Here is a 72089-nt window from a genome sequence, read left to right as displayed (position 1 = left end):
ATATCGATATTTACATTCATACCAGCACTAGAAATCATGTCCCCAGGTTGTACTAATTAGATAAAGAACTAAAGCCTAACTATTTACCTAATAATCTTCTAATCATTCCATCATTATCTGTTTTTAAATGGTAAGTAATTTGTGAATTTTTAAAGATTTTTCTGGTAAAGATGGCTTAGATGTTTGTGGTGGAAAATGAAGAAGAGCTGCTTGTTAGGAAAAAAAATATGAAGTGCTTTCTTAGAGTTCATCTCTTTCCCTTTTTCACAATAAAATTAGAGATCAGTAGAATAACTGATAACTTAGAGATAACTGTAGTACAGAGATAACTTAGAGATAACTGTAGTACAGAACTGTAACCAAATTCACAAAGCACTTTTACTTTATACACACGTACAAAGTATACACAAGTATATACAAAGAATACACAAAGGACATTCACCAGGCTACAGAAAAGATTCAAAGAATCTTTGTCATGGCATTTATTTTAATGCTATTTTTCTGCAGAAAAACAGTATGAAAAGTACTGTCTGCAATTAGAACATTTTCTAATGTTAGTAAAAATAACTAAAAGCAATTAGTATATAAAGATTACAATCACTGGATGTTCTGCTAAAACTTCTATGTCTTAATCTATTAAATCATTAGGTTTCCACAGTCCCCTAATTAGAAATCTTTTATTGTAAGAGAAAAATTCTGTTTCTCTCTGAAACAATTCACTATGTAAATGAACCCTGTAAAAGAACTGAACAGCTGTGCCTAAAAGCTGAGGCAATTAATTGTTATATACACCCAGCCTATTAGATTTATTTACAAAGTTAGTTGTACATTTTGCTTGTACAGCTACTTTCACGTTTTTTATGAAACATGACTATAGTTCAGATCACTTGTCTGACAGGTGGCTTCTATGAATGTAATTAAGGACTTCCCTCTTAGAAACTAATAAAGGAGCAAAGAGTACAAATACACTTTGGCTGCAAGACACAATTTGAGTGTGGGTTAGAAATCTGAAAAATGCTATTACAATGTTATTTTCTAACCTTTCCATTTGTATTCTTGGTTCTACATCTTACTGCCTAATTCCAGTATTTCCATCATTTAATTATTCACTATTTCTCATTGACCTAAGTCTCTCACTAGTTTTTACCCATCTTTTAAAAAAAAAAATGCTTCTGCCCACTGTTTCCCATTTTTTGAAGTGACATTACACCTTTCTTCTACCAAATCTCTCTGAGGCTCAAGTTAATTAATTCTTACCTCATCTTCTAAATTCTACCCATCAGGTATCTAGGCCACCATTCCACTAAAGTTGTTCTCTACGAGTTTACTATTTACCCAATACAAAGGCTTTTTCTCAGCTTTTCAAACTCCCTGACTTTTCCATTAGAGAACTACTGGCCAATGCTAACCAAATTCACCTTCTCTCCCTTGGTTGCTATAATTCACTGTCTTGGTCTTCTTCATACCTATTTTTCACTGTTCCTTGAGTACTTCTCTCAAAGGTCTGCATTCCCTCCTCCTATTCTATACTCTTTAATATTACCTGAAGTTGTATCATTTGCCCTCAGGTTTCTCTTTTCACTGTCTCCATAACTCTTAACAAATTCAATACAATGCCTCAAAATTTCAATTCTACAGTGTATCTTCAATTAAAGAAACAAATATCTGTTTTTATGTTTGGTGGTCTGTCTACGTTGAATTCAGTATGTCCTGTGATCAAATTAATTCATCCTTTAAGGGAAAAAAAAAAAAAGCTTTCCAAAATTTCCTTCTTTAGGCAATAGTAATATTGTCTGAACTAGAAAATTACGTTCAGGTAGTCAACAAATATCATTGAGACATCTTAGCATATGTATCTTCAGCACCTCTTCTACAGACTATATCACAACAGTATCTTATTTTTATACTACTACTAAGTTCTGAATCAGTGCCTTGCTGATATTGCCGTATTTGGCATTGTTTATGTTTTTATGGTTATATACATCAAAGAAGACACACCTCACCTAAAATTATCAAGACAAAAACATATTGACTACTCTGGAGTCCCATGCATATGGGAAACACATGATAAATTAAGCTTTTTCATGAACCTTGGGCAATGGTGATCTTAATTGTGCAAAAATGCCATAATATACAATTGATCTGTGTAATTCAAGTGCAAACAAGTCCTCTAGTTACAAATTTACTACTTGTTATTCTTCTGTACATTCCACTTGGGCATGCATAAATAATTGCATTAACACCAATAATCAAAATCTAAAAGTAAATTTACAAATGCTGTTTGAATTTTAACCTTTAAAAGCTCTGAACTATTATAAATATAACAATATAATGCATTTCTTTGGTTATATCTTGCATGAACAGGAGGTCTGAATATGATCCACCCTAACTGCTAATATTTTTATATTTATTTATGCATTCTGATAGTGCTTTTAAACATAATTCTTTCCATACTTCTACTATACGACCTTCAGATGATCCTTCATCGGACATGCTGGGGTTAGATAGGTTTAGGAATTCAAATTTTTTTTAATTTTAAAGGTAATATACCACAGATTTAACAATCCCAACAAGGTTAGGGGCAGTATTACATATTCACATACAGTAATATTTTTTAGATGAACATGTGAGGAGACACACTGAGATAATATAAATTCTGGTCAGGTTTTGCTGCCAAATGAGTTTAGGTCAGGTTACGTTTTGTCAGGTCACATTATTTCTGAAAAACAGCTTTCATTTTCAGAGTTTTTGGTTTTTCAAAATTGTGGATAAGAGATTGTGGGTCTGTACAATTAATATTACCAACAGTCCAGATCCTTCATTCTTTTCTACAACAAAGTCATTGAAAGTCACTTTTTCCATTCTCCCAATGACACAAAATATGCCAATATTGAAGTATAAATTTAGATCTCCTTATTCAAGTTGGATAAAGTTTAATACGAAATAAACCATATCACTCCAGGAAAAAAACTTGTTTGTCAGCACAGAGAATTTAACCCCCAACAAAAAACTTTTCTACCAATTCAGAATAAAGACTTATTGTTTATGATAAAAATACTATTGGAAAGAAGGACTTCTGGCCTTCAGGGCAACTACCTGGCTACTAAAGTACATCTGTGAACTACCGACATGGGTACTACCTGGCAGCATGTTAGAAATGCAGACTCTTGGGCCCTCCCATACCTACCCAATCTGACTCTTCATTAAATCAACATCCCCAGGTGCTTCATTTGTACATTTACGCAGAAAACGTTAACCTAACAGGCCTAACTGCTTTTCCTTAAAAAGGTCTGCCTACCAGTTCAGTCACTGGCTTACATCCGGAAAAATACTTGCAGAGGTTTCCTACAGCCCTAACTGGTAAGAGTGGCTCACTGGGCCTAAACCATTTATGCAAACAATATGGTTTTTGCCAAACGTCTGCTTTCATTCTGTTAGTCTGGAATTTTGTTACCTGCCAGGCAGAGGCTGCCTACTTCTCAAGTCCTCAATAAAAACCCTGGGGCTGAGTCTCTAACAAACCTCCCTGGTGGACAATATTTCACGTGTTATCACAATTCATTGCTGGGAGAATGAAGCATGTCCTATGTGACCCCACTGGGAGAAGACACAAGACTCTTGTGCCTGGATTCCCCAAGATTTCATCCAATGTACCTTTCCTCTTTGCTAATTTTGCTTTGCATCCTTTTGCCATAATGAGTCTTCCTAGCAAATTACTGAGGTCGTGGGGACCTCCAAAACAAGACTAGAGCTTGAGAACCACTGCTGTAGAGCTTAAGTGCATGACTTGAGGAGTGTGGGCTTACCCCAAGACAAGGAATTCATCAGCCATAAAGTCTGATACACTGAGAAGAACACTCATGCAAAAGGGGCAGAGAACAAAGAAAAGTATCTCTGGGTAAAGCTGCAAACAGAAACAAAACAAATAAAAAGAGACTTCCCTGAGATTCTAAGCCAACCACAGGTGTCTTTGGAACCTAGATATATTCTTTTGCATGATCCAAAAAAAAAAATCTCAAAATGAGAATTTTAATTTAAAGTAGCCCTTGGTATACCATATTCCTGGGCAGCAGAAGCAAATTCAACCATCAACCACCACCTCAACCCACCCACCCACCCACCCAACTAGGTAGCCACCCTTAGTCTGAGTAACCTAAAAAATTTAAGTGCACAAGCAAAAATCATAAACACAGAAGGAAACGTGAAAACAAGCCACTATCAACAGAAACAATGAACAAAAAAATCTTAAAAGACTGTAAATATTAGAAGTACCATATACATAATACAAACAATGAAATAATTATGTTTTATATATCTAAAGCAGGGAGTTTGGCAAACTTGTTCCATTAAGGGTCAGACTAAGTATTTCAGGCTTTGAAAGGTATAAGGTCTCTTTCGCAACTAAACTCAGTAGCCGTAGCACCAAAGCAGCTGTAGGCAATACTTAAATGAGCACAGCTATGTCTCAATAAAACTATTTACAAATGCAGCATCTGTAAGCCTTACTTGCAAAATTTGCAGGCCATAACTTGCAAGCTTCTGGTTTAAAGGAAAGAAAGGACTGAAAATATGATTCAAAATTTACAAACATCCAAGCAGAACTTCTTGAAATAAAAATAGCATGATTGAAATTTTAAAAACTCATTGGGGGGATAAACAGAATAAACACAGCTGTGGGGAGAACTAGTGAACTGAAAGATACATCTGAAGGTATTATAACATGATCCCCAAGAAAAAAGGAGACAAAATACATGAAAAAATTTAAAAAACAAGAAAGATAATGAGAAAGTCTAACATGCATTTAATAAGAATTCCTAAACAAGAAAAAATGCAGGAGATGCACTACTCAAAAAGTCAGACTGAGAATTTTTCAAAATTGTTCAAAAACATGAAAAATACTTAGAATCAGGATGCCCAATGAATTTCAAAGTAGGACAAATAACCATCTAAACACATTTTATTCAAGATGTTTCAGACCAAAGCAAAAGAAATACTACAGACTGAAAAGACAGATTACGCAGAAAGAGAAGCAATATGACAGACATATTCAAAAAATTAAATTAAAAGTGTGTGAACCTTGTGTATGAATCCTGACTCAAAATGATATCTGTAAGACAATCAGGAAAATTTGAACACTAAATACTAGATGATATAAAGAAATCATTGTTAATTTACTTAGTTGTGCTAATAGTATTACAGTTATATATTTAAAAGTCCTTATCCTTTAGAAATACACACTGATGTATTTACAAATTAAATAATACTTGCCTAGGATTTGCTTTAAAATTATCCACAAAGGGAGGAGGAAGATTTACACATGAGGTAAGACTGCCCCATATGTTTACGATAGTTGAAGTAGGATAAGGCGTACATGAGGGTTCCTTATTTTTCTCTGTGTATGTGTATGTTTGAAATTTTTCATAATAGAATATTTTTAATGAAAGTCTGATAATCCCAAGTGTTGACAAAAGTATGGATCAAGAGCAACTCTTACATATTGCTACTATGATATACATATATTCTTTCATATAAGCAGTAATTCTACACCAAGTTATATAACCTAGAGTAACTTACGTATGAGTACCAGGATTCATGTACAAGACCATATATAAAATCATTGTTTATAAGAGCAAAAAACTACAACCAAATGTCCATGATTAAAAGAATGGATAAATCACTATTATTTATTTAATAACATTTGCCTTCTGGGTTTTCACCCTAGCACTTACCGACACTATACTAGGGTCTTTGAACAAATTTTCTCATGTAATACTTATACTTCAACGATACTATTTCTTGCCTACCTCTTCTAGTCTCACATCCTCCACTCTTCCTCTCCTCAAGCGCTTTCTTTCTCTGGTTCTTTCCTATCTCTGGGCCTTTGGATCAATATTTTATGTTCCTTCTACCTGTTGAAGACTTTCCCCCTACTTCTTCACTTGGTGCCTCCCCATTAGTCCTGGATCAACTAAATATCACTGCCTCAGAGAAGTTTTCTCTGACCAACCCCCTAACCACCTATCAACTCTCTTTCACATACTCCAATTTTACATTATTCAGAGCATTTATTCATACTTAAAATTCTGTGTTCACCTGTTTACTGTCTGTGTTCTCCTTACTAGAATATAAACTCCTCAGGGGAAGTATTCAATGTTTTTCACCACTGAATCACCAGCAAAAGAACAGTACCCAGCACACAGTTAAGGTAAATAAATATCTGTCAACTATGACTGAGGGAGGCAGGAGTGAACAAATTATTACAATATTACAAGAAAGGTAACATACAATATACTATAGAAGCCCAAAGAAGGAAGATATTCCACCCAGCTGAGGAAATTAAGATTAACTTTGTAGAAAATGTGTTTCTAGCTAGAGTGAAGAGAGTAGATTGGGAAAGGATAGAACTAGAACAGGGATAGTAGTTATGAAGCCAATGCAATCACCCAAGAAAGAAAATGAGGCCTCAAGAATGGCATGGCAACAGAAATGGAAAAAAGATTTTACCAGTATTTCAGATATAAAATCATTATTATCTGGTCACAGATTTGATGTGTAGAATAAGGACAAAGAATGAGGCTAGAATGTCTCCTGGGTGTCCTCCTGGGTGACATGGCCCCATTAAAGTAATTCTCTTAAAACCCAAATGGAAAATATAGAAAGATTTTTAGAATACTAAGATAATTAGTTAAGTATGAAACACAGAAAGCTTGAAACACATGACTACATTGTTAAGATGTTGAGTAAGCCATGAAAAAATGGGCCTGGAGCCCTCAAGCTAAACACAAATTTGATGGTCATTTATTCAGCCAATAAAGACTTACCAAGCACATATAATGTGCTGGAGCTGTTCTAGGCTCTGGGGATACAATGGTGAACAACACAAAGTGCTTGTCCTCACAAAACTTACATTCCAGGGAGACAGACAAACAATACTGTAATTGGCAGCAGTGACAAGGGCTACAGAAGAAAACAATATAAAAGAATAGAAAGTGGGCTTCCCTGGTGGCGCAGTGGTTGAGAGTCCGCCTGCCGATGCAGGGGACATGGGTTCGTGCCCCGGTCCGGGAAGATCCCACATGCCGCGGAGCGGCTAGGCCCGTGAGCCATGGCCGCTGAGCCTGCGCGTCCGGAGCCTGTGCTCCGCAACAGGAGAGGCCACAACAGTGAGAGGCACACGTACCGAAAGAAAAAAAAAAAGAATAGAAAGTGATGGAGATGAGGGCTACTTTAGATAAGATGATCAGAGAAGGCCTCTCTGATAAAGTGATATTTGAACAGAGTTAAATAAAGTGAGGGAGCAAGCCTCCCAAGATTAGGGGAAGAATAATCTAGACAGAATGTAACAGAAGTACGAAGGCCCTAAAAGGAGAATAAGAGTAGGAATGAAAAAAAAGGAGGCTGTTTTGCCAAATATAGTGAACAAAAGGAAAAGAGTTAGGAAATGACAACGGTTGTGAGGAAGCCAGGGACTAGATTATAATGGCAGTCATCACATATAGTGGTTGTATACTTTTTAGAAAAATTATCTTCTCACACATATTCCAGTACAGTGCTAAAATACAGCAGATGCTCGATGAATTCTTTTCAAATTAATGAGTGAATAAATCACTGAGTTAATGAATTCCCACTACATTTGAGTCCAACTTATATTTAACTGTTTCCTGAACTCCAATTCATCCCAAAGGACAAACCAAATACCAATTTAAAAGTCTAAATTTTAAGCTTTAATAATCTTCAGAAGCAGAATTTTTAAAATGTTTTGAACAGTGACAGCACCACTAGAACAAGTACATGCCCTTCCAAGAGGACTGCTTAGAAGGAAAACATTTACTTCGAAGTATGTAATTTCTAGATTGCCTGCTAAAACAACACATCATGTGATAAATCCTTCACACAATTTGAAATGTTCTGATAATCAAAATATCATTTTAGACCAAGTCCTGATCATGGTAGACAGCAAAAAATTACCACACTAGTTCAGCTCTAGGCTAGGAAAAAATCATTTAAAATAATTTGGAAAAAAATTCATGTACCAGTAGGTAACAAGAGCAATAACTAATATAATCCTGAAAAAGATGGTGCAAAATATAGATTTACTGCATTTTACCATTCCTAATACAATCAAACAAGCCCTCACCCAAAATTCACCACTAAAAACACGTATTCTTCCTTTCTTTTTTTTGGCTGTGTTGGGTCTTCGCTGCTACGCATGGGCTTTCTCTAGTTGTGGAGAATGGGGGCTATGCTTTGTTGCAGTGTGCAGGCTTCTCATTGTGGTGGCTTCTCTTATTGCAGAGCACAGGCTCCAGGTGCACGGGCTTCAGTATTTGCAGCACACGGGCTCAGTAGTTGTGGCTCACGGGCTCTAGAGCGTACGCTCAGTAGTTGTGGTGCACAGGCTTAGTTGGTCCACAGCATGTGGGATCTTCCCGGACCAGGGCTCAAACCCGTGTCCCGTGTATTGGCAGGCGGATTCTTCAGCACTGCACCACCAGGGAAGTCCCAAAACAAGTATTCTTTTGGGAGCTAATAATCCACACTCAGTTTAGATCTGTTCAGTGAACTGAACAGTCTAGACTCAGAATCAACAAGGATATTCCAAGGTTATTAAATGTTCCCACCTTCAGGGAATTCCAGTCATTGTTTTCCATAATTCCAAAGAGTAGATGCATAAAAATATTTTAAATGGAGTGAATACTAATATCTTTAAAATTACCAACATTTAGAAAATGCACTTCATCAAAACTTCTTCACCTTCAGTATAGTTGAATATTTTTGTTTCACTTTCATATTTACTCTTGCTTTTGCATATTGAAATAAGTAAAATGCTCTTTATTTTACTCATCTATGCTAAGCACATGTTGCCAAGTTGCTGTCAAGTATTTAATCAATTTCCTATGCAATATTCAGTTCTAAGTTCTTCGGGATATGCATACCAAGAGATGGGCAGTGGAATCTTTTTCTAACAAAGCATCACCGACTCAGAGACAAAAACCTAAAATTCAATGAAGAATTAATTAAAAAAAAAAATTGACAATTAAAATTTATTTTAAATCAAGGAATATAAAACACTATCAAGTACGGGAAAAGAAAAATGTGAAGAGTCACCAGAAGACTAGAAATAGAATAAGAGAAATACAAATCGATGAGAGAAATTGAAAAAAACAAGGGTAAGATGGAGAAACAATCACACGAAGACACTTTAAAACTATGAATGATGTCTTCCACATGAGATTATTGCAGTGAAGACCAAGAACTGTTTACCATCCTCCCTTTTTCTCCATAGAAATACTAAGCCAATTTCTGTAACCATTCCACCAATTTAATTAGGTCAACACAAGACTTTTATTGGATTGGAATTCTAGTTTTTCCAACTTTCTAACTGGTAGCTTTGAACTCTTTACGGTGATTTATCTATAATTTTTCTTTAAATAGTCATTATGAAAAAAATTCAAGAAAAAAAAATTCACCTATCTAGATGTTTTCATGGCTAAAACATTAAAAGGTCAGGCTAAAGAGGAAAAAACAGATATTCAGAAAATGATTTTAAATGTTTTAAGTTGGAATTAGTGTAATTATTCCAAACTCTAACCACTCATATAAATCCACTGCCCAACCAAATGAAAAAAATCCATACACATCATGACATACCTAACACACATAAGCAGACTTGGATTAAAATAACTTTAACTTGGGCTTCCCTGGTGGCGCAGGGGTTAAGAACCCACCTGCCAATGCAGGGGACATGGGTTTGAGCCCTGGTCACAGACGACCCCCACATGCCACGGAGCAACTAAGCCCATGTGCCACAACTACCCAGCCTGTGCTCTAGAGCCCGCAAGGCACAGCTACTGAGCCCGCGTGCCACAACTACTGAAGCCTGCGTGCCCAGAGCCCGTGCTCTGCAACAAGAGAAGCCACCGCAATGAGAAGCCCACGCACCGCAACGAAGAGTAGCCCCCGCTCACCACAACTAAAGAAAGCCCGCACGCAGCAACAAAGACCCAACACAGCCAAAAATAACATAAATAAATAAATAAATAAATTAGAAAAGGCAGCTTGTCCAGAGTCAAAAAATTCTAAGAGGCAAGGTCAAGATTCAAATCCAGATTCAAATCCACATCTATCTGGTTCCAAAGCTCAGGCCCTTAGTTACAGTGTTAGACTGTGTTAATGTATCATGCAGGTAGCATGTTATTAAATGTTATTTTGTCCATATTAGTATCCTATATCTATCTTTATACATATAATCCTACTATCCATATTGTAGACATATATAACAACTTTGTCGAGTCATACCTCACCTACCTTGAACTATGCTATGAAGCAATTACCTATCTGGAAAACAACCAGGATGCAAAATCAAGCACTCCAAAAGATACCAATAAAAATTCAAAGTATGTATCATCACCAAGTTTATTCACTACAGTTAGTATATGTTACTGACAGCAGAGCCCCTTAATTCCTCATAATCACAACCTAATTATCCCTATTTTCCATATAATGTTAATAAGTCCAGTTATATAGTTTGTATTTTACAGCACAGTAAAACTAAAAACATAATTTTTAAAGTAGCTTCCATATATGCTTAAAAATAGAAATAATATTTATACACACACATCTGTCCCAAATCTACTCATATTCAACTACCCCCAGTGAATATTTAGTGGTAATATTGTTACTTACTTTAAAAATAGTTACACTTTTTCCTGTGGTACTTTTATAATAGAGACACAATCACCGATATAAGTAAAAAATTTTTCCTAGGACTCAAAAATTAAATCTAAACTTTTTTAACAAAACAAAATAACTATTACAAGAAACAATAACATAGCAAAAGGCAACTGCCATAGTTTATCCAAATCTCTTAATCTTTTTATTTCCTTTTGAAAACTAACCAGCATTTTGAAAAATTTCTTCCGTTACGCTAGGTAAAACAGTATACACTTATATATTCAAAACAATGTTGAAACATGAACACACAACACTGAATTCTCCCGTGACAAAGGAGAAAAGGTCTATTTTAAGGTTTATTAAAAATAAAAAGTGATTTAAACTTTTTTAAGACTACACTAATCTAAAATTATAACTTTTTAACTCATTAAAAAGTTATAAACTCTTATGTTAAGAATTATTCTTACATGACATACGAAATCTTATACAACATAAGAATTAATCCGACCTGCTTTATACCAAGTTATGACATTCGAAAATACCATTAGAAATTACAACATATAAAGTAAAACCACATGTCACTCTAAATAAACAAGATAGGAAATAGCTATCTGTATTCAAATATCCCATTACCATGATTTTATACGAATGTTATGTGACAGATATGATTAAAATCTTACCTACAACACGTGTTAAATAAAACTTCCCACAATATTCCACTTGCCACCCCAGATACTGCTGTATAGCTAAAGGTTCAAGTTCACAGCTCACCTACCTCCAACCTGGAGTCTTCTCACTTTTTCTGCAACTCTATTCCCGTCAGTTTTTCTTTTTCTCATTTTTCTTGGGGGAAGGGGTTGTGGTGATGGTGGTGTGGTGAAGGTTAGGGAGTGTATTATACAGAATTATGAGTGGAAAAAAACCCAGGGCAATTAAAAGTTTTATAGGGATGAACATTAAGCATGGAAATAACTAGCAATACTATTTTAAGATGTGATTTCTCAAAGTATGAAACTATTGATAAAAATATATATGTACACACATCTAAAAACAGTTAAAATACACTTTCATCTGGCAAGTTGTTTCTTCTCAGCAACTAAAAGTAAATTACTTGGCAATCTTCTTTGTTTACAGCTTCTGTGTTTCTTCACTATTTATTCATTATAAGAAACATGTGAAATTACACTGGGTTCTGAACAAGATTACTAAAATCCCTGCAAGTGGCAATTCAACTCTTGTTTTGCTCCTTTAATAGAGTGTTAATTTCCCCAAACACTGTTTATCCTTTACCCAAATAACTAGAGGGTAGGGTGTCTGGATTTGGCAATGAAACAGTGCATGTTTTTCAGGATAAGCTTAATTTCAAATATTCTCTCTCAAATATAAACTGTCAGGCCACATGTTTAAATTTTGAAATCAGAAAATACGGTCATTTTAGCATGGAAAATAACAAAAACACTACTCATCCCACTTATAGTCTCTATTTCCAAATTGCACATATCTAGAAATAAGTTTGATACAAATTTATAGAGCCCTTTGAACATGCAGAATTAATAACGGGGAGAGGAGACACATATACTACAAAACAATGAAAGAAAAAAATCATTTATGCTTGGGTTTGGAATGCAGCCAAGCATCTATATACTCTTAATCAGAAGCACACAATTACTTCACAATATGCCTAAAATCTCTCAGTCCAGTCCAGCACTACCTTCAAAGGTTTGAAAAGCCCTAGCCCAAAATACAATCAGCCTTCAATAGTTAAGAGATTTATATACAGAACTCATCATCAACTTTTTCTCAACATTATCTTCAAATACTGAATAATATGCCAGGAACACGTTAATTCACAAAATTACGCACGATTTTTAAAACACTGATCCAGGGCTCTAACTATTCAAATACTACACTTTTATGCAAAGGTCCTAACAGATGTCAACACTTCTATGAGGACTCTCCTCTAGGTCATTCCTTACCTATCTCCCATTTTTTTCTGAATTCCTCTGGCTTATGACTCCTTTATAAAGATAACTGGCAGGTGCTTCAAATACTATGCCCTGTTACACGTATATCCCAAATATAATATAAAACTCCTTAAAGCCAAGAATTATGCCTTCCTGATTCACATTAACACTTACTAACCTGATAATATACTAAAAATATGCTGTCTTGATATTAACAAGCCACTACAAATCCAAATTCTTCAACATTTTGGGATTAAAAAAATGGCAGAGTAATTGAAGGAGCCAGATTCTTTAAAATCCAGGTAATTAAGGTTAAAAAGCTCTTCTATACTGCTTACTGAACTCAACTGACTCCTTGAACAGGCATGTTTGAAGCCCTGGCACATCCTCAATTTTATTATATTATATATAAATTTCATCATTACCAGGCACATTGCTCAGTTTATGCAATCTGTATGGCTAGAGGACTTTGTAACAGGAATTTTAAGAAGGTACTTAGGTTTAGGTTCTCTTTCAACCCTATGACTCTGAACACATGAATGTTATATTCAGCTAGTTTTACACAATTATTTTCAATTTAGTTTGGCATCTATATAATATTGTAAGTACATTCATCATAGTGATATAATTTAAAAGTAGCTATTCAGCTTTAACCTGGCCACACTAACAAAAAAGCACAGATAATACAAAACAATGGATGATCCAAAAAGCATTAACAGTCAACTCTCAACTATTCATATTTGGATTACCTAATAAATATTTTAGCCAGTTTACATCCACTATTCTAAGAGTATTTGCTTAGGAAATAAAAATTGATGCTAATAATTCAAATGAAAGATACATCAATCTACTGTAGGGGAGGAAAAAATATAAAATCTTCCCAAACCACATATAAATAATGCTATTGAGATTATATTTAGCAATCTTCCACCATTATTCACCTTTTTCTTAAGTGTAGGTAACTGAGAGTGGATTGTATTTAGCTTGTAATAGAAGTACAGATACACAGGCAAGCAAACCAGTCACTGACCCCACTGTGCTTTTCACAGCCCTATTTCAGTAGCCTGAGACCTGAGAGGGGGAGGAGGTAGCAAGTCACTGCAGATGATCACTTACAAGGAAATTGAGAGTTGACTATAATTTACATTTAAAGTGCTATGAAACACCATACTGCTACATGTATTCATTGCTGTTTATGGGAATCCTTCTCACAGTAACTTAACAAGAGATTTAACAAGGCTTTCTCTTTAACCTTTCAATATCCCAGAAACATCGTGATATCTGAGAATCACAAAGACTGATGGTGAAAGTGCTACGCATGGAAAGTAGTACGCATTTCAGAGATCAGGAAACTGAAGCCCAGAGAAAGTAGCATGCCAAGATCATCCTCAGATTAAAGAAGAGAAGAACTGAGTTCTCCAGAACCCAACTTCAGTGCTATGCCTCTCAACCTCTTCAACCCCAAATTCTCCACTTGGCTTCAAAGATCACAATCTTACTAATTTTTAACTTTCTTCTCTGTTTTTCGCCCCTTTCTTCTTATTGATTCCTATGTTGTGACACATACTCTAATCAGCTTATCCTCTAACATTCAGATCTTCAGCTCTTCCTCCATTTACATTCTTCCCTCTCTCAAGGCCCTAAAGCAGAGAACAATCTGATCACAAGAACAACTACAAAAACATCCATTGCAGCATTCACTACCTCTTACACATCTCTGACAGAGTCAATCATCTGAAACTCAAAGTGAAAAGCTGAACACATTATCATCTCTTTCAAAATGATTTCTCCATTTCTTGGCACCATCGCTTTCATTGTCCCTCAAGTTTGCAAACTTAAAATACTCTTTTACTTCTACTCTCCTTAATACTGTGCTCCTTTTCTCATCTCTCTCTCCATCCCTCCTTACAATAAATGTCTCGGTTATTATTATATGATATATGCTGGGGAAGAAGCTTAAATTCTAGTGAGAGAAGTAGTGAACAAGGAACTTAAATAGGCAATGGTAAGTGATATTTACAAAGTAATAAACAAAAAATGTGGAAAAGTAGAGGAGGAAGCAATGAATTCCCACTGGGATGATAAGGAAGGATTTTCCCAGAAGTGGCATATGACCTAGACCTTAAAGAATTAGGATTTCTCTAAAGAGTGCTGAAAATGGAATTCTTGGCAGAGAAAACAACCTATGCAAAGAAAAGTAAATAGACACTGCATGCCATGTGCAAGGAAGAACAAACAGTCGTCTTTGACTAAAGCAGGGATTCTCAATCACGGGCATAACACAATCTCCAAGGGGAAAGAACAGGAATGGGGAGGTAGGTACTTTAGGCTAGCAAATTCTCCCCAACCCCCTTTGAAAATCACTGTGTGAAAAGAAGGGAGGAAGTGCGTTACACAAGTGAACTATGTGGAGAGGCAGACTGATTTAGAATAGTATGGTTAAGATAGTACAGAAGAAAATACTTCTAGAATAAATCATAAAAGGCCTTCAATGCCAAGCTAGGAAATTTGGACTTTATTCTGTGAGCAAAAAATGAAACCTGTAAAGTGTGTGTATACAGTTTTTTGTTTGTTTTTGTTGTTGTTGGTTTTGTTTTGTTTTATGTAAGGGAATGAGATCAGTTCCAGATTTCAGGCAATCATATAGCAGAGGGAGTGAAAAAAAGAGAAAAAAAATTTTACTGTCATCCAAATGAGATAATGAGGATGTGAACTAGACCAATGACAATGAGAATAGAAGGAGAGAGAGATTTCAGAGGCAAACTGGGGAAACGTGGCAAATGAACCAAGAAGATGAGCAATAGGTCTCTAGCTTGAATAACAGAGGACGGTGGTGGTACCTAGAAAGTGAAAAGTGGGTATGTGTTGGAGTGCAAAATTTTATAAACCACAACTCTGAGATGATTACCAGACATACATGCTAATATGTTTTGCAAGCTTAGAAGAGAAAGTATGAATAAAAATGTGATTACTGTAACCATCTCAATTCATGGATTCTTGAATCCATGAGTGAAAAGGGTGCTCAGGGAGCTAGCATCAATAAGAGGGCAGACAAGAAAATCAAGGACAGAACCTTAGGGCACACTTGCTTAAGGAGCTGGAAGTCCAGCCAGCAAACAGAGAAGGAGAGGTAGGAAAAGAACCAGGAGTTTTAAGAATAGCAATAGTATAGTAGCTACAAGTGCATGATCTGCAGTTAGTCACTCACTAGCCCTGTGACCCTGGCTGAATAACTTACCTTTCTGAGTTTCAGTCTGTTAGAATTTGTAAGCCTATACCTTCAACTGTAAAATACGGATAATAGGAGTACCTCAAAGAGTTATCGAAGATTAAGAAAAATAATGTTTTAGTGCCTGGAACAAAACTACTAATACAGTAAGTAGTCCTAATAATAGAATGGGGAACTTAAAAATACCAATGAATTTTGCATGAGGTTACTAGCATCCCTTAAGAAACTATTTTAAGTACAGGGGGAGAGCTGTGTTTACAAGACTAAAGGAGTTAAGGAAGAAAACTGTGTGTAGAGCCTACAAAAAAATAAGTGTTTTGAAATCTTTATCCTTATCATTCTACTCGTCTCACCATCATTCCACGCTTAGCAAAGTACCTGCTCCATATGAATACAACAACAAATGCTGAACACGAGAAAACTGAGCCAAAAGAAGGAAGAAATGAAGAAGCAAGAAATCTTAGTTCTACAAAGAATCTTAGGGGAAACAGAATTAGGAGCATAAAATTCCTTTCCAGTTTAGCCTTGGAAATGAACAGAGATGATTTATCCTCCGACTCGGGAAAACAGAAGGTAAGTATAGGTGAAATACAAAGGGGAGAAGACAAGGGGATTCACATTAGACAGCCTCTGTCATCCTAATAAAGAAATAACAGTTCTCTGCGCAGAGTACGAGGATTCCAAAGTCAGTTTAGAATCTGGAGAAAACAAATTAGTTGGTTCCTCCATTCCAATATATATTCAACTTCATTTCTGTCTCCAATACCCCGGTCTAGTGTCCCATGATCTCTTAGATTCTACCAGGGGCCTCCAGAGCAGCTCCTCTTCCTACAGACTTCACCTTTCCCAAGGTGTGGTATATTCTCTTGAGAGCCCACATTTCCTTCCACTATGTCCACAATTCTTATAAGACGTCAAGCCCTCTGTGAAGCTGCCTGATTCTCTACCCACCAGATTTAATCATTCTCTCCTCTAGGCTACTTCTGTTCCTTGTACAGTTTGATTACTCAGTTTATTGTTCCGTATCGCAATCACTTCTTTATGTCTGTTCCAGTAAACTCCTAAAAAGGGAGTAACATCTTCCTCATCTTTACTCCTCCAGCACTTAATTCAGCATTTCTTATATAAAAAGCAGTCAATGTTTGTTTTGTCTAACTGAAGTAAGGGATTAAACAACATGAGCAATCTCTTGACTAGAAGGAATCACAAAACAAAAAATTAAGTGTTCAAATCTGCATCATTCAGATAACCTTCCTACTTTCCTAGCTATTAAACAGCAGCTAAGACAGTCAATCTTTTTATTCCTAGTAATGGAAAAGTAAAAGGATTGGACAGTCAAAAAATACAAAACTCAATACTTAAAAATAAATTATATTCTAACAGTTATATTTGAATATACACATTTCCATGTCCCTGGAATTCACCTTGAACACAATAATTAAATTATACTAGGAAGGGCTTACACAGGAAGAATATTCTGTCTCTCTTCAAGTTATTCAGTACCAACAAGAGATGTACTAGTGGACTGATAAAAAAAAACAGACTATCCTTGCAGTGGAAGTGGTTAAGGGAAGCATTTTGGTTTCAAAATAAACTGGCATGCAAAACAGAGAGAGTATTTAATGATACCAATAGCAAGTATCACGGACTTTCATGATTAAGTACAGTAGTTGTCTGAACAAAACTTAAAGCAACAATCACCAATATATCAACTATAGGATCTCCTACAATGAAGTTCCTGAACTAGATCAAAATTAATCCAAAAACAATTTTTAATTAAAGCACTTTCGTATAAACCATAGCACTAACATCAATATGAAAACCAAAGAACCTTAAGCCTCTCCTGGGCTTAAAGAAGCTTGCAAGGCTGGCCACGTCTTATTACTAAGAAATTTTCTGGAGTCTGGGAGAAAAATTCTAAGGTTCTGTTAAAGAAAATATCACATTTTTTCTTAAGTACATATAATAGATTGTTCCTTGCTTAGGCCTAATTCTGGTAATGTTACAGTTTTTTGTTTTTGTTTTTGTTTTTTTACAGTTGTTACATTCAAGAACTTATACAGTGCTGTATGTCAATTACGTCTCAGTAAAACTGGAAGAAAAAAATGATCACAGTTGGGGTGGGGGCACGAGGAAACTAAATGATGGGGGACATATAAGAGCTCCTTATATTTATTATATTCATACATTCACATATACTTTATACATTTTGAAGCTTTTCTTAATAAATTAAAAAAAATAAAAAGAACTCTAGTTCAGAAAGACTATACCCAATTAACTGTATGTCTCAAAAAAAGAAAGCTTCACTACCATAATTCCTTATTAAAAGTTTATAATATTCAAAACAATCGTCTGAAATATTTTAAATGTGATATAAATAATTTTGATTTCATAGTTTAGGAAAGCAACTAACATTTAGTTAACATCACTCACAAAGTACTACGTCCCATGCTGAGTACTATATGGCCTAGCTCATTTACTTATCACATTCTTAACAACCTTCAAGAATAACCTGAAATTAATCTCTTTTTTTTTTTTTGAGCTGAAGAAACCAAGAGTTAATCAAGGTCAAATAACCTGCCCCAAATCACCTATTATGTATCACAGCTGAGATTACAACTCAGAACTATTTGACTTTATACTACACATTGATAGCTCCTTCAAGAATTACAATGATCATGGCCTCTATTTTATAATGAACTTTGTTATACAGCTACACAGTGAATTTCTCAAAGGTTACATAAAAATAATGAGAATGAGAGCAAACACTGCCTTAGCGTTAAAAAAAATTTTTTGGTTACCCAAACTTTATCTAAAACATGCCGTAATCCAATCCACAAACAGCTGCCCTTCAGCTGCAACCCAGACTGCCCCACAGTTCTCAAATGATTACTAAAGTTTAATTCCTCATGAACTTTCTTCATGTTAGATCCACAAGCCTTCTTCTAACAATGAATGTTTGTCAGAATAGCAATTTCTCAAACAACAGAGTCACTATACAATGAATCTAACTCAGATTACTTTTTCAAAACTTCCTTAAGACTCTGGAACACAGTTCTCAAATGCCCTCTCACTCCTAGTTGTATATTGCTTTTGCAATCAGATTCAACTGGCTGTGTATATTTCATTCCAAACTGAAATACATCTTGTCAGGGCAAGCAGAAATAGCATTTTCTGCACTATTTGTATTATCCCAGAAACACCTAAGGACATAGGTATTTACTAAATTCTCAGGAAATATAGTATTTTAAATAGTAAATATACAGTTATCTGTGTACTTGAGTAAAACTGGAGTAAACCAAAGGTATCAAATTTGTACATAAGCTCTTTTACTACCCAAAATTTTGACACCAACCAGAGAAACCACTATATATAGGAGCTCAGTAAAGTCAATTTAAAGCACAACTATAACTTATTTCTAGCACCACATTCAAACAGGTCTTTAATACACAAATTAGACCCAAGATCTATCTAATAAATGGTCTTTTCACCTCCATCTAAAACATATGCGCATGTATAAAATAAATCACTAAAACTACATCTGCTACAAAACTCAAATGCTAAATTGAGCCCTGTGGGAATTTTGCTTATTTTGTTAGCAAATTTACTAGAAAATCTTTTTCCACATATATTGCATATAGACTTTTCATATGTGTGTTATACACAGTCAAGTTTCCAAACAGTTACACAAGTCGAAAGTTTTACATCTCCCTACAGTAATATTCAAACCCTATCTGCTGAAAAAATGTTCTAATTTAGTGCATTAGTGATCTAATTAGTTGTCATTTCTATTACTTAAGCCCTATTTTATTTTAGAAACTCTTCTGCCTGTAAAAGGACCTAGTTCACCCGAGACAAAGTCCTAGAACTTTCAGAATAAAATATTGTTACAAAAATGTACTCTTGTAGCTAAATAAAAACTAGGCTTTTAGTTTACAAAACAGTAATCTTACATTATGATACACAAAATAAAACAAATTAGAAAATGCGCTATGCTTTAAATACAGAGATGATCCTCAACAATGAGCCCACATCTAACAAATACTGTAGATAATAGTCATTATGTTAAGTAGAACGTAGGTTAAAAAATTTTTTTTTAATTTTATATAGAATGTTTAAAACGACGTTTTTTCAAACTTCCTAAAGTGCTTTTCAGATCTCAAAAAGGAAACTGAATTCTATACAGCTGAACCAGGTTACACGCTAAGTTACAGCCCGTGTGAAACACGACTTCTTCGGAATCAATAGACCAAATCTTGTTTACCGTGGAAGAGAAAAGAGAAACCTTGTATATAACTACTAAACGCTCAACGAGATATTGTCGAATAAACTCCAGTACGGTGACTGATAGAAGATATACTGGCCAGTAGCCGGCTGGGGTCCTTAAAAATATAGCAGGGGTTTACCCAGTTCCGAAGGTGTAAACAAACCCATCGCCACTGCAGAAGGTAAACAATGAACCTGCAACGAGGGTGAGGGGCCGGCTTTTGCCAACTACAGTCTCAGAGGCCCGGGAAAGGGAAACAAGAGGGAAATACAGCGTACACCAGACACTTCGCAGAAATCACGGGCTCCAGGTTTCACTACCGAGTTATCAATGCTGCGGGTCCCCCAGGGCAGTGGGCAAAGAGAAAAACAGTCACGCAGTCAGCAAGGACCGAGCAGGTCCGGCTTCGGCGCTGGGGGACGGGGAGGGCAGGATGTGGTCGCTCTTCCCTCAGACGTCCTCCGGCAACCTAAATAACAGCCTCTACCTCCCTCCGGCCGCCCCTGGGATTCAGCTGCTCGAGCTCCGGGACAGGAGGACAACGCTCCCCCGCGGGTCTAGAGAACCCAGAGGGTCGGCGACTCCGCCGAGTCCCGCTCGGTGCTCCCCGCAGCACCCAGAGGCCCGGAGAAGGGCTCGGAGCGAGGAAAGCGGGCACCGGGAAGGGGGATGGGTCCGGGGAGACTGCCCCCGGCTCGGCTCCCGCGGGCCGGCAGGCGGGGCTCGGGCTCTGCCTCCCGCACCCCCGCGGGTCCTGTGCGGGGCCGGACCCTGCCCACGGCCCCGAGCCCCCGGCTCCTCCCCACTAGGATGCCCTCGCCGGCGCCCGCGGCGCCCCGCGTTACCTCGGGTCAGATCCAGCGGGACGTTCTCCTCGCCGCTGTCATTCCGCCCTGCGCGAAACAGACACATAGCCCCAATTAGGATTCGCTCCCAGGCCAGCGGAGGCAGCCCTGGCTCCGGCCAGCGCCCCGGCTCGTTCCCCCCGCCCATGACCAAGGGTAGGCAAGTGCCAGGGGTGGCGGTTGCCCGGCGGCGAGGGGTGAGGGCCGCAGCGGACTTACCTCGTATTCGGAGGTTCTTCAGCGAGCGGCCGCGGCCGACCGCCGCCATATTGACGGGTTTCAGTCACAACACCGGAAACCTCGCCCAATCGCGCGAGAACCCCTTCCCCTCCCCTCGCGCCGCGCCCGCCCCCCGCGGCGGCTGGCGGCGGGCGGCGGGTGGTGCCGGCTTAGCCCGGGGCGCGGAGGGAGTGCGGTGCCAAGTCGGGATCTTGATAGAGTCTGCGGAGCGCGCGCGCGCGCGCCCGCCCGTCCCGGAGGCGGAGGGCGCGGCGACGCGCTCGGCCCTCCGGGAGCACGTCCGCCAGGAGGGGGCATTTCCCACGAGGGGAATCCCATTGATGCGAGTTTGCAGCGTGGAGGATGCTTCCCCTCCAGCCGCCGCGGAAACCGTAGTCAAAACCGACACGAAGTGGGAGGAGGCCTTCATGCGCCAGGCTGGCCACCTGCTGAAACCATCCTGCATGATTGTTTTCAAGTCCTGAGATAGCCCTCCTTCCTTATTCGTCAATTAAAACGATTTTATTAAAACAACAACAACAAAAATACAAAACACTGTGCAGTTGTAACGTAACTAAATCCTGCCTAGAGTCGCTTTGCTCCAACCAAGTTAACACGTAACAAAGTTTATTTTCCAGCCTCACTGACCACCGTGCTAAGCAGCCTTGCACTTGATCTTCAAAGCCACACTCAGCCAGGCTGGCTTCTCTAAGTGGAAGTAGTCGGGTGGAAGTTTTGCTTTTGACCGCTTGTAGTAGGACCCGAGAACGGGGTGAAAAGTCGGGAGTGCCGGGTGGTGGTCCCTGGCGGTGGGTGGGATTGTTCCCGCGCACGCGCGGGGCCCTGGAGGCCCGAGGAGAGGGTTTCCTCTCTGCTTGGAAAGAGAAGCTGCTAAAGCCTCTGTCTGGGTTTTCCCCTCTGTGTAGCTCCTGAAACAATGGGCAATGTGGAAGTTGTGGATTAATATTTTTTACAGATGAACCTAACAAGTATTAAGTGTAGAGACTTTAATCAATATATATACACCTGGCCCCTGACCCAGCAACTTTCTCTTAAACTAGATTAACTTTGAAGAGAGGGGTGAGCGTTTTGTCGCCTCCTGTTCCTCGACACTTGTCTTTCTATATTCCATGAGACTGGAGGTTAATTAACAGTGATCTTGCCTTAACCTGTCTTATCCCGGCTACTAGTTAATGCAGTGCCCAGCATAAATAAGTGTTCAATAAATAATGAGGTAGCTGAGTAAATGCCCTGGATTCCTTCTTTGTTTCAATGCTCTTTCTGCTGTTTAAAAAAAAAAAAAAAAAGCTATTTGGAGATATCAATTGCAGTCGTTAAAAATAGGGAACAATTGGAAACACTTAAATAACCAAAGTAGGGATTATGCAAATTATTGCAGCCATTAAAAATGACAATGCAGGTCTAGTTTATAGGAAATACTGTTCATGATATTAAATCAAGCAAGAAATTACAAAGTTCCCTTTTTTTATAAACACTTAAAATACATAACAAATTAAAAGTATACTTTATAAAATATCTTACATGTCTATGTATGGAGAGAAAAATCTGAGATGTATCTCAAAATGTTAACTTGTTTTTTCTCCTTAAATTGTGGAATTACACATACAGTTTCTGTTGTCGTTTGTCTGTACTTGTAAAATGTCCTATAATTAATACATATCAATTGTAAAATAAGTAAAAACTTTAACGAGAAAACTAAAAGCAGCATAGGGTAGCATCATCAAGAAAATAAAAGAGGAACACTGCTTCCTTAGGATACTGTTCTCTGTATATTCCAGGTCCTTTTCTTAGGAGAGCTGCAATCAGTATCTGCTGCTGATATTGCTCTTAGATTCAAGGAGGCAACACACTTAGAGTGCTTTTTAAAAATGTCCTCTGACATTACCAAGCAGTTACAGACTAAGGCAAAAATCACAAAACTTGAGGTCTGGATAGGACATTAAATTTTTGTATTTCATCTCTTTATGTATCACATTTCACCATTTTAGAAAAGTAGAAAATCTGTCAATGAAAATTCTACCAGATTCTTAGAATGGTTTCAATTTTCAACCAACCCCTTTTACCCTATTTCTGAAATTCCTATCTATTCTGAATTAACCCTTTCCCAGTACAATTTAACTTCATTTTCTTTTTCAGTCTTCGTGAAAACTGAGAACAACCGATCCACTTTTAAAGTACTTAGGGTACATGAGAGCCTGAATCTAATAGTTTTTCATCTTTATAACTATATGCTCCTATTTAAAGATCATTATTCAATTACTCCATCTCTTTCAGGAGGAAAAAAATCATCTTTCTCCAAGACTTACATCTTACAGTGAAACTAGTTTTTTCCTCTGTTACTATCCCAGTCATTTGACTGGCTGTGATCTCCATGTTTGTTCTTAAGGTGAATGGCATTTCTGGTAAAAAGAACACGTTCTTAGTGTTTGCAAAAGACTTTCAACTAGGAAGCAGGAGTTTCGGTAAATTTTAGTAAGGAACACATTTTACAATGTTATGTTTGCTTTTTAAATCATAACACTACATTATCGATCTTAGTCAGCTTGTTGTTAAAATCTCTAAGTTATTTTCTAAACTTGCCAATAGCTAGCCATTCCTCTTTTTGAAACTTGTTTTTCTTCCCTGTTTATTTTAGCCCACTCCTCTGTCTTACTCATTTTGTTTACTTCTTACTACTTCTCCAATTTTCCAGGTCATTTTGGTTCTAATCTGGTCATTGAGAATGTGACTTCCTCTTCTTAGTTTTCATTTCCCAATTAAGTTTCATTTACTGTGTGAATGACTGTTTTTTCTCATTGTATTAGTCATTGATAAAAAGTGTTATATGAGATTAGGTCCAGGACCACACCTCTAAAAGATAACTGCTTGTTTTGGAAGATACAATGACTTCATTGATAGTCACTCTGGGTTCTATTCCCTATCCAATTACATACAGTTAATAATTCTAGTTTATACACCAAATTATATGTTTCAGATACAGTGATAACATTGAAGAGAAACAAAGCCTTGCCAAAATCTTTGTTCCCTTTATCTATCTGCCTTATTACATAGACCATACGAAGATAAAGCAAGTCAAAGACCACAACATTTGGTCAGTCTATTTTTTGGTAATTTCTCTTCTTAGTTAAACCACACATTTAACATCTAGATAAAGGCCATTAAAATGACAGGCAATAGACTAAATTAAACAGATATTATAATTCTACACAGGGTTAATTATGAAGATTCACAAAGTTGCCTCTTAGTATTGTTCCTTTAAATTTTAATCTCTGTCCCAAAATCTCGTGTAAATTTAATTTTTAAAAATTCTGTAAGATATAAAGGCCCTCAATGAAAACAGCTTTAAATGAAGTATAAGCATATCTTTGTGAAAGAAGATGCACAAATTCATAAAATCTGGAAGGGTATGCACTAAAATTTCAACAGTGATTATCTCTGGTTGGTAGAAATGTGAGTGATTTTATCTTTTTTTTTCTCATTTTAATTGTTCTAAAACAAATTTTTACTTATGAAAAAATTTTTTAAGGAAAACTGTTTTAGAGAAATTTTGTTGGCTACCCTAAACCACAATTATAAACATTTGATTATAATAATTTGTTAAGCAGTGGACCTACCAAAATTTATGTATAAACAAACAAATCATTTAAAAAGTGCATTTGTGCACATACTCCAATACATGTGTATTAACTTTCTTATTTACTAGAATATAAAACATAAAGATGAAATTAAAATGGTTCAAAGTAATTTTTTATGTTGCTTTACTAGTGGCAAAAACAAAAGCAAAGGAGCTGAATATACTTCATTATTTAAAAAATCTGTTGTTAAAATCTTTGTGGTACAGCAATTCGAAAGTCCAATTCTAAGAGTTTATTTGGATATTGAGTTTTAGTGGCTGGAATCACAAAATACAAAGTTAAAAGTGGAAGAATTACTCTGTTGGCTGCAGTTTCTAAATCATAACACTCATTTTTCAAATCCATCCAAACTCCATCCATTCAAAGAAATTTTTTTAATGTAATTTGGCTACTAAATGTCCATCTTCCCTCCCTAGTGTCAATTCATTTTCATAGCAAACTGGAAGGCATAACATTTAGAAATGTTTAGCAAATGATCTCAGAATGGTTTTGAAACTCTTAATCTGAAAGATTCTAAGCATGTTAGAAACTCTGTTTCCATGATTTTTAAGTGTAGATATAAAACTTTATGTAGATGACACATTTATATTTTTGTTTTCAGAAAAAAATCCACAAAACTATGGAAGTGTTTCCAAATGTCTATTATCTAAATGCTCTCTTCCTAGCACAAATTTCTCTGAAAATTAATAACTTTCTTAGCTATTGTTATATTTACCTTGAAGGGAAAGTTTAGATTTAATATTTTTTTAAAATTTCTGTTAAGATACAGTGCTACTGGAAATCATCAGCCATCATGAAAAACAGTTTGGCACTAAATAAATATCAGACATCTGCATGGTACAAAAGATTTTTATAGTCACTCTTCATTTCAAAGTGTGTGAAAACTAAACTGCATTTTTCTATTCTTTTGTGAATCCCTTTTAAATTATCATTTATAACAACTGCTTTGTTGATTTTTTTCATAAAACATTGTTTTTATTAAGGAAGTTGTTTACTGATAAGAATATATATTCTTTGATACACCTTTACTTTGGTCGTGCAGAAAAAGAGTAGCTATTGGTGTATTTTACCACTGAACAGAATTTAGCAAACACCATAAACTGAGACGTGTAGAAACATCTATGCTTCCATCCAACTGCACTGAAAAGCTTCCATAATGCCTATTTGTTCAAGTACCTTTTTCTTCAAGTCTTCAGTTTGTTTGTTTTTTCTTTTCCTTTTTCTGTTTTGGTTGATCAATGGGACTGCATTTTAGTTTTGTCAACAAATTGTTTTCTTTGTGTGTTTTCTAAGCTATTTTTTTTTACCATAGCAGGAAATGCCACTATATTCCCCACTGGTATGGACCTCTTTGTTGACAAAAAGAAGGATCTTTCTGTAAAGCAATGAATTCAATACTGCATGGCTTCTAACATTACAGGAAACAATTATTTTCATAATATCTTCAATTATCTGCATAATATTTTTAAATATTTTGCTAATCAGATAGCTTTATACTATCATTAGCTAACATCCTAAGGAACAGTATACACTTAGAGTTAAATAATATTAAAGGATAATGTGCATAAATTTATATTTCACATAATCTTAATAATTTCAATATTTTTAAATGTTGGCTGACATTGTGACATCTGATTACATTATCATTGCTTTTTTCTTGTAATGATGTTGTTAAAGTGCTAGTATCAGGAATAAGAATATCTGATCTTCCATATTTTAAAATCTTGTGCTTGTGCTTTCATTCTTTGTGTTACATACACATAGTTCCTTTGCAAGATTCTTTATAAACCGTGTATCCACTTTGTTAAAGATAGTTTAAAATATACTCCTTAAATCCAATTATCTGGATGTGATATATGGACATATGCCCAAGTGAAAAGACTTCCTAGGCGAGTGTTGTGAGTTCCCCTGAGTTGCAGAACCACCAGTTTTCCCTCAGGATACCTTACATGACTCATGCCAATACAACCTACTAATCAAATGACAGGTTGATTGTTAATCTGTATAATAAATACCAATAGCTTAATTTATTCTTTCTTTTCTTTTTTTTTTGGCTAAAATAAATCTCCAAAACTTCTCCACCAAAAACCAAAAACCTAACACTGTACCAAAATTAGAACAACACTGAACAAATAGAAAACTGGAAAAGCCCAGCTATCTAGAGGGCAAATGCCAATAGTATACCTGGGCTTTGAAGGTTAAGCAACTAACAGAAGGTAGAAAAGCAGAACATGACACTTCTGCGTTAAACCCAGTATCCTAGAAGTGGACCGAAGGGGACCCAGGTTGGTAGTGCCCCCTGGCTTCCAGAATTAGCAATTACAAATCCTTTCTGGAGAAAAATACCCACTCTACACATTTAAGATCAAACAAATAAAAGTTCATGGTCAAAGATCATTAAACTCATAGGAAAAATTCACCATGAGTAAGAATCAATAGAAATAAAAATCAGCAGAATTATAGCCCATGGACTTCAGATATCATGATCAGAAGCAGAATATAAAAAGATATCTTGATAGATAGATAGATAGGTAATTTTTTTTAATGAACAATTTCTGATTCCATCCATGATGGAGAATAGGTATTGGATTTACTTTCCCACAATAAACAACTATTAATCTAGACAAAATATATGAACGACCGTTTTTAAGCATTGGACAATAGATAGTGTGGATCATGACCTTGAGATATAAGAAACAAATAGGGTGAACTCAACATTCTCTCTGGCTTTTTGCCTGAGGACACCTTTCAAAATAAAACACAAAGCTGTGGAAACCAAATAGAGAACAGTAGTCTCACTGAATAGAGGAAAGAAAGATTAAAGTGAAGATTAAAGATTAAAGAACCAAGTGAAAATTCTAGAAATGAAAAATACAATATTAAAATTGTAAAACTCCATTAGATGATGATATATTGGACACTAAAAAAGAAAGGGATTTGAAGACAGACCAATAGAATGACTAGAGAAGAAAAAGAAAGAAAGAAAGAAAGAAAGAAAGAAAGGAAGGAAGGAAGGAAGGAAGAAAGGAAGGAAGGAAGGAAGGAAGGAAGAGCAAGCCTCTGTGATCCATATTGAAAAAAAAAAAAGGAAGTTTAATAATCTAATCTGGTTGTTATAGACACTAAATAAATTTTGTCCACCACTCACTCACACAAAAAGGCCCCTCATTATTGGCAAGTTGGATAGCTATAGAGTGGCCTGTGCTCCATCTATTTCCCATCATAAATGGCTGACGTTACAGATGGACCCCATGGGTCAAATCTGGCCCATAATAATTTGGGATAATAACTAGGATAACCTGTTTGGTCTGAATAGTGCTTTTAAGAAAACTTGAATCAGCAGTTAAAAAAAAAAAGTAGGAATTATATATATAAACCTTGATATCACTTCTTTTGAAAAATTGGAGACTCTTCCGACAACAGGCCCATAATCCAACAGATTTGAGTCATATATCAGTAGGGCCTAAGTGGGAAACAAATGGCAAACTCAAACTGGGGAATTTGAGGAAGGCTTAATAAAGAGATTGATTAAGAGATTGATTACACATGTGTGGACAGTGTGTTGGGAAACCACAGTGTAAAGAGCAGTAGCCTGGAACCGGTATAACCTCAGGGAGCGATTGCAATCTCAGAGGAAGCAGAGGGAGAAGCATTGGAACCAGAGAGGCAGCACAATGGAGAAGGCTGTCTGGCAGAGCTGTGACTTTGGGTGAAGGACACAGCTAGCTCATGACAATGCCTCAGGGAGGAAGCCAAAGGAATAAATATCCAAACCTCACTCTCTGTCTGTGTCTGGTAGTGCTCCTCAGTGGCCGAATGAAACCAGAAGCTATAAGTCAAGGGAGCCTCTTGAGTCAGCCCATAAATTGTAGTCCTGAGGGGCACAGAGCAGGGTGGAAAGGATTGGAGGGGGGATCTCGAGGGCCAAGCAGGAGATATCCAGTATAATTAGCAACTGACTCCTGTAGACAGAGCTTATATTCTACTGTTTGCCACAGTCCCTACCATTCTCTATTATCCCCACATCAAAGATGAATATCAGTTGCCAGTGATCATCACGTTGGCACTATGGTGTTTCTTATAGGACAGAACCTTTGCTCTATGTCTCTATCAAAAGTGAGCAAGGAAAGATAGAAGACCAAATTCTTCAAGGAAACTGAGAATATATATATATATATATATATATATATATATATATATTCCTTGTAGAAGAGAAATATTACTATGTGTTTAATATATAAACAAAATATATCTTTGTCTTTCATATAAATATATATAACTATATATATAACTATATATATAACTATATATATATACACACATATACACACATACATACCTTGCCTGCTTTACTGACAAGGTTAGGTCCCCTTTTGTTAGTAGCACTCTGATTTTTGTATTGGGAAATTATCTTGAGTATAGTCTTGCTTGAGAGGCTAATTCTAGGTGACTCTCTTTCACTTGGGAGCCAAAGCATTAGGAGCCTCCCTGCCCCCACCAGGTGGGCTGGCACATGACTTAACCAGTCAATGGAGTTCTCTCTCTAGGGACTTTGATTCACGAGTGAGTTATGTAAAGGCAATAGTTAATTTCTGTTACTTGTAGTCAAGAACTCTGAATCTTTATCTAAACTTCAGTAGGAATACCATTAATAAGTTGGTGTTTAAACATGTTTTTTGACATTTGCAAAACTCTTCTAATTCAATAGGTTGTGGAGACAGAGAGGAATTGCTACATGCAGATGAACCCCCAGAGACAAGAGGTGCCTCTTGCACATCCATTATTTTACCAAATTTGCAGTTAAAGCTGAAGATTGTGACTATGCCCCAGCCTACTCTAGGAGAACATATACACAGCCTAATTTTTTTTTTTTTTTTTTTTGCGGTACGCGGACCTCTCACTGCTGTGGTCTCTCCCGTTGCGGAGCACAGGCTCCAGACACGCAGGCTCAGCGGCCATGGCTCACGGGCCCAGCCGCTCCGCGGCATGTGGGATCTTCCCAGACCGGGGCACGAACCCGTGTCCCCTGCATCGGCAGGCGGACTCTCAACCACTGCGCCACCAGGGAAGCCCCTAATATTTTCCTCAACGAAACAGGGTGAAAACTGTCACTGAATTAGAAAACAGATGTTTCTATTATGAAAACCAGGATGCCTGTCTCCCTAAGAGTTGCAGGAAATATCAAATAAAAAATGATGTCCACACTGTAACCTGAAACTCAGATGCAAGAACTGGACCTGGCTCAGACATTGGGTTTATTTATTATTATTTTATTTTTGTTTATTGTGTTTAATCTTAAGTGTTTCTATATTACTCTCAAATATCAGCTGGTAAATAACTGGGAGTCAGAGCAAGTTTGCCATCATTAAAATAATGCTCATCTCAACAGAATTCCATTCAGTTGACATGTTCAAAACGTATAATAGCAAACAAGCAAGCAAGGTGATAATGATAACATTAACATGGGTCAGGGACTTCCCTGGTGGTCCAGTGGTAAAGAATCCACCTTCCATTGCAGGGGACACGGGTTCAATCCCTGGTTGGGGAACTGAGATTCCACATGCCTCGGGGCAACTAAGCCCGCATGTCACAACTATTGCGCTCGCGCACCTCAACCAGAGAGCATGTGTGCCACAAACTACAGAGCCCACGCACTCTGGAGCCTGCGCACCACAACTAGAGAGAGAAAACCCGCACGCCACAACTGGAGAGAAGCCCGAGCAGACTGCGTACCGTGATGAAAAGATCCTGCATGCCTCAACAAAGACCCCATGTGCCACAAGTAAGACCTGACGCAGCCAAAAGAAATAAGGAAAATAAATAATAAATAAAATAATATTAAAAAAAGATAAAACAGTGTATCTAGATACCTTTTAGAAAAAGTTAATATGGGTCAGACACTGTACTAAATGCTTAAGTACATAGTTTCAATTAATTTTCACAGCACTGTAAAGTACGTACTTTCATATTTTATAAATGAAGATCCTGAGTCTTAGCAAAGTTTAGATTCTTATTCAAGGTTATGTAACTTAGCTGATAATCTCAAGCAGGAGGCAGAAGAAATGACATACGTAGTCACTAAAATAAACCCTTAAGTATGTGGCATAATTGTGACAAGCATCAGCATGTATTTCAAAATTAGTGATAATATTTGAGTGATAATATTGTGATAATATTTGAGTCCTTATGATGTGTCCAGAACAATGCTTAGCATTTTACAGATGTAATGACACATAATTTGCCAGGGAAAAAAATTGTAATTTGCAGTTTATTTCTGTCCAATCCTCCATCTTTTTACCTTTTTCTCCCAACTGGATCCTTCCCATCTGGTTTTGCATAAGCTCAAGTCTTTTCTGTCTTAGAAACAAACAATCTATTCCCCAGAACAAAATAATAAAGCCCCTTCTTCACTTTATTTTCCCATCTGGCTATTACTTATATATCATTTTCCTTACTTTTGCAGTAAAATTTCTGGAAAGAGGTGTCCATTATGTCTGTCTCAATTTTCTAACCTTCCATTCACCTCTCAGTCCATTTGTGGACATGGGATGCTAACCTCCTTCAAGGAAGTACTCGCTGCCCAGCTGAGGGGAATGTGGTCTGCAGACTGCCTCAAACTGTCTGCTTCTTCAGGGTCTGCCTCAGACTCAGTGTCATCTTGCACAAGGTCATGCCCTTCCCAGGGTGGCCCATGTATGGTGATGAGTGAGGTAAAAGGACTGGCCATTTTGGCCTGGGTAGAGTTTATTCCGAAGGCCCCCATCTGGTTGGCTGAGGATGTTGGGCTTGGATCCCAGTTTAACTGCTTTCTCTGCTCAGTCATGTTTCTTTCCCTTCCTTCAACAGATGTTCATCCCTAATAGATACTCCAAACTCTATCCCAGAATCTGCTTCCTAACGCAGGGCACCATTGCAGTCAGCTTGGGCTTGATTGCTTCAGTCTTTCTAAGGTCACCTATTATCCACATGTTGATAAATCGAACTGGCATTTCTCAGCCATCAATTTACTCAACCTCTTATGGCATTTGAAACAGCAGTTAAGGAAAAATTACAGTGGCAGCCTACTGGATTAACACATTCTTTGCAGGCATCACTTATATTTTCATTGTCAAATATATAATAAAAGGCTTCAAATACCATGTAAAGTATAGGAGTATAAAACAAGTAAGACAGACTCTTTATTTTGGGGACCTCTGTTTAATGATGAGTCATTGGACACTGAGAATGAATGAGCAGAAGCAGAGAAACTTCTGGTTTTGAGCTTGGGCAAATGGATGATACATTTGTCACTGAGATAGAATCTACAAGAGGGATCATCAACTGAAAGGGGGAAGAGAATGAGCTCAGTTTTGAGTCACATGAGTTAGAGGTACTTGTGGGATATCCACATAGAGCTGACTTGAGAGTAATTGCAGCAGAGATCAGACTGCAGCAAGTTGAAGATTGAATATAACTTAAGAATGTGGCAGAGGGTGAATAGAGGCCAGGGATTCCCAAACCTGGCTAAGCATTAAACTCATATTTAGAGTTAATTAAAAATTGATGGAAACCAGCAAGTTTCTACTGTGTAGCACAAGGAACTATACTCAATATTTTATAATAACCTATAAGGGAAAAGAATCAGAAAAATAGATAGATTATATATATGTAAAACCGAATCACTTTGCTGTATACCTGAAACTAACACAACATTATAAATCAACTATACTTCAATTAGAAATAATGATTGAGGGCTTCCCTGGTGAGGGCGTCCGGAGCCTGTGCTCCGCAGCAGGAGAGGCCACAACAGTGAGAGGCCTGTGTACCGCAAAAAAAATAATAATAATAAAATAAAATAAAATAATAATAATAATGATTGAAAAGTTTCTTCCCCAGAGATTCTATTCAGTTGATTTGAGGAGGATGTGTATTTTTACAAACTCTCCAGCGCTACTGTGTTCAGTGCAGGTCCTCTGGAAAGCAAACACCAAGATGGAGTGAAAGTGTAGTAATTTTCTGTGTGGGGGGGGGAGGGTGGCACAAATATATGTGTCAGAGGAAATGGGAGGGAGGTGGGGAAGGCTGGAGGAGCCATCAGGCAGCAGCGCAAGTCTGACCGCATGAAGGGAGGAGGGGGAGATGATTGGGTAGAAGCATCTCAGAGTGCTACGTGGGATAAGGAAGGGTTAGCCAGGCTGCTGGAAGCTTATGTATCTTTCAGGAACAGGCCTGCCATGCTCAATTGCTGGCTACACAGGAGCAGTCTGTGGGAAACGTGGCATTGGCACAACAGTGGGGATGGATTTCAGAGTGCAGAAGCCGGGGTCTTCGGTTAATTAAGCTCTCCGTGGTTGAAAGTCTGTGAGGCACATTCTCCTGGCTGCCACATATACCCTACTTTTTTTTTTTGGCCACACCGGGCGGCATGTAGGGGTCTTAGTTCCCCAACCAGGGATTGAAACTGTGCCCCCTGCAGTGGAAGCATGGGAGCCCTAACCACTGGACCACCAGGGAATTCCATATACCCTACTATTTTAAGACAATGAGATGAGGAAAGGAAGATAGAAATGGGCTGTAGTTAGAGAGGTATTTGGATTCGAGGCAAGGTTTCCTGCTGTTTTTCAAATAGGAAAGACTTCGGTATGTTTGTAAGCCTAGAAGAGGGAATCTGCAGAATGGAAGATGTTAAAGATAGAAAAGAGGAAGGGAAGGAGGGAAAGAGGGTTGGGGAAGAGGTGCAAGAGGGATGTTGAGAATGAATTAATTTTGGAGGAAGAAGACTCCAGAGAAGGTAGAAAGACGTAAGATAACAGGTTGTGGCTTTGACTCTAAGCAGTGACATCTTATTTTCTGGGATAGTGTCTGGATAGGGTTAAGGTTGAACGTTGTAGGAAGTTAAAGGGAACTGCACTTGGTTATCTCAATTTCTACCACAAAACAGGAGGCAAAGTATCAAAGGCACCAGTGGTGGAAGGTTTGGTCTTGAACAGGAGGTACCACCCCATCCGCTGAGGCGGAAATCAAAAGAGGTAAAAATGGGCTCAAAGACTCATAGATTTGGGATCAAGTTACAGGACAGAAGGGCTGATGGCCTTGATTTCTTGATAAGTAGGAGGCAAAGTTATCTGCTGAAGGTATTATTTATTTGTCGCTCTTCTCACATGACAAAATTCCTCACATCAAACCATAATAGAAATAATATTTAGTATATTAAAATTAATACTTCAGATATTTCTTTTATATTAAGATGATTGTCATATAAATCTTTCATAAACATGTGTCTGTTTCTTGGTGTATAAAGCATAACTCTGAAAGATACCCTTGATATAATTTAGAATTTTAAAAACCGACATTGGGGCTTCCCTGGTGGCGCAGTGGTTGAGAATCCGCCTGCCGATGCAGGGGACACGGGTTCATGCCCTGGTCCGGGAGGATCCCACATGCCGCGGAGCGGCTGGGCCCGTGAGCCATGGCCTCTGAGCCTGCGCGTCTGGAGCCTGTGCTCCGCAACGGGAGAGGCCACAACAGTGAGAGGCCCGCGTACAGCAAAAAAACAAACAAACAAACAAAAAACCCAAAAACTGACATTGTATTGAGTTTATACCATTCTCAATCAGAAGATAAAATTACTGGAAACGTAATGTCAGTGTATGTTGTATATATGTTACCAAATGTAACAAACAAAAACCACTTCTGGATGCTGTAATTTTATCTAGTATTAAAATAAATTCATCATGTGAGCAAATACTGGCTCTCCCTATCAAAAAGTAGACACCAAAATATTTCATAATTGGAGGGGGTCTTTGAGATTAGTGGCTTCTAATTTGGGGGCCTCAGACCCCCAGAGTATACACATTGAACAATAGTAGTTGATCTATTTTTAAATTTCAAAGCACCTAATAGAAATCCCACTTTACCCACATGAAGCCTTTGAGTTCCTTTACAATTACTTGAAATTATTTCAATTCAGTGGGGCTACTCTTCAGACTCTCCAATGGGCCTCTGCAATATTAAAACATGGATAATGCATTAATCATTGTTTAATCAATGAGTTTTAAAAATCAGCAAAACTTCTGAAACACAGAGCTAGGGTAGAGGGAGGATTATAGACATTTGAGGTAACTGATAGTGAAAACGTTGGGAAAAATTGACTTAGTCTAATCCTGAAATTTGCAGATGAGAAAACTAGGAGGAGGATAAATAATTTATCCAGTAACACGTCATGGCTCATTAATAGCAGAGCCAGCATTAGGATTTGCTCAATTCATATTTTGGAAGCTGTGAAAAAATTTCCTAATATGCTATTTTCTTGGGTGTTAGGTTTCTGCATTTTGTATCGTGGTGTCTAGTGTTCTTAGCATTTGGAACCCAAATGCTTCACATTTTGTTTTTGGGTTATTTTTGGTTGAGTACGTACCAATAGGAAATACCCCAGCCCAAACGCTAAGGTTTATTAATTTGTATTTCCTCTGCTGGCCAACTTTCCAGTAAAGTGGTTTAAAATTTTTTTTCCATAGAGGTAATAGAGAAACAAAAACAGAAACCTTTAAAAGAGTCTTCATAGTAAAGAGATGCCATAAAAGGCTAGTTAATTTTGAACTCCATTCTTCCATTCTTCATAATTTTGGGGTGGTCTTCATTCATATCTACTCTAGTTACAACAGTACTTTAAACAGAATTATATGGTAAACTTTATACAAAAGTTCTGCTACTACTATAATTTTTGAAAACATTTAACCCACCAGTAAGAGTGGAGACAGCCCTGCCTTTTAAAAGATAGATAATTTGAATAGAGAATATAAGATAGGATCATTAGAAGTACAAACAAGAGTTTTTCTTCTTATGAAAAATTTAAAAATTTCCTTCCTTATATTTTTGTTGTTCTTTATATTTCTTTAGACAACAGCCATTTTTTCTCAAAAGATTTTTTTTTTTTTTTTCCGGAAGGGAGAGTTGTCTATTGATGGTCTAAAAGAAGTGCTTATATAATTGTAGCTGAGGCAGAACTGGGTATTTAATATTTCTTACATCTCATTGATGCAGTCTTCCAAGATGTTGATTAAGCAGGGAAATCATTTTCTAAGTCCAAAATCTCAAAATGTATAAAAATAATCATAATTTTATAACAAATGGTAATAACTAGTTTTGTGCATTCATTTTCTATGATACCCGACAACATAGGCCAATTAAAACACAGACTTCACATTGTCATCAAATGAACATAGCAGAATGACCAAAGCTGAGAACTAGTCATTGTCGTAGATTGAACCTAAAAGAAGAAAATACAAATTTAAATTAGTTACACAAAATACACATCCTCTAAGTGTTCCAACGCTGTAAATGTAAATGATTCATACTCTCCTGGTTTAGGATAAAAATAGGAGAATTGTCTCACTTTATGAAAAAGCATTTAAATCGAAGGCCATATATTTATTTAACATTCATTGCTCAGTGTACTTTTCCAAACAAAGTTTCTGGACAAATCTATTCTCTATCAAAATGAGACTCAAGATTATTTTACCTGGTACTTAATTAAATGTACTTTTTGATAGTAATTCTGAATGAGGTTGAAAATACTAGGTATCAGTAAGAATCATACATTTAAAAGGAGACTAAAAGGAACATAATTAACACTATGCTTCATTTCAGGTGAGATTAATTTTTTAGATCATAATTTAGAAATGTACAATGCTTAGATAATACTAGTGAGTAATACAGGTTATGAAATAAGTACCTACTTATTGTCGAGGCACAAATATTTTTGTGGATAAAAGCAATTCTTATTAAGATTCATGGTATAATGAAAAATACACTAATATTTCATTCTTTTGTTTTCAAAGAAAATAAATAAGAGATTTTTCCTTGATTTTCAGTCATGTTCAAAAATAATTTTATTTCATTATACCATGGCATTTACCTTTCTTAACATTTTCAGGTGATTCAAATTCTAATCAGATTGGAAGGCTCTAATTAATCCAGCAAGCTATTTTCAGTATTTGTAAGAACAGTAAATTCACCATGACTGTTCTCTGTGCTGGGTGCCACGTGAGACTTACCATCAGCAATATCGTCATAAATCTCTCCATCACTGTAAATGTAGAAAATAAATTTTATTTTAAAGAAAGAATCTTCTTAACATTAAAGCAATATTTAGGTTATAAGTTTAATAATGTGATTTTATGTGACATAAGGCATTTAAGGGTGAGAAGTTACATTTATAAGTGGGAAGAAATTTCATATTCATCTGTATCTCCTTTCATTGACTTAATCGAATCCTCTGTTTCATTCTTATAGCGCACACACACACACACACACACACACAAAATTTATTCCATATCATAGACATACAGAACAATGAAAACATGCCCCAAGAGCATAGACCTCGCCTTACTCATCTTTAGATAGAACTATAAGCCTAGCACACAGCTGTCCTTGGTCAGTAGTGTTTGTTGAACTGAACAAACTGAAAAATCATGGCACAGTACTCCACTGGGGGCCCTAATCCAAAACTGTGATGGATTCTTTATGTTCAGTAATATCAGATTTATACTACATTCACTTGAACTTCAAATGTTGAATCAAATACAGAAATATTTGGCATAGGAAATGGGTGCATAATTTCTGCAATGTTTCTAATTATAATTTGTAAATATTAATTTAAAATATATAAATATTGGTTACAAAATAAGCAGCCAGGATATGGTTTGTATGGCGATTCTTTTTTTATTTTTTATTTATATATTTTATTTATTTATTTATAATTAATTAATTTTATTTTTCGCTGCGTTGGGCCTTCATTGCTGCACGCCAGACTTTCTCTAGTTGTGGCGAGCGGGGGCTACTCTTCGTTGTGGTGCGCGGGCTTCTCATTGCGGTAGCTTCTCTTGTTGCGGAGCACGGGCTCTAGGCACGCAGGCTTCAGTAGGTGTGGCACACAGGCTTAGTTGCTCCGCGGCATGTGGGATCTTCCCGGACCAGGGCTCGAACCTATGTCACCTGCATTGGCAGGCGGATTCTTAACCACTGCGCCACCAGGGAAGTCCTATTTTTTACTTTTTAAAGTTTTGGGCCATGCCGCGCAGCATGTGGGATCTTAGTTTCCCGACCAGGGATCGAACCCATGTCCCCTGCATTGGAAGCATGGAGTCTTAACCACTGGACTGCCAAGGAAGTCACTGTATGGTGATTCTTATGTTATATAATTTAAAAAATATTTGTGGTTATAGGCGGCAGCCATAATAATCGTTCTGGTGAGTTTTACACATTTTAGGTTTCATCTGGTCCTGAATCTTTGTGAAATATTCTATTCTACACACACACTGAGTCCCTCCTATGTACCAGGAGATATAAGTAAGACACAGTTTTTATTTCAAGAAACTTATAATCTAATGGAGGAGAGAATGATATGCAAGTAATTAAAGTAGAAAGAATTATAAATATTAATATAGCCTTGAAACGTAGGATACACAAATGTAAGGTGACTTTGTCATTTAGACCAGACCTACTCTTGGTTCCTATACTACCTCTGTGCATTTATCATGGAAGCAGCAGCAGGCTTTTCAAATTGCTGCCAACTATGGCAGATGCTGTGAGTTCCCTAGGTCTTCTGTTTGGATCCTTTCTCTGAGATGGAGGGAGGATTTGGCTAATGGAAATCTGATACAAATGCAAAGAGAACAGATTTTTTTCTATTATTCATTCAATAAACTTGTATTAAGTATTCACTTCAATAGGTAGTAAAGCAATAATTACTTAGAGAGTACACTTTCTGAATTCTCTCTTAATCGTCCTGTAGTAATCACTGATGAAGATGTGGTCCCGTTATTTGTCACGCATTCTTTCCTTGAAATTTGTATCTTTCATAGAGTAAAACCTATTGAAAAGTCCCACACCTACTACTGTGATTAATGCTCTGAGGAAAATAAAAGTATTGTGATTATTTTTCTTTTGACTCTTTCCTGGTTTGCTGACAGAGCCCTTAACATTGCTTTGCCTCTTTCTGATTGGTGTCAGGTTATTTATGGATACAGTTTGTGAATCTTCCTTGATTTCTTAATCATGCTGAATTCTGTAAATCTCTGTATTGGTATATGACCTACCCTGATAATGGAGTTCATTTCTTGCACTGGTTTACTTGGAATAGGATCTTATAACATTGTGGGTGGACTCTAATAGCACTAGTACCAGACTGTGACAATGTCCTATTCATAAAAATAGAAGAATCATTGACCACTATCTTTTTCTGGCATGCTTCCAAAAAAGGCAACTTAATACTCTACTATGCCTAGTGTGAGTAAAGAAAAGCCTTCAATTAGGCGCCAAGCCATAAACCGTTAACAGGTGATATTTGTACCTACTCTGCAGACACTAATTGATACCTGATTAATTCAATTCAATCAACTGCATTAATAGCTAGTGAAATGCAAAGTGTTAGTGGTTTTGACCTGTCTCCAATATTTTCAATGTGTGTATCCAATGAATATATAAAACTATGAACTGTATAATCGTGAGTGAGAAGGGCTCCTCCTTTATATTTAAAAGAGTGACACTTTATCAAAACTAACTTCGTTATGGGTACTACCATATTGACATTAGTATAGCATATTGTTTTAAAATTTATTTATGATAGTTTAGTAGATTATATTATGTAAGTGATATTAGGAAACTTTCTTAAAGAAAAGCATATAATTATTTTCGGAAGTATAGTAGTAGAAGAAAATGGGCTTACTTGTCTACCAAGTGACTCCGAAGGACATAACCGTCTAAGAAAGAAAAAGAAAATAAATTTTATTAACAGTACAAACTTGAAAAATCCCTACTATTTTTAAAGAAATTGAAATAGAATTTAATAATTAAAAGAATATATAATATATTGAATAATTATATCTATCTCCAAATATGACTTATTTTTCTTATTTGTGTCCACTCTTCTCTCCTTCCTTTTTTTTTTTAACATCTTTATTGGAGTATAATTGCTTTACAATGGTGTGTTAGTTTCTGCTTTATAACTTTTCCTCTTCTCTCTAACTTTTTTTTCTCTCTCTCTCCTACATGACTCTTTTCCTCCATTTACAATCTTTCCTCCTTTCCCCCTTAAATTAAAAACCAATATTTTCTTTTCTAAGCTACTGTAGGTTGTAGCACAATCTTCTTTCACATTTTAATCTATTTCTTTAAGGTGTTACCCACTTGACACAGTTTTAAGAATTTATTAAGCATAATTTCTCCTATGAAAAAAGTAGGTCACAGGTAGGGATTTTAAATATCACCAGGTCTAAGACTTAACTTTTCAAATTTTATTATACTGAACAGTCAGAACTGTGTTCCATTCCCCTTTCAGATCCGCAATCTAGTGTTTACTTGGGGGAGTGTGCATTCTAAATGGTTTCAAAACAGCTCTCTTATAATGAGCGTGAAAGAGCTTTCACTATTGCTTTTGCCATTTGACAGAGCGTCAATGTTTGCATTTTCATCTTTCATGGAATAAATAATTATTAGAAGAGCACTAGTATCAGGGATTCTAGTGATTCTTCTGTTAAATGGAAAATAAACATTTTATACAAGAAAGCAAAGATTTTTTTTCACTTTATTTTTGCCCCTCTTGTGCAAAATACTCCGAAGAAAAAATATGGGCTGTTTTTCTTAAGAAAATGTCTGCTGACATCTAATTAATGTTACTAGCCTTTGGAATTATTGGTTTTGTGTTAGCACCTAGCCACTGTTGTATGTTTGAGATTAGTACCATTTATAGTCTTGTCAATACAGCTTCTAAATAACTTCTTTCACTGAGTCAGTCTATTGGTTTTGCTCCACCTCAGATCTAGTTTTGGTTCTAAATCAGAGTAAATGTGTAAAAAATGATAAAGCAGGAAGCTCACAAGCAAAAATTAATACCAACGTTAATAAACTTACGTAAACGTTAATAAACTTACGTATTGCCATTGATTTAACATGCAAAATTTTTTAAAAGTTAGAATCATACAACTGAAATTGTGGATTAAAAATTAAGAGAATGAACTTTCCCTTGAAATATTCCAGGGTAAAATCAATTCCACCAAAATTTTTTGTCAAGAAATTAACTACTTGTTGATGAAAATTGTTCATAAGAATCATATTTGGAAAATAAAGAATCAAAGTTATCTCTGAATTCCTGCAGCATGGCAGTAATGAAATGATAAAATGATAAAAGTACAATAAGTAATATTTTTCTCAGAGTATAAAAAATTAGACAGTGTTATACCTTCCTTTTTATTTCAATTAAAGAAGTGGAAAAATTAATATAAAGGTCATCTAAAATTAATATCTATGATCCTTGGGTAGACTTTGATTCCACAGTTCTTTCAGTCATTTCACGTTAACAAACTTTAAAAAAAAGGTAAGGTAGACATCATCATTTAGCGTAATTCTTAAAGGGGGATAATCTCATCTCTAACAAATTCAGCTCTATGTGTGTCTCTCAAAAGAGAAACTCTGTGCAAATAACAGACTTTTTGAACAAATTGTGGATTTTGTGTCAGGCTTCCAATAATCGAAGTCTGTCTTTACTTGTACTTCTGTTTAGGGCTAACATAAAGTGTGAACCATTTCTACAGACAGTAAGAGTCACAAAGTTTTTCTTTTTCGTTAGTTAAAATTGGTGGTTATGTTTTCATTTTGAATTTTCTCTTAAAACAAATTGGAAAATAAAACAATACAAGTAAGTGTTCCCATTGATATTCATGTTTAAATTAATAATTTTAAAATAACGACTGAAGCCTTTAACGATGAAATCAATCTCATTGTGAGTTGTCTGGGCTTTGTAAAGTGTCTGAACTAAAATTAACATGTAGACAATTAGAGAAATGTATAAGAAGTAAGAAAATATTGCCAGAGATTGGAATTATTCTGGCCTCAAGTATATTTCTGTTGTTGTTTGTAAAAAATATTTAGAAGGTCAAGAGAAACAAAATCCAAAACAAAGAGAATATAATCACCATTTCTGGAAATAAAAGGATTTTATTTTCTTGTGCTTGTAGGTCATCTACTTTTTAAAACTCAGTTATGCTAAAATTGTGTAGACCTGGATAAAACACTATCTGTAATTAGGCATAAAACAGTCCTTTCAATGACCAAAGTTAATAACTCATGATATAGAGCTTAATTACCTAACCTCACAAAGTTTATTATAAAAAAATATATTTTCCTAGCTTCTCAAATCCCTATTACATTTCCTCCTATATCTTGACTCTTCAAGAGCTCTAAGGAGCAGCTTTTTCTTTTGCTGAAGGCTCTAACGTTGTTGCCGTTTTGTTGTTTTTGTTGTTGTGTGAGCTACATAAACATCAACGATTGTGAATATTATTTAAGAACAAACTTATCAAGGGGTTGGGGTGTGGGATGGTACTGTGCTGCTCTACTTTCGTTCCCTGAAATGATGTGATCATTTGGGGCTCATAAACTATGAAATCACTATTATATAGCACTTTTGTAGGGTTAACGACTTTTAATACAGCATAGGTTTTGCTGTCTAGTACCTTTAAAAATCTCTGCTGAAACTTCATTCTATTACAAGCATGATTCATGGCAGTGTCAAAACAAGTGTCTTACCATGAAGTTTTAAACCACTTCTCCATGATAGTTCCTAGACACAATTTTTTTTTTTTTGCAGTAGAAAAATGTTCTCTGCTCACATGTTCCATGAACATTCATCATAGGGAATGTAATGAAAAATACAAACAAATGAAATAAACAGAAAACCTCATCATAGTTCTGTAACATGCAGAGTGGCTGCTGTGTTTAGTTAGCTCTATAATATCGTGGGCACTGGCACACCAGGTATGCTCACAGATAATATGAAATTATCATTAGGAAATCTCACATTCATAGAGCAGAACACAGCGACTTGACACAAATGTTTTGAAATATGTGGTGGGTAGAGTTGGTTAAGAAAGTAACACCCACCCACCATTTGTGCCAGTTAATTTCTTCCCAAAACATTTACTTGCTACAGTGCAGATGTGTCGCAGGACTAATGACTCACCTTTCAGAAGGGTGTTGTGAATATAAAATTACCAAGGATATACAAAACCATCTTTGGAAAAAATATCTTTGTTCTAATATTTTCAAATTTTTTACTCAATAAAAATGACAAATTTTATTATTTCCTTATTATTTCGTTTGTTGTGAGCAAGTCCAGAAATAAAGTTAAACTTACTCAATTTGGCCTCATGCAGTTTAAAAACAATGAAGTCATACTGCATAGATTTACTAAGGCAAGTGGAACAACGTCCGACTTCAAGAGAAAATGCTCATAATGTAATAGAAATTAAAAACAAAATGCAGTGTATAATGCTAAATATAAATTATTATCCTAGTTCTATAAAAATGTTCTCTTTCCCTCTCTCTTTTTCTCTCCCTACTTATTTTTAGGGCTTCAAATCAGGTGACATTAAATTTCTGAATATAAAAATTTTCTTCAGTGAACATGTGTTGTTTTAAAATCGAAACCAAAATTACCTAAGCAAAGAAATCATCAATTGGATTTGGGGACACCCAAAGCACCTTTAAAATTCCCCTTCCTTTGGTGCCCAAAGGAAATGGACAACATTTTGATCACAAATAACTCAGCTCATGTCTCATCCCACACTTTTTTGTAGAAAAATTTTCTCCAGTGACAAGAGGTGGGAAAACTCACAGCTTATGAGACTTTGAGTTGAGGAACATGCACAAATATTAGCGAGAAATTCTAAACATTTGGGAATGTGCCAGAAATATATATTTAAGATCTCAATGCCTCTACAATGTGCTTTTCTACAAGTCAGTGGGTGAGACTTGATCAAATGTGATAATGCCTGTAAAAGTGGCTTGTACTCTACTCCACAGTGGGAAGGGATTACTGTTAATGATTTAGCCTCTCATATCTATCATTACAAATTAGGTTTAAGTAAACTATGGTTTTCTTTTTTTTTTTTGGATGGATTAAAGAAGAATAGAAAGTAAGGAAAATGTTAGGGTCATCATGATGTTGGACTGCAAATGTCGTTACTGCTAATTAGATGTAGAAAAAAGGAACTGAAAGGTTCAGAGTCTCCCAAATGATACACAACAAGTGAACCACATCACTATGGCTAAGACAGAGAAGTTCTGTCTTCTAACAAGTTAAACTATTCAACGGACTTCTTCCTGTGAATGTCAGTATGTCAGATTTTCATCTGGTTATCCAACTGCAATCTCCAAATTGTTATACTCAATTCAGCAAGCCCCAAACAAGGTGCCAGGCAGTGTAGAATGTGTTGGCAATACAATGTTGAGAACATTTCACTGAAGCTACTCTCAAGCTCCGTCTCATAAGAGTAATAGATTGGAAAAACAGTAAGGACAGTGACAGCAATAACAGTAGTGGCATGGTGCAGCAAGGGAGAGATTAATTGTGTTAGGGTGGCTGCAGAGGAGTGAGTGAGTGTGCTTCCAATTTTAGATGACAACTGGGTTGTTTTTAATAGATAATTTATGGGCATTCCAAGTAGAATAAAATAGCATAGAAGGATGAAATAGCATAATTTATTCAGGGAATGACAAATGAGTAGTTTACATTTCTGGAGTGTTAGTTGCAGATGGGAAATAGTTGATGAAGGTGAGGCTAGATCACAAAGGGTTTTATATACTAACCCTAAAGACTTCATGTTTTTAAAAATAATATTTGGGTAACAGTATGGTGAGTGGATTGGCTGAGAGAAGGGTAAGGGAGACATATCATTTGAAAGGCTATTGCAATAATCCAGGTGAGGAAGGGTTAAATCCATACAACAATTGTCCCAAATCCTATGGAGGTATTTGAGGAATAGATCAGAAATTAAGAAATTTAAATTAGATTTAAAATTAAGAAAATTAAACATCCAGTTCAAGGAAAGACTAACCAGCAGTTTTAGAAAAATTAAGAAAAGCAAGAGATTTGGAAAAATAAAAGGGAAATTAAGCAGATATGATCATTGAATTGTGGAATAATGAAATCGCAAATGCTCTTGGTGGCCTTCCCACCTGCCCAGGAGTAGGCTTCAATTCCTGATGGACACAGAGTTGATGTATAAGTACCCCAGTTTGTTTCCCACCGGATGGGATAACACTGCCACTCCGATTTCCCAACTGATTAAGCTCCTACTACCCAAGTGTACCTTTTTTTGATAACAAGATTTTATTAGCTGCCTTCTCTTCCCAGTTTATTAACAAGATTTTATTAGCTGCCTTCTCTTCCCAGTCTACTTCTCCATGTGCTCATGGGAGTATCCCAGAATCTCCTCCCAAATGGGAAAGCCAAACTAAGACAAAGTCCAGGCCAAAGAAAGTCTATAAATAAAAAACAACTACGCAAGTGCGTAGTACGCAAGTGCTACTGCTATAATCATCTGGTTTTCATTCTGTCTGAAGTGGACCCTAAAACCACCTAAGAATTGAATTAGTTATCAGTGAGCTTGAGAATTGTAAGGTGCATTGGTCCTGCCGCAGAAAAAAAAAAAAAAAGAAGATAAAAGGTACAAGGAACTCTTGATTTTATCTACCAGAATGTCATGTAATGTTTTCACCTCTCATTTTTAACAGATGATAAATTCTAAGAGGATAGGAGTCCTCCAGTATTCATAGCAGTATTTAGAATTATTGATGTCGAAGTAGAAAATGATAGCAGACTACAAATTATCCCAGAATGGCTGTTGCTTTTCCTCATTCGTAGGGTCTACTGGTTCCTAGGTAGGAGTCTCCTCTGAATTTCTGTTTTTGATGCTGAATCTACATCTGCTCATCTGTATCTATACATGTTTGTTGTTGAGGTCATTTATATCCTGTTACTCAGAGTATGTTCTGCGGACCAGCAGCATCAATTACCTGCGAGCTTGGGAAAACACCTTACCTCAGACCTGCTAAGTTAGAATCTGCATTTTTAACAAGATCCCCACATGAAGTGTATGTACTTTGGAGTCGAGGAGCATTGCTCTAGATGGGATTTGTTGCGGGGACAGAAATCTCAGGACAGCAGGTCAAGATAAATCTGAAGCTTTTCCCCTGGAGAAAGGTCCACATGACAAGTACTAGAACAATTCTCTGTTGTGAAAAATGTGAAATAATTTGGAAAGTAGAGGGAAGGAAACATATCATTTAGGTCCATCACCCTAATCAGCCACTATTAGGATTTTAGTTTGGTTTCTTTTATTTACATATTTTTTAACATGGCTGTAAATAAATCCTATCCTACTTTAAGCAGGCTTCTTATTCCTCTTACTGTTGTATCATGAGAATTTCCTCATGCTATCATAATCACCCTGGAAAATACTCAGTTTATATATTTATCATAACTTATTTAATAATTTTAAAAATTTGAACATTTTAAAATATTTTGATGACCTTTTAAAGCATGTAGTTATTCTGCATTTAAGACTATTCCTTGGGGTACATCTTCACAAATCCTGGTCTGAATGGGGGTTTTCTTTGTCTTCTGGAGCTCCATCTTTGAATTATCTCCAGTAACCTTCAAGTCGTAACACTACATACCCCTGCCTGTTATCCTTTGCACCCACATTCCATTTTTTCCTTTTAAAGCCAACCACACCCCTTCCATAAAAGCTTTAGATCCATTTTCCCCACCCTTGAGTCACTGTATTTTATTCTTAAAACATCTACTTCGGTTCCTGTACCTGAGTCACCTTCCTGTCATTAAAATTGAACTCAAAGTTTGTGTTTTCCGTGCAGACTTACCGAGCTGATATGGGACAGCCATGTTGGCCATTCAATTTTAAATATAGGACAACATAATTTTGACTTACTCTTCTCTGGACGTTAAATGAAATAAGCTTCTTTTTAAAACTGGACAAAAACATTTCCATCTGCCAGCTTTAGTAGCTGAGAAAGTCAGAGAGGACAGGACACTCTTGTGTTTATTTGGAATAGAATGTCGTATTAAATGTGGCCGAACAGGAAGTGAAAACAAGTGAATTTGCAAGGTAGGAAAACTGGAGATTCTAGGTGTGACATATGTGATATAATTTCAAACCAGACCAGAGCAAGAACCACTCACTACTTTAGCAGAGTGGTTCTCACTTTAGTGTACGTAGGAGCAAACTAGGGAAGCCGTTATGATCACAGACTCTGTCTGACCCACGGAGTACATGACTCAGCAAGTCAAGGGTGGGTCCAGGGTGTTAGAATTGTAATACACACAGGAGTTTTCTGATGCTGGTGGTCTGGGGACCACATTTTCAGAAGCACGAATTTGGCATAACTTTGGCAACTCAGTGCCAAATATAGCAGGTGGGAAATGAAAAAAAAAAAAAATTAAAATTAAATACATTGATTCCAGCACAGCGAGGTCTCCAGTTTCTTAATGTTTTCCACAACGCACAAAGCATGGAGCAAAAACAGTTAATACAAATAGGAGTGATAACTAAAACTTGTTTAGTCGTTAAATTCTGGGGTGTCCTAGCGATAAAGAATAAATAGTGACTTACATTTTCCTTCTTCATTCCTGCAGAGAACTTTTGTATCATCTGTGTTTTGTATAACTTCCAGGGATTCTCCAGGCTTCACCTGTAGATCTCTGTTCCCCCACTTTTTAGAAGTTAAGTAGGGTGCAACTTTGGTGTAATAGAGGACTCTAATTTCACCATCAAACTGGAAAAATAAGGAAAAACATTTACCTTATTGATTGATGCGTAGTATTAAAGTAATTCATTTAGGACAGATTTATTAAGAAAATCTTTGTTAAATAACTAGTTCCTTGTTTTCCAAAAATAACAAAAACTTCTTTGGAGAAAAATCACTCATAACCTCACCAACCTAATAATAATTACTATTATTATTTTATTTTTTTTGGCGGTACGCAGGCCTCTCACTGTTGTGGCCTCTCCCGTTGCGGAGCACAGGCTCCGGACGCGCAGGCTCAGCGGCCATGGCTCACGGGCCCAGCCGCTCCGCGGCATGTAGGATCCTCCCGAACCGGGGCACAAACCCGTGTCCCCTGCATTGGCAGGCGGACTCTCAACCACTGAGCCACCAGGGAAGCCCCTAATAATTATTTTTAAAATAAAAAGTTTTTTAAAATTTAAGATGTAATGCATGTGTTGATTTGTCGCACTCATATATTGCAAAATGATAACAACCAGAACGTAAATTCTATTGGCTTGATCACCTCGCAATATTACCATTTCTTTTTTTATAGTGAGAACATTTAAGATTTGCTCCATTAGGGACTTCCATGTATATAATACCGTATTGCTAACTATAAGCACCGTGCTGTAATTAGATCCCTAAAACTTACTCATCTAACTACTGAGTATTTGTACCCTTTGACAGACATCTCCCCATGCTCCCCTTCTCTGGTAACCATGATTTTACTCTTGATTTCTGTGGGTTTGGTTATTTTAGATTCCACATACAAGTGATATCACACAGTATTTGTCTCTGTCATTCTGACTTATTTTGCTTAGTATAATGCTCTCAAGGTTCAACCATGTTGTCACAAATGGCAGGAGTTCCTTGTTTTTCGTGGCTGAATAATATTTCACATGTATCTATCTATCTCACATCTTTTTTATCTATTCTATTTTTAGCTTACCTTCTGACAGCTAAATTTAGATGATTATCACAGTACATATATTGCGTATGAGAGTTTACTTAATTTCTTATAGGAATAAATTTAAATCTAAAATAAATTTTGTAGAAAATAAAGGAGTTGTGATGGAGAACTGTGATATTGATAATTACACTTTTAAAAATCATCAATTTTTTCATTAGCACTTTGAACTTTGTATGATATTTAAATGTAAACATACTTTAAATTTTTTCCTGAAGTCTTTTTCTTCTTTTTCTTGCTTTTTTAGTTTCTTAGGGTCTTTTTCTTCTGCCTTGGCCTTGGCTCCTTGACTAGGATGGCAGAACACACATAAAATAGCATTTAGTTTCAAAATATAAGAAGAATAGTGTATAACAGACAATTCATAACATTACATTTTTGTTAAATTTCATTTTCAATTATCATTGTTAGAAATCTAGTACATTCATTGTAATAAATGATGACATTTCATAATGCAGAATAGATTTTCAAAAGAATACAGACTGAGTTAAAATGGAAGTGAGAGATAATGTATTATGTTGAATGGTATAAAATGACTGAAGTATAGTTTAAACATCGTTACATACCAGCAGTTTCATATGATTCAACCTATTCTTGAACCCCTTATATTTTTCAACCCTTCCTAGATAATTAAGTGGTTTGGCTAATGTCATAGAAAAGGCTTTTTAAAAAAGAACACTTTGTGAAAGACTGATTTTTATGGCTTAAAAAATTTATCTATATATAATCTACTTAAAACAAAGCCAGGGTCACATCTCATGATACCAACTAAAGCCAATTATTATAAGACAGGTGAACAGCTCTGAGGTAGTGATTCTCCAGCCTGGCCACATATAGGATCACCTGGGAAGTTTTTAAAAAATACCACTGCCCTTGTCTAATTCCCAGAAATTAAATTAATTAAAAATTCTAATTAATTAAATTGAGTGAGGTCCAGGTACTGACGTATGTATTTTAAAAGTTCCCAGGTGATATTAATTTGCAACCAAGGTTGTGAACAATTCCTGGGTTAAGTATGGATGTTAGGGAAAGGCTGTGACTCTCTGTAGGAGGGAATTTAAAAAATCAGAATATTTGTGAATAATGAAAAATTTTAAACACTGACATTAATTTTGATTACCTAAGGTAAAGTTTTGTTTGTAACTGATTTATTTAAAAATTTTGAATCTTAGAATTTAGTTCATTCACTGGGAAATGAATTAGCACACTGTCCTGCCCTAGGTTCTGCATTGTCCCTCATACCTTCTCTCTGATGGTACCTGGGTAGTAGTGGAATCGCTGGCCCGGATTAGCACTCTGGAGCAATCAGAATATACATGAATGTTAAAAATGCCCCACAAGCTCTCGTTAAAGGTAATTTATTGAAATTTATTTAAAAAAATAGAATGCTGTGTTAGAGACACACGATTGCCTTAAACTCTGAAAATAAGCAACGGGAAAGAAATTAGTACATATCGCACAAAGTTTAATCAGCTGGGGCTTATTTTGCTTAAAGAAAAGGGCCAGTGGGTGACTCTGGGTTCCTAGAGAGCTATTTAATGGAATGTGGTGGCATTTCTACAGTAATATTAAAGACAAAAATGTGCTTAAAACTGTCAGGAATAGAAGCGACGTCCCAATGGTGAGGAATATTAAAACTTAACATATTTCTGAAGATTAGATTTTCCTTTCATGGAGAACTGAAAAAGGAGAATGATTCTCCTTTCATATTTCTGGTGTGTTTTGCCTGTAGAACTTGATCTTCTTATATAAATAACAGGATATTTTCCCCTCAGTTTCTTTGATCTTGCTCTTGTTGTGTAAAATTAGTTTAACAATGTTGGTAAAAAAAACGAAAAAAGAGGGGCTTCCCTGGTGGTGCAGTGGTTGGGAGTCCGCCTGCCGATGCAGGGGACACGAGTTCGTGCCCCGGTCCGGGAGGATCCCATGTGCCGCGGAGTGGCTGGGCTCGTGAGCCATGGCCGCTGAGCCTGCGCGTCCGGAGCCTGTGCTCCGCAACGGGAGAGGCCACAACAGTGAGAGGCCCGCGTACCGCAAAAAAAAAAAAAAAAAAAAAAAGACAAAAACATAAACTTAGAGTTCACTCATGCATTTTTTACCAGTACAGCTCAGAAGACACCACTTACTGTATTCCATTGATGTTACTTCTATCCTTTAACTGATCAACTTCAAGATCTTTTTATTCATCTTTCTTTTTTCTTGAAAAAGCTAGAGAGGTGTTCTTGCTTCCATACATAGCATGTATCAGATCATCTCACATATTTATTGGGGTATAAAAAAGCATCCTAACATGTTATTTTCTATTACAAAAGAATTTTGTAAAGGTATTCCTCTTCTATTAATTGATTTTAGGTTTTCTTACAACTTTTGTCTAAAATTAAATTGAAGCCTTAGGTAAGTTAAAGAATGTCACTATTCACTGTTGACTGTTTTTGTTTGAATGGAACCTTTGAGAATCAGATGATTTTGTGAAAAATTGACATAACTCGTAAAAGTCCTTTCAAAACACAAATCTGCTCTCTTTTTTTTTTTCATAAAAGGAAACGATCTTCTTGCGGAGGATGGAGGAGGCTTGAAGCAGGTGGGTTAGGATTGAGACATAAACTAAGCAGTGTGTTCAAGATAAAAAACGTTTTGAGAAAAAAGTAAAAAAGGGAGCGAATGAATCAGTGAGAGCAGTTGCGATCAGGCTCTCAAATATTTTCCCAGTGAATGAGTAAATAAATGAATGAAGACATTGGTGAGTCATAGGTCAGAAGATAATCAGGGGTCAGGAAGAAGGCACTGGGAAGGGGTGAGGGGAAGCGAGAGAGAGAAGGAGGAGGAGAACCTGGGCTATCCATCCATTCACAAACCTGGCAGAGAGGTCAGAGTTGGGATCAGGGAGAGGACGACAGAGCCAACAGGATGGCACACAGTACACACGCCCTCACTGGGGTTTTATTCCAGCTGAATTTTCTTAAACTGTCTGATTTTCATAACTTCACTGTAATGAGAACATTTAAATTACCTCATCTCTGGTGGTGGAGCAGGGAAATCAGAGGCATCCACATCGTCATAAACGTCATCTCCCATGTCTAACAAAAGACACAATAGCAAATGTTGAAACACTGTTAATGTACATTTTGATATGAGCATTCAATGGGATTTTAATATAAAGATTGTTTCAAGGACAACAAAATAAGTTTTCCTGAGGTCTCTGTACATTTCTCCTGGAAGCACTGCCTATTCCTTAAAAGGGAGAGAGAGGTTCCTCTCTTCCTTGATGCTTGTGTTAAGTATCCCTCAAAAAGAAAAACAACAACAACAACAAAATAGTGGCAATGATAATAACTATTGTTATCAGGAAAAAAACCCTAAAGCAGTGACTGAGATTATTTGAATATCCACAAGTGTGATGAATTGTAAGATTAGTAGATTGCTGACAAGCAAATCAATATTACTGGCCATTGGCTGCAGGTAGAGATTGAAGTAAAGATTTTGATGGGATTTGGGGTGCTAGGATAATATATATCACTTTATTTATATGTCTTTGCCTTTGTGCCTATCTATCTATCATCTATCTATCTATCCCTCTTTTTTACTCATTGATCTGTCTTTATTAACTTTTACCTTGTAGGAATATTATGTGTGGCACTATTGTAAAATAAAAGACACTTCTGATACCAGCAGGTCTTGAGAATCAGTATTGGTGGAAAAGTTGCTATGACCTTAACAGGTTCAATGGCTTTTCCAATATGTAGACATTTTTCTTGATCCTAGACTTCTTGTTAATAAAGTCAGGAGGAATGCATCCTCTCTACACCTATTAAGTTGCTCCACAGCAAATTAAGCTGAAGAGATGAGTTGAAGAGAGTACAAATGTTTTAAGAAATGATTATCACAGAAAGTTTAAAATGCTCTCTGGTAGTGGTAAGGATTTGATTTCCTTTAAAAAATCCCCCCCCCCACCTTGGGACTTCCCTGGTGGCACAGTGGATAAGACTCTACGCTCCCAATGCAGGGAGCCTGGGTTGATCCCTGGTCAGGGAACTAGATCCCACATGCATGCAACAACTAAGAGTTCCCATGCCACAACTAAGGAGCCGGGGAGCCACAACTAAGGAGCCTGCTTGCCGCAACTAAGACCTGGTGCAACCAAAAAAAAAAATCCCCCCCCTTCTGTATATATGTACACATATATATATATATATATATATATATATGCTCTGTATATGTATGTATATATGTTTGTGTGTGTGTGTGCTTGTGTGTGTATTTTCCTCCCACTCAGGTTAAGTAATTTCACAGGATAAAACGTGCTCAACTATATGAAGAATCTATAATAAATATGTAAAAATATTACATATCACTGGTTTCCAGAAAGGGAAAAGTTACTATTCCATGCACATGCACTTAATACACCTTTGAGAATGAAAGAAAATTAAAACAAGAAACACATTTTTTACTTATTTGATCACATTTTTTCCATTTTGTTCCTACTATTTGTGGAGCTAAGTTTCTTTTTTTTTTTTTTTTTGCGGTACGTGGGCCTCTCACTGTTGTGGCCTCTCCTGTTGCGGAGCACAGACTCCAGACGCACAGGCTCAGCAACCATGGCTCACCGGCCAAGCCGCTCCGCGGCATGTGGGATCTTCCCGGACGGGGCATGAACCCGCGTCCCCTGCATCGGCAGGCGGACTCTCAACCACTGCGCCACCAGGGGAGCCCAAGAGCTAAGTTTCTTGAGTACTTTTTGAAAATTATAGATTAAGATATAAGCTTATCAGTTATTGATCAATTTGAGTTAGAGCCTTACATATTTTCAAATTGATAACTGAAAACAAAGTCAGATAAACAGTCTGGAAGAATAGATTATCTTTGTGTTTCGTTTGCTCTTTCAATTTATTTATTTATTTATTTATTTTCATGTTGGGGGTAGGAGTTTATTAATTAATTAATTTATTTTTGCTGTGTTGCATCTGCATTTTTGTGCGAGGGCTTTCTGTAGTTGTGGCAAGTGGGGGCCACTCTTCATCGCGGTGCGCGGGCCTCTCGCTGTTGCGGCCTCTCTTGTTGCGGAGCACAGGCTCCAGACGCGCAGGCTCAGTAGTTGTGGCTCACGGGTCTAGTTGCTCCGCGGCATGTGGGATCCTCCCAGACCAGGGTTCGAACCCATGTTCCCTGCATTAGCAGGCAGATAGATTCTCAACCACTGCGCCAGTAGGGAAGCCCTCTTTCAATTTATTTACAAGTCAAAATAAACTTTTTGAAAGCCCCTGAATATTCTTGTGAGACATTTTATTTTGTTCAAAGTAAACTTAAGAAAACTCCTTTAAAGATCTGTCTCAGCAGGGGTAAAAAAATAAGCTGATCAAAATTGTACAAAGAAGAAACTGTTTCACATTGAGCAGTGGAAAATTTTCCAAAGACAATATAAGTGATACATTTTAAAAATCAAAGAAATTTAGATTTAGAAGGACCTTCATGGCATATAATGTGGCATGTTTTCAGAAATCTTTATGCATAAGTCCAATACACCAAGCTCTGACTGAATTGGGGTGGGGAGGGTCCATGGGGAATGTTGGGGTCCATCCCTACTCGGCCCTTTCTCCATAGTGATCCTATGGCTGGAAGAACTGTTCAAAATTCATGATATTTTAAAATTTCCTCTTCCCACTATTTTACTGTTGAGAAACTGTGGTGACCCCAGGTGAAGTTACTTGACAAGGTTACACAATTTATTATTTTCAGAGTCAGGACTTTAATTCAGACAGCGTGACTATAGCCAATCCTTTCCACTACCTCATCTGCAAGAAGTGAGATATAAAATATACAATTAGCTTTTATTACTTACCCACTTGTTTAGGAGGAGAAGGGAAACTGGAAAGAAAATGATAACACAGTTATAATCAGACCAATATAAACACAGAAATTGAGTCTTTTATTTAGGAGAGACATGAATAGCCTGGAGGCTTATGAAGTCTAATTAATCTGCTGACTGTCATTCCTTTCTCATCCTCCATTTCTCTGCTAAGTCCCAAGTTTTTGTCCATCAATCTGGAATTTAGCAAGACTTTTTGTGAACTCCAGTGCTGACCAAAAAAGTCAAGAGTCAAGATATCCAGTGGTTTATTTTGCTCACAGCCATTAGACCAATGTTTGCAGATTTGTTCTATGAAGTTTGGGCATATTATCATACCAGAGTAATTAAATGGTCTCAGTATTCTGGAGTCGCTGTGGCATAGCTCAGGCCCAAAACTGTTTATTTGACTCAAAGAATAGAAATGCAGAGTCAAAATCAGCAGAGGTCATAGGAATCTTTATATGACCATGTTTCAACAATATGTACATGTATATCTCCAAAAGAAGAATGGTGAATAAGAGAGGAAAATCCACTGAAACTAGAGAGTGAGAGCTTATTAACAGAAGTGATTTGAAATCAGGATTGGGTGGCTTTTAGTTGCAACAGAAAAAGACCTTTGCTTTTATTACTTTCTGAGCTTTAAACACACACACACACACACACACACACACACACATCACTGGAAGAATGGTGCACAGTTACAGTAAAGTGTGAAAGGTCATTAGTTCAAGTGATCTAAAACCAGAATTAGCTGGTGTGTAATTAGAGCAAAAAAAAAAATCTCTTCTTTTATTTCTAAGGACTACATTTGAGTAATGCTGCATGAAGAGAAGATTTGCTATGTTTACTTATAATTTTAAGAGTCCTGTTTATTGAGTGTTGTTTTAGTGTCTCACAAAAGGGTTTAAAATTACGACTTCTATGTGGAATTAACATCTTATAAAGACTTCAGTTAAGTGTGGTGAATCTATTAGGCACATATAAAATAAGGATATCCTGTACCAGTGAGTGTAATTAAGATCCTTCAAATTCATACACATGGAACTTATACTAAAGGGTTATTTTTGTATGGAAAGATAAAATTTATGCTTTAGTTTTATTTATACAAACTGAAGATATTTAGAATAATTTTATTATAGGATAAATATGTAATTCAAGTAGAATTAATATATCACAATTGTGATATAGAGTTACAAAGACTTTAAATACTGTACTTAGAGAAAAGAAATTCCAAATTGTGTCCTTTATTTCTAGCAATTAATTTTTAAAAGAGAATGTATATTTTGAAGAATAGTTAGTATACAATATTATATAATAAAATGTGGCATTGGAATTGTGAACATTCAGATGTGATGCCACAGTTTAAAAAAGTCCTACTAAATGGAGGGTGAGTGTGTATGAGTGTGTGAGGGTGTGTGTGTGTACACTTGTGCGTGTGTGTGCTTGTACATGTTTGAATGGAAAGCAAAATATATTTTTGAACCATATGATGATTTTCGAATCCTTTGTGCTCCTCTTATATAAATGCATGAGTTTAAGGGTGACACAGTAAATTAGGCTAGAATAACTAATGGAAAAAACACATTAAATTGTTAGAAGTTTGTCAGAAATTGGTTATTGGTTATAAAATATTAGCAGCATTTGATTAAATTATTAGTGCTGTTATCGTGCACTGTATTTGGTGGTTGGTCGACTCTTACGATGAACCTTCATTGTCTGACTCAGAGTCTTTTGGTTTCTCTCGTATACTTTTCTTTCTGTCATCTTTTCCCTTTAACATCTTCAAAATCCCCCAGGACCACGTGTTACTCTTCTCTTCATCCTGTAGCGTGGAGCTTTGGAGCATGCAGGCATTGATCAGATTTTTTATAATTATATTGCTTTGATCATTCAGGCTGTAAGCTACTCATTGTATTGAACAAAATGAAGCTATTACGTTTATAGGTTATGGTCTTTGAATACTGCTTCTACTAGGTAAATAGGTAAGTTATTTTTTCCTATTTGGTAGATTTCTCCTGGTTCTTAAACTAGCGAGCTGAGTCAGGATTAAGTTTTAAACATCAATTTAGCTATACTGTATTAAAAGTAAGTTGTTAATAGATTAAACATTTTTTTAAATGTATTTAAATTTTAAAATACACCATTTCAAAAGTTTAAACACCCAAAGGATTCAATACTGGTTTTGCCACAGATAGCATATGATCTCAGTTTATTTGGGTTGCCTACAACTATGTTTAATATACAAAGGATAGCCATGCTACTGATTAACTTTCCAGATTGTCATAAAAATAAATTATTGATTGATAAATAAATGATAGGGAAAAGTTTGAAAAAAAAATCTGCAACACTTCTAATCCTTTATCCCTTTTTCATTTCACTTCTTTTGACGTAGTTGTCAAGGTTATTCCAAACGATATACCACTTCATTTGAAGTGTGGTGCAGTTACACTTCCGCATTTACTAATGCTGTTAATTAAACATTCAAATAAGTTTTGGTAATGTAACAGGGAATGCTATTTCTGCTTTTTATTTTAAATAGAAATCAAAACTATACAACTCCAGTATATACAATACTTTGCAAAAAGGCAATTCGCTGATCATTCTTACCCATTAACAGCATCCTCCTCTTCTATCCCATCATAAATATCATCGTCTGGGGGAGGTGGGAACATCCCTTCATGTGAATTAGGGGGGAAAAAGTCTTCTGTTAGTTTTATAATTTGGTCACAAATGTTCACTCAAAATTTGTGAAATTTAATTGCAGAAAGCATCCTACTTTCATATCAACTATTTAAATAAAAACTAGCTTTATTTCCCACTCTCACATAGGTAGTAGGTAAATTATTTTTAATTTAATTTTTAAATTTAATTTAATTAATTTAATTAATAAATTAATTTAATTAATTTAATTTAAATTATTTTAATTATTTTTAACATTATCTTATAAGGAATTTTTAGAGGTGAAATGTAATAAAAATATGAGGGAAGATAAAGAGTAGTATGCATGGGAGATGAAAGAAATGGGGGAAAATAACTATGAAAAAAATCAAATTAAATAAAGATAGAGTTAGAATTTATTGTGGAAAAAGAAGGGAGAGGTGATAAGAAAAATTTAATTAATACTGAGGAGACATTCAGAAAAAGCTACCAATCAAGATATAAGTAAAGAAAAGCAAATAAAATGAAAGGTGAATTTATAAACATTGATGGGCTGACTTTTCATTTCTTTATTTCATTTCATCAATGTGATATTTTAAAAGTTAAACCTTTTTTTGATTTGTTATCCTATAGTCCTTAGGAACCTTTCTATTTGACAAATATTTATTTAACAAATCTTTATTGAGTACCTTCTCTGTACAGGAATATGTACAATCAACTTGACATTTGATTTTTAGGATGAGAATTTTAGCACTGCCAGGTATTAGTAACCCTTATTTTGTTGATGAGATAATGAGGAGTCTTTAGGAGTCATAGCTAAGGTGACCATGTAAGTTATCATCCAAACAAGGATACTTCTGAAAGTGAAGGGGGATACTACTAAAAATTGTGCTCAGACAATTGGCATAAGTCAACACTGCCCTGGGCATACTGGAAGTGGAGTCACCCTACGACCCATAACAAACTTAGAAGAAAGAACTGACTTGCTCAGGGTCACTCAGTGGCCAGGGCTGGACTCCCAGTCATTGGTTCCCAGTCCAGTGTTCTTTCTACCACATTAAGATCCTCCTCATTGTTTGCAGACAAAAGCATTTTGTCATTAGTACACACAAAAACGTCGAAGACTTGCAGAAACTGCTGATGAAAGTGTGTGGCTTACCTCCACTTCCACTCTGATTGTGGCTAGGAAAAGAAAAGTGGACCAATTAAATTAATATATGAAGTATTTAGCTATCAGGGAGAGAAGTACATATATTGAGCAGTTATACAAAAGAAAAAATAACATTCCAATCAAAAGTTTATCAGGATGTTATTTACAATAGCCAAGATATATCAATAGAAGCAACCTAAGTATCCATCGACAGATGAGTGGATAAAGAAGACGTAGTACATATACACAATGGAATGTAACTCAGTCATAAAAGGAATGAGATTTTGTCATTTGCAACAACACAGGTGGACCTACAGGGTATTGTACTTAGTGAAATAAGTCAGATAGTTAAAGACACATACTGTATGCTATCACTTATATGTGGAATCTAAAAAAAATAAAACAAATGAATGAATATTACAAGACAGAAAGAGACTCGCAGATATGGAGAACAAAGTACTGCTTATCAGTAACAAGGGGATGGGGTGGAGGGGCAAGCTGGGGATAAGGGTTTAAGAGGTACAAACTACTATGTACAAAATAAATAAGCTACAAGGATATATTGTACAGCATAGAGAATATAGCCAATATTTTATAATAACTTTAAATGGAGTATAACCTATAAAAACGTTGAATCACTATGTTGTATACCTGAAACTAATATAGTATTGTAAATCAGCTGTATTTTAGTTAGAAAAAAAGTTATCAGATGTTATATGTGAAAAGGAAGAAAAACTGTTCCTTATTGTAATAGATGAGTAGTAACAAAGCAAAAAACAAAGCAAAACAAACCTAATAAGAATCGAGTGAGATTCAGTACCATAAAGTATTCTAAACAATGATACTGTTTGCTTCTAGCATGTTCCCATGAGGCAGTTTTCAGATTATACTGTATTACATCATTCCATAGATGGACTTACTTATAAAAAGAGAGTATTATTCCAGAACCATTATTGCGTTAAATTCAATTTTCTTTTGCTATCTTATAGTCACAGCATTTAACTCTTAGTCCAATAGCATTCCATTTTTTTAAAAGGGAGAACTTAAAAAAAACTGAAATCCTCTTCATGGGGCCTTTGTAGAGCGTGGCTCCTGATTCTCTAAATCCAGAATTCTGATTTTTAATTTATTTTGATAACATTCTCTATTTCCCCTCTTTTATAATTGTCTGTTTTCTTGTCCATTTCTGCCACTAAAATATGAGTTCTGTGAGAACAAAGGAAGTGTAGAGTGTGAGAACTAAAAAAAAAATCTCAGAAGTCATCTAGTTCATTTTGCAGAAAGCAATTGAGGTGCTGAGAAATGACGTGATGTGACCAAGCCCACTTTTAAGTAAATGAACAGATGAGAGGAGAACTTCAGCATCCTGCCTTCCCTTACAATATCCTTTTGGCTACACCTCGCTGCATTCCCTGTGTCACCATTTGAGCCTTTTGGATAATCTGCCAGTAACAGATATCAGTCTGATATTACAATCGTATAGTGTAATTATACACTCATATCTGATTCCTCAACCTTTAAGTCAGAATAAAAGAAATTGGTCCGATGCAGATCTACTGCTAATCTAGAAATAAAAAGTACGTTTGTTAATGGAACTTTGGAGGAAAACATGCTATAAGTGTCCTAATATATAAATAAGAATGGATTTTTGATGAATTTTTAGTATATTTTCTACTTGCTTACAAACTATTTTCACATTCATTGTCCTCAACACTTCCCTTTGAGCATGAAGCAAGCAGATAGAATTATGTGAAAAATTGCAATTTGGGTTGGCTGCCACTCCTGGCAAATACAATATATTCCCTTGGAGAGTCTCACACCCAATTCCTAAAGAACAGAGTTATAATCAGGAGCAAAGCCACCATACATGATTTCATCTCTATAGCCGTTCTTCAATTTCCCATAATGGTCTTTTTGGAATACAAACCATTGATCAGATGAATGAGAGGTAAGGAGAGGAGAGTGTGAGAAAAGAGGAGGAAAGAGAAAGAGGAAAGGATAAATCGCAGGGAAAAGGTTGGAAACATACATAGAAGAAAGTATTTTTATGTGATGGAAGAGTGGTATTTGCACTTGTAATTTCCTTTTGTTCAACGTTTCACATTTAGCACAAAAAATTGCTTAGTTGAGAAGAAAGGGAGAAGAACCGCTGTCAGGTCCTGTGCTTTTAAGCCTCCTGTCTGCTCACAGAATTTGAAGTACACAGTCAGCTCTCCTTACCCTGGAGGAATTGGGAAAGAGCCGGTAAAGAGTGCAAGGAACCAGGAGGCATCTGGGGGAGGGAGAGAAGAGGATGGTGCCTTCTCTTATTCTTGCCAGGACAAGCTGCCAGCTATACTTAGCATCTTTCCTTGTTCTACTGAGGACAAAGCATATTCTGTCATGAGATCTCTGCCAGCAGCAGCTGTAGTTTCAAGAAAAAAACTTGTGTAGAAGTGATGTCTCTTATTCCATTTTCTTATTAAATGCGCATAAGTGAGGAATAGATGCTAGTAAATATTGTGGGGCTATACTTGTTTAAAATATTAAGCATAAAAACCATACACCTCCTCCAACCCCAGTTTATTAAATGGAAGATTCTTTTTCTGCTACATGTTTACTAACTAGAGATATCTTTTAGAGTTGTGGTATGTATAGACTAGATAAAAGGAAAAGGTAATAGCAGTTGTTTTGGGAAATAGTCACCTATTATAGAACATAATGCTTCATTTTAAGGATATCATCCCTTTTTGTGGATTTATCATTTTTTTCTTGAGTATGTTCATCAGTGTAAATATGTATATATTAATATAACTGGGGTTCTTTAATTCCAAAATAAGAGAAATGTGTGTGTGTTTTTTTAAAAAGATAAAAGACAAACATAAGGTATATATGTTGCTAATATACATGGTATGGCATACTCATGTCCAGAAAATTCTGTAACTCTCAGAATATGGCCATTTGGAACTTTGACCCCCAAATTAGCATTTACTGACTTTGAAATTAGGTCAAGGTGTTTCTTATTACTAAGGCCAATTTACAATCTGTAAACTCCAGTGCATACATCGCATGTTTTGCTATATATTGCATAATTTATGATCATAACATGGTAAGAAGGCATGGAAGGCCATCATTCTTTTTTTTTGGCTGTGCCACATGGCTTGTAGGATCTTAGTTCCCCAACCAGGGATTGAACCCAGGCCCCATGCAGTGATAGCCCAGAATCCTAACCACCAGTCCGCCAGGGAATTCCCTATTATTCATTTTAGAAAGACAAAACTGCCAGAGAGCAACATAAGTTTAATTGATGCCATGAGCTCAAAGTCCACAAGAGGGAAATTTAATTCTTCATCTAGTTCAAAAGTATATTACTGTTTTGATCATTTTACATTTTTAAAATGGTTGATAATGAAAATATTTTTCCTTTAAAATCTGAGTTATGAAGAATGCAGACACATTTTTTCCCAAGTGAAGGTCTAGCACAGATCCTGTGTTTTGGATCACGTGGGAGATTTCCCAATTTCACAAATGGGCATAAAAAAAAGAGGATTCTTCACCGTGCTGGAGATTTTCCTTCTCCTTTTCCTTCAACTTGAAGGGATTATGGCTTTACCAGGAGATATTGGAGGCAAGAAGGAATGAAAAGAAAAGGGGAATGGAAAAGGAAGGAGAAGAAAGGACAAGGAAGATCAGAGCTAGGAAAAAGAGACAGAAGAGGAGGCAAGGATAAAGGGAGCTGGAGACGGAGAAAAGAGAGAAGGGAAGGAAAGGTACGTGGGAGAAGATCGCCATCCTCTCCTCTGGACTCCTCTACCCCAGAAAGATGTTCCCATAATTCTTGCAGGGAAGGTCATGCCATTCTAGTGGAATGAATGGAAAGTTGGACCCTTAGTTGATTGCCAGGGATCATAGGGGATTTTACATTTTTACTCTTAAAGAGCAAAGTAGAGTTGCTTAAAAAAGCATTTTTGTCTGTTATGTTTTTAAATAAGAACGATGAATATATTTAGACTCAGATTTCAGAGAAAAACACTTTATATTTTTCAGAGCTAACTTCTACATCTCATCCTTCAGTTTTACAAAGTCATACTTACTTTAGGCATATCCTTACGATCAAATCAGAATAAATACTGTAAAACAGCATTTTGGATTGACAACACGTTTGGCAATATCTGGCAAATGGCCCATTATATTTCAAGTAGTATTTGATACATACAACCAAAGAGTGAAATAAAAGACTACAGAGTTTCAAATGACTTTTCATCCATACTGAAGTGATTGTAAATGGTAATTCAGTTTAGTGATAGAGGGCAGTAGGAAATAGGGAAAGTAAAATTCTAGCATCTTAAAATCCACAATATCTGACAAAGAGATGATTTGATTTGCTTTACAATTTGTATTTACACATACCTGTTAACATCTTCCTGCTCTGCGACATCATCATATACTTCCTGGTCATCTTCAAAAGGTCTTGATGAAAGAGCACCAAGCGAATTTTTTTTCCGTTTCAAGGAATCATAGTCAATCTCTACAGCCGTTGTTTTAATATAGCCATCTACCAAAAGGGGAACAATTTATGTTCAGGTAACTGTAGTTTAAATATCATAAAGTTGTGGATAAAATATTAATTGCACACTTACTCTTTAAATTTTCCCTTTATTTCTTTGCTTGCAATTCTGATTTATAGACTTGTTGACACATGTTTCACTGTATTTTGTCAAAGTCTTATGCTGTTGTGGTTTGGGGTAAGCCTAGAGTCTATTTTCAAGATTCCAAAGTGATTCGTATGAATCATTTTTGCCTTTTAACCTCAATGAAGAACCTAATGCTCTTTGCTCCTCCCTGAGACACTATAAATATTTACATTTTTCCCCACTAAAAAGATTACACAGATGAGGTGAAGATGGAGCTATACCTGTCATTTAAAATCTTCCTATCTTTGTCCACCCTGTAACGTGCTCCCAACTTAATGCTTATGAGTAGCTTTGGAAGAATTTTCACATTAATATTGGCTCAAATAGAAAACACTTCGAAGTCGTAGGAAAATGTGCACTCACATGACCCCCTGGCTGTTTTGCCCAGCCATTTTCCTTCAGGGTTGTCTGTGATTCGGATTATCTCAATTTGCTCTCCTTGCTTGAAGCTCAGTTCATTCTTTCCTCCTTTGACATCACAGCAAGCTTTTGCTTGGTGGATGACTTGAATAGGGCCTGTTAGCTGCAAAGAGGAAAAAAAATCACGACCAGCTTCTTTACTATTCAGAACATCTTTAAGGAACGCGGTTTTGAAAGACAATATGTCCACCACTTGCCAACCTGCCTATTACCAACATTTACAGGTTTGAACTAGAAGTTGAGGGTGAATGTCATTCCTGGTGAATGTTCTTAGAGGAGGGGTTAGGGGAAAATTGCAGAGGTCAGACAGAACCAGCAAAGAACAGGTAAGCACATGCTCGGGGGCCAGGAGAGAGTGGCAGTGATCTGTTGACCTCGGGAACTCTGTGGAAGATTTGCAGAGAAAGCCACCGATAACCGAATACCACTTATGTACGAATTGCTGGGTGCTATGTGTTTTTATGGGGTATGCTGGTGGTTTGCTTGATAGAGAAATAGCTTTGTGAATAATAAAAATAACAAACAAATATTATGAGAGGTTTTTAAATTAATATCCTGAATAGTACAGTGTTTTCTTGACAGCAGGGGAATAATCTAGTTTAGAGGTCATGAATCCTAAACATTTCCTAATCCTAAATTGGTCTTTTCAACAGAATTTCTCGGACCTTTTGATATGCAAATATGCATTGTGAGTTTTGAAGAAGGTCTACTTTATTTTATTGAACTTGTGATGTGATGAATTGTGAGACATATCATTAATTATGCACCACCAAGAAAGAAAGAAAATAGCTTAAGTTAAATTTTGATATGCCAACGATGTTAAAACGTATCTTAATATCAGAATTTTAAAATGTGAAATATTTTGTCTTGGAATTAATGAAATGTGAAGCTATGTAACAGTTCTCACATTTATTTATTTAATTGGAACATCTATTAACATTTTGTGGAAGGAATATAGCGTGTGAAGTCCTAGTCTTGACAGACTTTTGAGTTCATATTTGGTGGTATATCTTCCATATCCTATTGTTTTCTTACTAACAAATGTTATTCAAATGAATGAGTGAAACAATGCAAAATTGATTTCTCAAAAAAAACCCCACAAGGGAAAGCTTCATACCATTCCTTCAAAACTACAAACAATCTCTTCATAAAAAGTATGTTATAAAGATTTTCATTTAAGAAATTAGTTTTTCATGTTTTCCACTTGAAAACTATAAACATTGGTAGCCATATATTCTGTATGAGTAAAATGTTTTAGTATTCATACTGTAATCTTAATTTTGCTTAATGTAGTAAGCAAAACTGAATGAGATCCTATAATAGATACAGTGCCTTCCGTGCATTATTTTATTTAATTCTATAAAAATCTTTCAGGAGAGGTATCATTGACTCACTTTAAAAATAAGGATCTGAGATTCAGAGAAGTTTAGTAATATGCCCATGATCACATAATTTGCATGTGCAGTTGGACTTTGAATCCACATCTGTCCAACTGACTCTAAGCTTTACATTTTCCCTTTGCCCTGCTGTTGAATCTTTGTTTTACTATAATCAATATACTGAGAAATTATATATAAACCACATTTTTATAATTCAAACCATATTGTAAATGTTCAGGAGGAATTAAATATTTAAAGGAAACTTGATATGAATCCTTTTTATAGTGAAGAATAGTTTTGTAGCTAGATAATCACTCTATAGCTGACATACTAGACCCACCCCAGATGGGCCATGTCATCAAAGACGTACTGGCCGAAAGAGTATAGTCCGCAAGTATAGTGGTAGTGGTGGTAGCAATAGAAATCACACAATTAGAAATCAGAGATCAGAGAAGACAGAGGTCAGAAATCCAGGTGGATGAAGAGGGAGGAGAAACAGCAGGTATCAAGTCAGAATGTAGGTCAGCTTAAAATAAAGGCAAAAGTCAGGTCTAGACAGCAGCAATCAGGTAGCTCACGGAGCTTTATTACGACAGGTCTGGTTAATCCAGAGACACTTCTGTCCCTCGTACCATTATAATACATGCCACAGGGATGTGTATGTGTGTGGTCCTGAGCTCATATTATGAGTAGGATAAAATGAAATGCATAGCAAGGAGGGTCAAGATGGGTCTGAGAAATCAAGTACTCTTTCACTCAATCAACATAAAATTTCCTGAGCTCCCACCATATTTTATTTGGACTTTATTGCATTAGTTTTTAGTGCAGGGGTAAAGGAGATTATTGGACAAAAACATTACTATTGTGAAGGTAGTTACTCTTTAGAAAACAATGATTAAGTAATTCTCTGACCATGTAAGGTTTCAAGAATTGTGCCCCTTTTGTGTGAAAGTCATAAAAAGAGGTTACTCTTTTTCACCCTTCAGCAAGCAGGCTCTTACTTTAAATTTCTTCTTTATTTCCTGTTCTTTCTTTTCTCTCTCTTTCTGTTCCTTTTTCTCCAGCTCTAATCTCTTCCTTTCCTCCTTTTCCCTTTTCTTCTCTCTTTCTTTGGCTGTTTCTCTGTGGATTAAAATTGTAAGTTTGTTTTAGCATCCACGGGCATTGATGTGTCAGGGCTCCCTATCCAGAGAGGTTTCTACCCAGAACAGAAGATAGTATGTGAAGAAGTATAGGTGAAGGTATAAAGCCAAGGCTTGTCAAAATTCCTGGGTGTATGAGACTGTTCTTAGACCCAGCAGGAGGCATTCAAATGAGGATGCCTTCCTAAGGTTCTGCTGCCCTTACAGCTCGTGCAGGCAAGTGGAAAGCACTGTTTATAACGGTTCTTGCGGCCTGTCCGCATGAATAGAATTAATCTCTCTCTCTCTCTCTCTCTCTCTCTCTCTCTCACGCACTCACTAGTACAAGTTCACGTACACATATGCACTTGTACACACATGTACAAACCTTAATTCAGAAACTTTAGTCAGAATTAGTTGAATAAGAACTGGGTAGGGAAAATTAACATATTTGAATCAACAAAAGATAAAATAACATATTCATTCTACTTCTACTCATTTCCCAAGAAATTTCTTAGTCTCGGGCTACCCAGAAACCCATTTTGGAACCCTTTCTAACACCTTTCTGTTTAGCAGACTAAAACTTTGGCATCTGGTGCTGTGTTAAATCGTCTCTCATAGCAAGGTTGTGAGGTGAAGCGCTGTCTAGGTGAGGACATTGTAACGTATACACGAATTCATGTGCCCAAGGACACACTGAGAGCAAGAAATCAGATTCCCGGCCCCTGTGATTCCCTGCCTGTGGGCTATCTAGTGGGCTGCAGGCCTCTGACCTCTCCGGGGATGACATTTTAATAGAATCCTCTGTAAAATCCTTAGACAAGAAAAGAATCTTTAGTCCTTTGTATTGAAATAAAGGTTATCATTATATGCCCGTCATTTGAACAATACAGCTTTTCCCTCCCAGTGTTGAATATCCCTCCACTCTCCCTCATACAAATCATTATATTCATCTTAGAAGGAAAATATCATGGTAAAAAACTGTAACTCATACATGTCTTCATATGTTTCTCCTTCACTCTCTTGTTCCTGTCAAGAAAAACATTAATAATGATTAACTGTAATTATTTAATAAGGGAACATACACATATTACATTGCTCAAATAATCAGTAAAACAAGCATACATTTGTGTGTCAATTTGGCTTATTTAAAATATTTTTGTTTCCTTTTTAGAGACAGACTGGAAAAGGAAGCACAGAAAGATTTCATTTTATATCTTGCTATGTAATTCAGATGTGTAGCCAGACTTCAGTCTATGTTTAGCATTACAAAATTACTATGAGTCAGTGTAATAATGGGTGTTTAATGTCTCAAGCATTTTAGATGAAATAAGATTATAAATGGAAAAAAATCACCATTACTCATAAGGATTTTCATTTGTTGGTTTATATCAATAGAAGATGAATCACAATAATTGTTACATATTCTAGTTACAGCAATATAATATGAGAAGGAAAAAAAAACTGACCTCATCCAGATTTCCAGTTCCTAAAGTGTTTAAAAAAAGAATACAATTTAATGTAGTGTAATTAAGAAGTGCTTTAATACAGGATTATTAGATGTAATATAATATTCAAAACAGTTCATCATGTAACAGAACTTATAATTTACCAAAGGTATAGAAGTACAAAATAGAATATGCAGTTTAGATTCTTACTATGGCTTTTTTGAATCTTGTAATTTAATTATAAAATCATTTCACTGACTTTCATAAAATAATGCAAAAGCCAAAAATTAATGAAGACACTCTTTGTTCTCTTTATGAAAAGCATGCACATTTGGTTTTGCGGGCTTGCAGTATGGAACAAAGATTTTACCAGAAAATCACAACTAGTTCACACTTTTCGACTTACTTGTTCCCAAAGATTTGCTTTCATGTGTCAAACAAATCAAGTTAATAAGATTTTTTAAAAAGATATTTTACTGTTCAAGGGTTTGGTAATATCAATAAACTACCAGGTACAAAGACATCATCTAAAACAATAATAATAAAAACAGTGTGGAACTGATATACAAATGAATAGACCAGTGGAATAGAGCAGAGAGCTCAGAGACAGGTACACAAATTTACACACACACAAATAGAAGCACACATTATGCACACACAAACACACCTATATATGCAAAGACACAAACACATCAATAGAGTTAATACAGTAAATGTGGCATTATAAATTAATGAGAAAAGGGTGGATTTCAGAGTATGGTAATGGGAAAACCGGCTTTGTACATGAGACAACAAATCTAGATTTCTACTAACGCCTCAAAAGTGGACTGCAAAGAGATCAAAGACCTAACTATAAAGGATAAAGTTCATAGAAGATAATATTTGTATTTCCTAGGGATAGGACTTCTTAAATAAAACTTAAAAAGTATAAATTACAAAGTAAATATTAATGAATTTGATTATATCAAAATATATTTATGTTCAGTGAAGGACAGCATGGACTAAGTTAATAGACAATGGACAGAATGAGAGAAGATATTTGCAGTGTCTACAACTGACATAGGATTAATATCTGGAATACAAAGGAACTCCTGCAAATGATCCAGAAAAGGATACCAACCCCAAGGAAAAAATGGTCAAGGAATAGGAACTGGCAACGTACAGAAGAGAAAACCACAAAGGCTATTAAACAAATCAAGTATTCGAACTCAGCAGCAAGCAGAGATATGAAAATGAAACAAGTCATTATTTTATGCATGTGAGACTGGAAACAACTGGAAAGCTGCATGGTACTATGCACTGGCGAAAGGCAGGCATCTTGGAATCTTCATGCCCTGTGATGGGAGTACACAGAGATGCAGCTCTTCTGGAGAGCACTCTAATCCTACTCAGTTGGAATGAGTATGCCATTGCTTACAAGCAGCCACTCTACTGCTGGATATACATAAAGGAAGGCTCTCAGAGGTCCACATGGAGATATGGACAAGAAGGTGCATTGAACTATTATTTGTGGTACCAGCGAGTTGAAGGTAAAATGTGAATGCATAGGATGCATACCATGGAGTGCTGTGCAGTAGTTAACAGAAAGAAATTAAATATACATATATAACATGGAGGAGCCCCCCAAAACACATTATGCTGAATATAAAAAAAAAGGCCAGAGTGAGCTATAATATACAGTTTATGTAAATTGAAATATGTACATATACACATACAACAGCATGCAAAGAATATGTACAAAAGACACACGCTAAGTACATTAGAATATTTGTCTCTGGTAAAGGGGAGGAAGGAAAGGGAGTGGGTCATGGAGATAAAAGGAAATAAATAAGTAAGTAAAATAAGAGACGGGTCTTGCATGGACCAATGACAATAATGACCCATTAATGATCCTATGAGAATAATTAACTCAAACTTCCGAATTGGAGGGAAAAAATAAATAAAACATCTTTCGCCTCTTACCATCAGAGTGCATGACACTATCTTGATTTTCTTCATTTACAGGGCTTCTGAAAACAAGAGAGAAGAAAAAGTGAAAATGGAACAAGTAGATGCTCCCCTTACAATGAAAAAGAAAAAAGAATAAAAGGATCATTTAAAAATAACTCTTCTCTTTCATATCTGCTCTGATTTAAAACTTCAGAAGTCAGTAGAATAGGCTTTAGCCTGGTATTGATGCCACTACTGCTGCAAAAAGTGGAGAATCGGGGAGCTTGAGCACAGCACTGCCCATTCAAAGTGAGTATCTACAATTAATCAGTAGTTTAGTTTCAGAGCAGAAATATTTTTCTGTTAAAAGGACAGTATGTCAATAAGTCAATTCTGGGTTCTGAAGGTATATGATTGGCTGTACGGTACAGATTCCAAAGATCATTAGTTCCAATCCTGACTCATCACCCTTTTCCAGATGTTTTCCATCTGGTTTTGCTTCCATCACTTGTGGCTTGAACTCCAAGGTGCTTCATTCCAAACCACTTCACTCCAACTGCTCATAACAGCTATCAATACCTGGGCTTCACGAATCCCTAATGATTTATGGAACCATCTATATTTTCTATTTCTATTCTTGGGTTGACTTGCAAAACTGGGGAAAATTGCCATTTTACTGATTTAGGATATTACCAATAATTGACATTCAATCTCAGCTATACCCTCAACACTATTCTATAATCTCATTACACTTTTATTCTAGTCAACCCTCTCTTGCATCATCCTTCCCAATTGCTATTCAAAACGTTCATTACTTCCCTCAGATCTCCTATTCCTCTCCTTTCTCTTTTCATCAGATGATCTTGTGTCTTATTTCACTGATAAAATAGCACTTATTGGGGGTGAACTCTCTTAAAATACATTCCTTTAACTCCCAAGCTTATCTACAGTTACGCCCATCCTTACCTGTCCCTACCGAAGTTCCTTCCATCTGTGTTCTGAATCCTATCTGAATGATCAATTATTTTACTCCTTTTATTCGCTATCTTCTGTGTGTCATCATATTATTTATATTACTATTATTGTTCTTCTTCTTTCACTCCCCATCCCTAAATATCTCACTACTGTTTTCTCCCTCAGCCCAAGTTACTCTCATTCATGAAGGACAAACACTTCTCTTCACCTTTCTAAATCCTCCACATTACCATAAGGCCATCATCCTTTTCCCAAAGTAGAAAAAGCTGTCCATACTCACCGACTTCACTTGCTCTCCTCCTCCTCATTTCTTCATTGACTACAATCTGGTTTCCCCTGCTAATCCTTCACTGAAACTATTCTTAAAAGATTTGATTACCAAATCCATTAAACACTTCTCAGCCAGCACCTACTTGATTGCTTTGTGGCTCTTATCACAGTATTGGCTATTTTGCCTTCCTGGAGTCTCCTTTGTTTCCACGAGAAATCTCTCCCACTCACTTCTTGTCCCTCTGGTCACTACCCCACAATTTCCTTTGTGGGTTAATTTGCTCTGACTTCCCCTTTTAAGTGATGGTGTTCTTTTGTGTTCCAGTCTTGGCTTCCTCATTTTTATTTTCACTCTACATTTGCCTCTAGATGGTCTCATATAACTCCATAGTTTCACATATTATCTTAATGTTGGTGACTACATGTTGAAATCTCTAGCCCAGACCTCACTTCTGAGTTTCAGATTCATCTATCTATCTATCTATCTATCTATCCATCCATCCATTCATCTGTCTATCTATTCATCTTCCTATCTATCTTTATTTGTATGTCTCACTGACACTAAACCTGTTTTTCCTACTAAGTTTCTTACCTTGGTCAATCGCACCACAATTCCCTTAACCACTTAAGCCTTAAGTCATCCTTTATTTCTCACTCTTCTACAGTCCCACATCGAATTAATCAAGTTCTGTAAGTTCTGCAAGTTCTGAGTATTTAGTGTCTCCTATAATGCACTTCCCCTTCTGTCTCTCCTCTATCCTGCTAGACACAAGAACAGGATTCTATCATTGCTAGTGTAGACCCATGAAGTAGCCTTCTGGACAGTCTTCTAGTGATGAGAATTGCTCTTCATCTTTCCTACCCTTAAAGTCCCTTCTACATGCTGCTGCCAAAGTGATCTTTCTAACGTGAAATTGACACCATTTGAAGAATGTGAGCAGGAAGTGCCTTGCTATCACTGAGACCATAAAAAAGGGCTAGTGGGTACTCTTGTAGCCCAGGAAGAATTACCGTGGATATACATGTCTCAGTTTCCACCTGAGATGATAAACATATGTGGTCATAAACTGCTATCTAATAAACTCACTTTTTAAAAAAATCAAACATTTAAAATTTAACACATATGCATAGCTTACTACCTAGGTAAGTGTAAAGGCCCAGTGAAATTGATCATGACATGACACTTATTTTTCTTAGTAAGCCTTTTTTAGATCTTGGATGATTCAGAATTAAATACAGAAACGATGAAGTAATTCAAGCCCATGGTACAAGAATCTGTTTCTAATCATTGGGACAATATATGTATGTTCAATATTTTAAGTATTTGTAGTATTTAAGAGATTTACTACATTAGATATTCAGTTGAAAATCTGTGTCACATCACTTAAAAAACTGTCAGTTAGACTTAATATTTTAGTTGAAAACTAAGGACTCTAAGTGTTAATGTCAATGGCTGCTGGCCTTATAAAACAGAGTCAGCCAAAATTATGAGCTCCTAATAAAAGAATATATCATCACCAAGGAAGGAGTCTTACCTAAATAAAGAAAGAAGTACATTTAGAAAATAGAACTAAATTTGATCAAGCACCCATCTGTATCCAACTACCAATTTCCAGAGGAATGGGGAACACACAAGCTGTACTGGGAGGAAGCGATCAGTGCAATCCAGATTGTGGGCAACTGTAACGCCCACGAACAACTTGATTTGCTCAACAAATAAATTGCAACAATTAAAAAGAAAGAAATAGAGGGTGAACCTAGAGATTGAAAGAGAATTACAAAACATATAAGC

General features: G+C 36.3%; 2 protein-coding genes across 7 annotated transcripts in view; both read right to left on the bottom strand.

The window, feature by feature from the left end:
* The window catches only part of RICTOR (RPTOR independent companion of MTOR complex 2), a 127695-nt gene extending 106422 nt beyond the window's left edge, over positions 1–21273 (bottom strand). For 3 of the 5 annotated variants that reach the window (XM_027092726.1, XM_027092725.1, XM_027092727.1), the window contains exons 1-2: positions 21199–21272; positions 20980–21027 (exon numbers count right to left, since the gene is read on the bottom strand). In XM_027092726.1, the coding sequence (XP_026948527.1) occupies positions 20980–21027; positions 21199–21247 (97 nt within the window). In that variant the 5' untranslated portion in view covers positions 21248–21272. Of the gene's footprint in view, positions 1–20979; positions 21028–21198 lie in introns of all 5 variants that reach the window. The other 2 variants (XM_027092723.1, XM_027092724.1) reach the window with 1 other exon arrangement.
* A 13131-nt stretch (positions 21274–34404) lies between these two features.
* FYB1 (FYN binding protein 1) lies at positions 34405–69170 on the bottom strand. Of its 2 annotated transcripts, XM_027092657.1 has the most exons (16): positions 69086–69170; positions 67145–67164; positions 66670–66704; positions 65556–65676; positions 63119–63278; positions 62472–62616; positions 58092–58114; positions 56882–56948; positions 55975–56109; positions 54266–54291; positions 51440–51506; positions 48629–48719; positions 47306–47468; positions 39562–39595; positions 36890–36921; positions 34405–36102 (listed from the first exon to the last, which is right to left on the bottom strand). In XM_027092657.1, exons 1-16 carry the CDS (start codon positions 69096–69098, stop codon positions 36080–36082), a joined length of 1155 nt encoding a protein of 384 aa, XP_026948458.1. In that variant the 5' UTR covers positions 69099–69170; the 3' UTR covers positions 34405–36079. The 2 variants fall into 2 exon arrangements, with proteins under 2 accessions (XP_026948458.1, XP_026948459.1); XM_027092658.1 differs by lacking the exon at positions 55975–56109.
* Positions 69171–72089: the final 2919 nt, after the last annotated feature.

Source organism: Aethalodelphis obliquidens, unplaced genomic scaffold (assembly GCF_003676395.1).
Source record: "Aethalodelphis obliquidens isolate GAN/ISIS:26980383/991018 unplaced genomic scaffold, ASM367639v1 scaffold80, whole genome shotgun sequence".
NCBI lineage: Eukaryota > Metazoa > Chordata > Mammalia > Artiodactyla > Delphinidae > Aethalodelphis > Aethalodelphis obliquidens.
This window is presented reverse-complemented; position numbering and strand designations above follow the sequence as displayed.

Coding starts and splice junctions, on each gene's coding strand:
- FYB1 (XM_027092657.1), bottom strand. Junction 56,110..56,881: donor GAGGAGGATGCTGTTAATGG/GTAAGAATGATC, acceptor CATGCTCCAAAG/CTCCACGCTACAGGATGAAG. Junction 36,922..39,561: donor CGGAGTCACTTGGTAGACAA/GTAAGCCCATTT, acceptor CTACATTTACAG/TGATGGAGAGATTTATGACG.